The sequence below is a fragment of the Engraulis encrasicolus genome, chromosome 18 (genome assembly GCF_034702125.1).
Source record: "Engraulis encrasicolus isolate BLACKSEA-1 chromosome 18, IST_EnEncr_1.0, whole genome shotgun sequence".
Classification (NCBI taxonomy): Eukaryota; Metazoa; Chordata; class Actinopteri; order Clupeiformes; family Engraulidae; genus Engraulis; species Engraulis encrasicolus.
The window spans coordinates 36,885,556-36,943,055 of NC_085874.1; the positions used below are offsets into that span (position 1 = coordinate 36,885,556).

At 44.0% G+C, this 57,500-nt stretch overlaps 2 protein-coding genes and 1 long non-coding RNA gene across 6 annotated transcripts; 2 read left to right on the forward strand and 1 right to left on the reverse strand.

Moving 5' to 3' along the window:
- Positions 1-8,698: 8,698 nt before the first annotated feature.
- Positions 8,699-12,966, reverse strand: LOC134468597 (uncharacterized). The gene is made up of 3 exons (XR_010038853.1): positions 12,816-12,966; positions 9,489-9,579; positions 8,699-8,784 (listed from the first exon to the last, which is right to left on the reverse strand). It is a non-coding gene; the product is annotated as an uncharacterized LOC134468597 (long non-coding RNA).
- A 3,039-nt stretch (positions 12,967-16,005) lies between these two features.
- On the forward strand, positions 16,006-39,692 carry ppm1ab (protein phosphatase, Mg2+/Mn2+ dependent, 1Ab). Of its 4 annotated transcripts, XM_063223566.1 has the most exons (9): positions 16,361-16,549; positions 18,960-19,076; positions 19,492-19,708; positions 20,326-20,630; positions 21,576-21,923; positions 22,879-22,996; positions 31,906-32,023; positions 36,025-36,082; positions 37,795-39,692. In XM_063223566.1, exons 1-9 carry the CDS (start codon positions 16,475-16,477, stop codon positions 37,837-37,839), a joined length of 1,401 nt encoding a protein of 466 aa, XP_063079636.1. In that variant the 5' UTR covers positions 16,361-16,474; the 3' UTR covers positions 37,840-39,692. The 4 variants fall into 4 exon arrangements, with proteins under 4 accessions (XP_063079635.1, XP_063079634.1, XP_063079633.1 ...); XM_063223565.1 differs by lacking the exons at positions 16,361-16,549; positions 37,795-39,692 and adding an exon at positions 16,006-16,293 and having other exon boundaries at positions 36,025-36,375; XM_063223564.1 differs by lacking the exon at positions 37,795-39,692 and having other exon boundaries at positions 16,352-16,549; positions 19,492-19,705; positions 36,025-36,377.
- A 9,380-nt stretch (positions 39,693-49,072) lies between these two features.
- On the forward strand, positions 49,073-50,236 carry LOC134468227 (uncharacterized). Its single transcript, XM_063222170.1, has 2 exons — positions 49,073-49,287; positions 49,501-50,236. Exon 2 carries the CDS (start codon positions 49,502-49,504, stop codon positions 50,234-50,236), a length of 735 nt encoding a protein of 244 aa, XP_063078240.1. The 5' UTR covers positions 49,073-49,287; position 49,501.
- The last annotated feature ends 7,264 nt before the right edge of the window (positions 50,237-57,500 follow it).

Sequence of the window (57,500 nt, forward strand, 5' to 3'; positions counted from 1 at the left end):
TTGACATGTTTACTGTAGGTCTCCAGTCTGCATTCAGCAAGCCCAACTTCAGATGAGCAGCGGCTTGTAGATCAAATATGAAGTGAAAGGATAACACTTCTCTGTATAGCTGACACTCATCACTGAGAGATCGGTTCAAACCTTAACCTTTCATGCGTTTGTGCAACGGTCATCTCCAGCATGGGTCTATAGGTACATCTTTACTAATATGGCTGATGTACGGCGAGCAAAAATAAATCAATACTGCTACTCTTCCAACGCATTGTCTGTTGCATTCCCGCTATTGACTACTTTATTTGAAAGGCAACAAGGTCGCGCGTCATTGAACACTACTCCCTACAGAGCAATTCTACCGCCACATCCAATCGCTGCCTTCCTAGATTCCAATATGGGCTTCGCTTTACCTTTTTTGTCTTACCGTCTCTTTCAGCTCGAGGATGCGTTTCGTTTGCCACAAAGCAAGTTTTAACTGCTTTCAGTCCACAGACTGTGCACGAGGGCACAGGGCTGGACTGGCCATCTGGCATACTGGGCATTTCCTGGTGGGCCCTGCACCCTCGTGGGCCCCTATTTTCAGAATTTTTTTTTTTTTTAATTAAAACTTTTTTCCTTAAAGGGACACTGTGTGATATTTTTAGTTGTTTATTTCCTGAATTCATGCTGCCCATTCACTAATGTTACCTTTTACATGAATACTTACCACCAGCATCAAATTCTAAGTATTCATTATGACTGTAAAAATTGTACTTTTCATACATGAACAGGGGGATCTTCTCCATGGTCCGCCATTTTGAATTTCCAAAAATAGCCATTTTAGCTGCAAAAATGACTCTTCTTGGACCATACTAGAAAATACTTGTTTATTACTCAGTAAACTTTCATGTAAATATCAAATTTGGCGATAGCCAACCCAGTTTCAATGAGCAGCATAGTTGCAGTACCTTTTTTGACCATTTCCTGCACAGTGTCCCTTTAATTATTATTTTTTTAAAACATTTCTGAAAATAGGGGCCCACAAGGGTGCGGGGCCCACCGGTGAGTCAGTTCTGTGCTGCTAAGTATGACGGGCCCCTTTAATCCAAAAGTGCCCGGGCCCTATTTCCCCCCCAGGCCAGCCCTGCAAGGGCATCCACATTAGAGTCATTAGGAGTAATTAAGGAGAACAAATTGAACAGGCCTTTTGAAAATGGTGGTTTCGGAAAGGCAGTAGGAGTGAACCATAATATAGGCTGTAACATCGCCGTGGAGACCATGGGTTGGTCGGTTACAGACAAGGACGAGAGAGAGAGAGAGAGAGAGAGAGACAGAGAGAGAGAGAGAGAGAGAGAGAGAGAGAGAGAGAGAGAGAGAGAGAGAGAGAGAGAGAGAGAGAGAACATTAAAAAAACATCATTTTAATCAGTGGAATCTAAACAATAAAAGAAATAAATACTCAGGATTTGTGCCAGACTCAGTTGTATTAATATACACTATACACATGCATATTTTGAGTGTCAATAGGCCTACAGGACTGATAATCCTTTGTGTCTTTGGACTTGTAATCCTACTTTGGAATTAAGGCCAGAGAAAAGGACTTTGACAAATGACTTGGGGGATAAGGCAGTCAAATTATCAAATGCCATACAGTAGGCCAGTGATTCTCAAAGTGTGGTCCGGGGTCCACTAGTGGTCCGCGACAGAGCTTATGTGGTCCGTGAGGGGATTTCTACTTTTCCAAGACCAGCTAGCAGTAGAGTATATTTGTAACATTATTACAAAGCTAAACAAAGCTGAAGTGTCATTTTCACCACAATAAGACAGACTTGTAAATGTGAATAAAAAGTGAATGATCTGCATCTAAATTAGCACCCGTCAACCAGTGTTAATTTCGTCAACCATGACTATGACTAAAATATTTCGTCAATGCCCTTTTTTGATTTTCGTCATTTAGACTAAGACTAAGACTAAAATGGGAAGGCAATGACTAAAATATGACTAAGACTAAAATTGATTTTCGTCATTGTGACTAAGACTAAGACTAAATTTTAAAAAGCTGACGAAATTAACACTGGTATTAAATAAAATGGAGAAAAAGAGAACCAGTGTGTGAAGAAGTTTTATTCTGTACAGTGTGATTATGTTAAAAAGAGAAGCAGTGTGTGGAGAAGGTTTATTCTGTACAGTCAATGATACATGTTAAAAGTGTGTGGAGAAGTTCTGTTATGTACAGTGTTGACTAAAATGACGAAAATGACAAAAAATTGACTAAAACTAAAATTGATTTTCGTCATTTAGACTAAGACTAAGACTAAATTGGGAAGACATTGACTAAAATATGACTAAGACTAGAATTGATTTTCGGCATTGTGACTAAGACTACGACTAAATCAAAAAAAGCTGACAAAATTAGCACCCGTCAACAGTCAATTCAGTTGACATGTGGTCCCTGAACATTTTTGAGGGGCCAAAGTGGGCCTCGGTCTGAAAAAGTTTGAGAACCACTGCAGTAGGCTATGCAGGCGATATCCTTCATCTCTCTAATACCTAGCAGCCCGCCTGTGATGCTCCTTTTGACAGACTCCTTGGGGCAGGACAGGCCAGGACAACAATACAAGCTTTTTTCTTCCTTTCTCTCTTACTTTCTTTGTTTTTCAGCTGTGCTGAGCGTGTGACGGCGATAGCACACAATTCTATTAGAGGAATGAAAAAGATAGGTTAGGAGTCGGACATGCCGAGATTGACTACCAAATGCTAATCCTGCTGGCAGGCCATGTAGTAATCTCAAAAGAGGCTGTGTCTGCCTGGCGTGGTCGTGGTGTAGTGCAGCTCGAAGACTTTAAAATGATTGTTGTTTGTCTGCTGGCGCTCTCATCTTTGTAAAATGAGCAGCTAAGAGTCGGGGAGTCAGGAACGAGTAATGCACATTTACCAGCTCTGTGTTGTCTGGGGAGGAAATACGGCTTTTGATTACATGCTAATGTTGATTCTGCAGTATACTTTGGCACGCAAGGTGGTGGCGATGATGATGGCGTTGCAGGGTGCAAAGGGGATGCTTATATGAATTATCATAAATGTTTACTGCATGCACACAGATTTACTGTAAAGGCGGTTTGCTGCACACAATTTAAAGACGGTTCACCACATCTTCAACTGAAGAGAATTAATGCAAAAAAAAAACCAAACAATGCAGCTCTTAGCGTTCTGCTGTTTTCTTAACAGTGCAACAGTAGGCATGATAGGCATGTCTGTTGTTTACTAAGGCTGTTGCAATTTGTTAATACAAGTTCAAGTTGTGAGGAGCATGTGGGGACATTCCATCGTCCTTGATAAGTGAATCAAGGAGAAGAAAAATCAGACTGAAAAAAGGAGGATCAATCAGTAAGAGTAATCATAATGAACGCCACTTGACATCTCCCTTGGCAGAGGTGGCAGTGAGTGAGTGGGTGGGTGAGTGGGTGAGTGACTTTTTTCCCCTTGCGTGATGGAGGCCCCTTTTTGGTTTAAATGGATATTAAAGTTACACACCAAGATCTATTAAAGTAGAACGCCAAAGAAAACATGATGAAGAGAGTCTACATGAACTCCTGTCAGTGCCTCCTCCATCATTTTCAGTCTGATTCTTTGTGATTCTAATACAGTATTTTTTGCTGCATACAGTGCTGGCCAAAAGTATTGGCACCCCTTCAATTCTGTCAGATAATACTCAATTTCTTCCAGAAAATGATTGCAATCACACATTCTTTGTTATTAATATCTTCATTTGTTTGTCTTGCAATGAAAAAACACAAAAGAGAATGAAAAAAAGTCAAATGAATGACCATTTTACACAAAACTCCAAAAATGGTCCGGACAGAAGTATTGACACCCTCAGCCTAATACTTGGTATCATAACCTTTAGACAAAATAACTGCGAACAACCACTTCTGATAACCATCAACGAGTTTCCTACAACGCTCTGCTGGAATTTTAGACCATCCTTGAGGTGATTTGAAGGGTGTGTTCACCACACTGCTGTTTTGAGATCTCTCCAAAGGTTTTCTATGGGATTCAGGGGTGGACTCCAACATTATGCTCCAACAAAATGGTCATTCATTTGACTTTTCTTCATTCTCTTTTGTGTTTTTTCATCGTAAGACAAACAAATGAAGATATTAATAACAAAGCATTTGTGATTGCAATCATTTTCTGGAAGAAATTGAGTATTATCTGACAGAATTGAAGGGGTGCCAATACTTTCGGCCAGCACTGTACCTTTGGATAGATCAAAAACCTCTTACATTTTAAAAACAGCGTTGCATGCTGTCCCATAAATCACGTGTTTGGATACAGGAGTATCTAGTTTTAATATGCTGTGAATAAAGCTTCAAATATCAATCAGCAAAATGTCCAAAATGTTCAGATCCCAAAGCAGCTTAGATATCTGGGACAATAAGATAAGAATAAGGTTACCTAGACAGGACGCAATTACTTCTCGGATACCACAAACAAAAGGCAGATTGACAAAAAAATATGTATATCAAATTCTTTAATCCGGCGTATTACATTGTATGGCCCTTGTGTACCATTCCTTGTCTCCAAAATGGCTTACAGCAACTTAAAGTAATCCTTAAAAAAGGATTTTGACATTTGGTTACTTGTTGTGGTTGCTCTTTTTTGTTGTGTTGTCAGTGAGAAAAAAACAAAAAAAATGTTTGCTTTGTGTGTGTGTGTGTGTGTGTGTGTGTGTGTGTGTGTGTGTGTGTGTGTGTGTGTGTGTGTGTGTGTGTGTGTGTGTGTGTGTGTGTGTGTGTGTGTATTACAATACATAGGATCCAACAGTCCAACAAACTCAGACCAAAAATGGACTAAATTTGTACAATACACACACTTAATACTCATTTAAATTTCATAAACAGATTTCCATCATAGTTCAAATGTGCCTGCACATATTCTGTTGCGTTTGAATGTGAGCTGTTTCACTGGCCTGGGACCACTCATATTCCGGTAACACTTTACTTGATGCAGGCGTCATACGCATGATATAAAAATGACATAACAGTGTCATAATGTACACATAAACATTATGTCAATGTCATAAATATGTTACGACTTTATCATTAAGTGACATTCGGTTATGGCAAAGACAGACCTAACAATATCAACTTTTCATGACCATAAAACATTTATGACACTGACAGCACGTTTATGACTCGATGTCATGACACTATTATGACACTGTTATGTCAGCTATAACGCCGGCGTCAAGTAAAGTGTTACTCATATTCCTGCGACACAACAAATTTCATGTTCAAGATTTATAATGCTATACATTAATGGTGTATGTGGGCCAACTGTAAACATTTCAGACGATCTTGCTGGCGAAATAAAATGACTCCGCGGGCCAGATTTATTTTAGCTTACTTTAGTTTATTAATTTATTCCATTAAGATTTACCCTGACACTCCTGGCACCCCCCACACCCACCAGCACCACTCTCTCTCTCTCTCTCTGTTTCTCTCTGTTCCTCTCTCTCACACACACACACACACACACACACACACACACACACACACACACACACACACACACACACACACACACACACACACACACACACACACACACACACACACCTTCTAATACAACCTTGAGGAAGCACTGAAATGAGCGTTCATTTCATCATGGCTGTAATAAGCGTTTACACTGGCTGGCTCCCATGTTTGTGTTCCTTCTCAGGCAGGGCCGCTGACAACTTCAGCCGGGCCCGGAACAAAGTCATCTTAAAGGGCCTCCCCACCCAATACGTATGAGGAACCGGTTCTGCCTACCTCCACCCCCCTTTCCTTGGGCCCGGCCGGAACAACTGACCCCTTTGTCCACCACCACCACCACTGTTGTCCTCCCTGCTCTGTGCCAAACGTAATGCAATGTAAAAGCAGCAGCTGACAGAGCCATGGCAACGGAGGGTGACTCACACAAGGCCCAGCCGTTCCTATTGTTGGTGGTGCTGCTTGTTATTGCATGGCTTATTGTGTCAGACAGGCCCTGTCTAAACAGGCTCCTCCTCGGAGGTCCCAGATGAGGCCAATGTTGTTGTGGCACTGACTTGGGGTCCGGGAGCTCTCGCAAGGCCCCACGTGATGTGCTCTGTCTGTCAGAACAGAAGAAGGCCGTCTGTCTGTCTGTCTGTCTGTCTGTCTGTCTGTCTGTCTGTCTGTCTGTCTGTCTGTCTGTCTGTCTCTCAATGCTTGCGCTTGTGTCAGTCTTATCAGTCAGTGTCTCATCTCTCTCAGCCTGAGGCAATGGCACTGCGCAACATTACTCGTCTTCCCAAGCAGCCTACAGTATACAGCTACATACTGTACGTCAGTGGTTCCCAATCTTTTCCAGCATGGGGCCCACTTGAAATTTTCACAAATGTTCGGGGCCCACCTCTGACCCAATTAACAATAAAACTCAAATAAATGAACAGCAACACACACAAAAACATGATTTTGTTTTTTCAGAAAATGATTTCAAGGCCCACTAGGAATACCTTCAGGGCCCACCAGTGGGCCCCGGCCCACAGTTTGAAAATCACTGATGTACGTATAGGCAAAATATGCAGCATGATTTCTGATTTCTGTTCACATTCATATCCGCTCAAGCTGGCAAAGTCTACATTTAAACTCACAAAGTCACAGTCCAGACAGATGTAATCCTTGACATATTAAAGTGAAACATTTGTGATTGTGCTTGAACTTTGACTCTAAGCTGTTGATGATTAAAAAAAAAACAGTAATACCACCGCTAAGTTGCAGTCACAATGTCTCCAATGTTTCAAGTCATAACACTGCATAAAATCTTTGGTAGTGCTGAAAGGAGTTACTGCACATTGTGTTCGAAGCCAAAAACATTAACTTAAAGGACCAGTTCGGTCAATTTCAACATGCAGTTGCAATGCTCACACTACCCTGCACTTGTCAGTACCTAAGGTTTTTTTTTCTTCTTCTTCAGCCTTTTCCGAGATCCTGGTCATTGTAATGGGGGCAGCTCTTTGTTTACATTTCATAAAAACATTTTTATTTATTCCCAAAAACATCCGAAAGGTTATTCAGCATCAGCAGACAATGAGCAAACAGCGGTACCTTACGGGAAAATATTTGGAGTAGGCCTATGCAGAGCCATTGATAACAGAGTTACGCCTACCTTTGATCTCGGCGGGAAAGTCACCTAGTGGCTGTCAGAGTCATGTGTAGACACGCTAAAGTTCTAAACAAACAGAGAGCCGTCATTGACTTCTACTGAGCAGAATAAGCCTTTCTACGGTAAGCATTGAATAAATATGCACACAAACGGGATCCATCCCATTTTTTTTAGGTAATTCGTCTAGTACATCTAGGTGATATAAAATACTGTGTTGTTTACACGCTACTGTCGTAGAACTGGTGTGTTTTTATCACGTTTTGAGGGAAATCACCATTAGCTTAGCCAGGAGCCCGCCACTTACCTATGAGATGCTAACTTTCTTGGTAGCTTTTGACTGTAATCGCAAAAGCGTTGTGTTCATTATTTACACTACAAATATTAATTCGTTAAAAACTAATCACATACACTTGTATGTCTATAGATCTCTAGCAGTGAGACGCAGGCCAGCTTTAGCCTTTATGAGGCTGCATCAGACCTGCCAAAAACATGCATCGTTGCATGCAGGCAGAGTGAAGAGGATCAGGGCAGAGACGTGTAGTCCCTACACACGACTCTGAATCAGTGGCATGGAGCAGGGCCATGGATCTGTCATGTGGACTAAATAAATTATAATTAAAAAAAGACAACAACTGTATAAACCAGTACTTGAGTGGGTCAATTAATTTTTTTTTTAAATGTATTTATGTATGTTTTGAAACACAGAAATACACTGGATGCTCACTGCTATGGTGCCAAGTTAAGACAATAACCTAGTGTGAATATGCATTTTTAATACTGTATACCTTTTGTTATTAACTGTGTGAAGGCATAGCATAAATGGTAGAACATCATACAGACACTTGGAATGCTTTGTAAGCATCAAACTGTTGACAGAGCACGACACGCATGAAGAATTCACATAGGCCTAAGAGTAAGGTTTGAGGTTTCTTTTTGCTCAGCGTAACAGTAATACAACAACAAAACTGTACACTTCATAGTTGCAAAACTGAGCTAATGGAACATATTTACAGCAATGCAAGTGATAATGATAAAAAACAAGAAACAGATAGAGCAGTCCAGTTTTGGGTGCAAAACACAGGTAGTGTAACAGATGTAAAGAAATGGCCATAATACAAACGAAACATCTGGAGTTGTTTTGGAATGGTGATGTGGGAGAAGAAATGGAGCCTATGCAATCCTACAGAGTGTGGAAGGCCAAAACAGGACACAGGCTTGTCAAGTGATCGGTTTCTGTAGTACCGAGTAGTAGTAGTCTGTAGTATGGAGCCTCTGCAGGTGTCATGCAACTCACAGCACTCCTGAGTGTTTGTGCCTGTCAACAACACAGACATGCAGCGGTCATACTCAACGTGTAACATTGAAATAGACAGAAAATTAAAAACTGTAAAAGGGGTCTATGCTGCTGTATATGAACAACAAATATCATTATCAGTGAATATGGTACACCTGGAGCAATTTTAAGTGAGAACCAGGATGAAGGTGGGAGACAAGCTGTATGAAGACGAGCAATGAAATGAAGAATCACATTGTAAAAACAATATACAACACCATGACTGTGAAGGTGGAAGACAAGGTGTATGAAGAAGGGCCGGAAATCTGTTCAGGGGTCATCAGTCAATGATGAGTGAATATGACACAGCTGGAGCAATGAAATAAAGAAACACATGAAGTTAGGAAGGGCACTGACAATCTGTTCAGGGTCATCAGTCAATGATGAGTGAATATGACACACTGGAGCAATGAAATAAAGAATCACATGAAGTTAGGAAGGGCACTGACAATCTGTTCAGGGGTCATCAGTGAAGTAAAGAATCACATAGTAATAATAACAACACACCAAGCAGTGAATGTGGGGAGGGGGCAAGCTGTATGAAGAAGGGCCGGATATCTGTGAATGATGAGTGAACATGACACATCTGGAGCAATGAAATAAAGAAACACATTGTTACAATATACACACCAAGCTGTGAGTGTGGGGGCAAGCTGTATGAGGAAGAGCAATGACAAAGAAACACATGAAGTTGGGAAGGGCACTGACAATCTGTTCAGGGGTCATCAGTCAATGATGAGTGGATATGACACACCTGGAGCAATGAAATAAAGAATCACATGAAGTTAGGAAGGGCACTGACAATCTGTTCAGGGGTCATCAGTCAATGATGAGTGAATATGACAATGGAGCAATGAAATAAAGAAACACATGAAGTTCAGGGGTCATCAGTGAAGTGAGGAATCACATAGTAATAATAGCAACACACCAAGCTGTGAATGTGGGGAGGGGGGCAAGCTGTATGAAGACGAGCAATGAAATGAAGAATCACATTGTAATAACAATATACACACCATGACTGTGAAGGTGGAAGACAAGCTGTATGAAGAAGGGCCGGAAATCTGTTCAGGGGTCATCAGTCAATGATGAGTGAATATGACACACCTGGAGCAATGAAATAAAGAAACACATGAAGTTCAGGGGTCATCAGTGAAGTAAGGAATCACATAGTAATAATAACAACACACCAAGCTGTGAATGTGGGGAGGGGGGCAAGCTGTATGAAGAAGGGCCGGATATCTGTGAATGATGAGTGAATATGACACACCTGGAGCAATGAAATAAAGAAACACATTGTTATATACACACCAAGCGGTGAATGTGGGGGCAAGCTGTATGAGGAAGAGCAATGAAATAAAGAAACACATGAAGTTGGGAAGGGCACCGACAATCTGTTCAGGGGTCATCAGTCAATGATGAGTGAATATGACACACCTGGAGCAATGAAATAAAGAATCACATGAAGTTAGGAAGGGCACTGACAATCTGTTCAGGGGTCATCAGTGAAGTAAAGAATCACGTAAGGGTTAACGTTCGGCGAGAAGGTCGCTACCGTGGAATAGCAGCACGACAGAGAGAATCTTTAGACCCCGACGCGGAGCGGAGGGGTCTTGTTCTCTCTGAAGTGCTGCTATTCCACAAAGCGACCGACTCGCCGAAAGTTAACCCGCTTATTATATGGATATACTTAAATGATTCACACATGGCGGGGACATTTCTTTAGGCCTATTTAATGTGAAGCAATGTCAAAAGATTGTTGCTGCGCAAAACAAAACAGTGCCGTTGTGGAACACCGCTAACAGCTAGGTAGCCAGGACACCAGCAGGTGTTGTCTATCACAGCAGCTGATTAGAGTCTTGTTGAAAAGTCGCTTTAGCAGTGAAAAGTCTTGTTGCCATTGACAGCGGTCTGTTATAGACCAACCCGTCCGTTATCGAAAAATAACAGACGTGCGAACGTTGGGGAGCCCCGTTGAAATGAATGGAGCATTCGACCGATGACGTCACAACCATATAATAAATAGTAATAATAACAACACACCAAGCGGTGAATGTGGGGGCAAGCTGTATGAGGAAGAGCAATGACATAAAGAAACACATGAAGTTGGGAAGGGCACTGACAATCTGTTCAGGGGTCATCAGTTCCAATGATGAGTGAATAGACACCTGGAGCAATGAAATAAGAATCACATGAGTTAGGGAAGGGCACTGACAATCTGTTCAGGGGTCATCAGTCAATGATGAGTGAATATGACACACCTGGAGCAATGAAATAAAGAATCACATGAAGTTAGGAAGGGCACTGACAATCTGTTCAGGGGTCATCAGTCAATGATGAGTGAATATGACACACCTGGAGCAATGAAAAAGAATCACATGAAGTTAGGAAGGGCACTGACAATCTGTTCAGGGGTCATCAGTCAATGATGAGTGAATATGACACACCTGGAGCAATGAAATAAAAAAAACACATGAAGTTTCTGGGGTAATCAGTGAAGTAAAGAATGACATAGTAATAATAACAACACACCAAGCTGGATATTCTGTTACATTCATTTTGGGTTTTAATGTTAACCGGATTTAAAATTGCTCAATACACGCACTGTGTTACAACACTGGTATGTGAATTACCCCCCCCCCCCCCCCCCTTTTGTGTACATGCACACCATCCTCAAATGACCACAACCCCAAACCCCCCTCGTGTTACCTCACGATGTGACCTAGAACTAATCCAAAGTAATGGAACCTAAAAACTATTAGCTCTCGCTATAGACCTTATATTAATCCCACCTGTCCACTAAAGGATACAACCAAAAAGAAGAGCGCCGCCACTCTGCTGTAGTGGCCCTGTGAATGGGTTGGTCTTGTGGAGCAGCATCTCTAGTTTGGACGAAAGTGATGATTGCACATTTCTGGTGATGTATTCATTGAAAACACCCTTTTGTCCACCATGTGATGTACAATGACACAGTGCTGTGCTAATACAATTTTCTCTTCTCAAAAAAAAAAAAAAAAAAAAAAAAAAAAAAAAAAAACCTCAAGACACAGCATGACCATGTCAAACAGGGAGAATAAACCGTTGACAAATTGTCAATGTGTTTTTGTCTTGTCATGACTAGGGGTATAAATCAGAGCATTCATGCCGATTTGATTTGAAAAAACGATTTCTTCAGCAACGATTCGGTTCGGTTATGATTGATATTTAGGAATGTCCTACAATGCAATTCAATGGTTACTTTCTCTGTTCCATTTAAACACCTGCCTATAAATTAATGCCAAATATGCCTTCACACTTCCCTACATTACTACATTACATATTACTTGAACCTCAATTTGCTTTGAAATAAATATTACAGTTGTGCCTTCAATACCTCATCAGCTGTCATGGAGTTTGGACCTACACATATGAACTACAAACATATAGTACCAGACTATTCACATATACTGGTATATATGTCGTGTCAATTTCAATACAATTAATTACCTTAGATTCACAAGACATCTTACGCATCTTACTGTGTCCCACATGGTAGTAATGACAACAATAGGTTACAGCCAGCAGTGTATGCCGAACCAAAGTCCCCTAATCAAACACACAAAACAGATGAGTGATAGAGGAGTGATAGACTGGCAGACAAAAAAAAAATAGACATTAATCACACCACTCATTCAAATCAATCAGAAACTATTTGATTTCACAGAGCTAAAAAGGAGAAATACAGGTATACGGCGCATTGTCAATGCGGTGCACATCTGGCTACGGACTGTGCATAGTAGTTCGACTAGCCAACTTCAAAAACTGTTCAGCAAACTGTTCAGCAACTGTTCAGCAAACATCCATGGTTTACTCAACAGAAATATATATTTCTCGGTTTCTGAAATACCTGGGGTCATCAACTTCAGTACTTTAATATTCGGGACTCAATTTGTAATTTTTGTAGCTAGCCAACACATCCACACGTAAATGCTTACTCGCTACGCTAACCACATGCAGCGACATGCATTCAAATAGCTGGAAGATCAAACCACGAATGTACACGGGTAATATGGCGTTATATGAATGTGGGAAGTAGAAAACACAGTCGTTTTTATGATACAGATAGTAGCGCATTGTATAGGATTGTAACGTAGCCACTTGTGAAGTTGGACCGGAGCCAAGCCGCTATGCTAACTTAAGCTACCAGAAGTGGTTATTCATTCCTAAACAGCGTTCGTCTTTAACATCGACATCGCAATTTTCATGCAAACCACATGCAATTACATAATTGAAGGCTATACTTTAGACAACGGATACTGAAACACAGAAAACATTTCGATTTGTTCTCCCATTTATCAACTTACCGAGAAAGGTGTCGACAGTCAAACGAAAGTCTACGGGGCCCACTTCCGGATATGGAACTTCTTGAAGTCTACAGGGAGGAGCCATGACACGGAAAATAGACCCCGCCCCTTGCCCACGTATGCCAATGGGATATACACAACTCTTTCCTATTCATGACTCTGGGCCTATGTTCAATTAAAAAAAATGTAAACAAATGCTGCCCCCATTAGAATAGCTCATATCTCGGAAAGGGCTTAGCCGAAAAATGTGGCCTCACCGGGTGACAAGTCAATGGTAGCGTGAGCAATACAACAGCAGATTGAAATTGACTGAACTGGTCCTTTAAGAAATTGTCAGTCCTTTCAAATATACAGGAAATGCAGTTTAAAGAGGCTTAACAGTATTTGACTATAGGGTGTAGTATAAGGCTACATCAGTGTTGACAGAGATAGGGCTGGACTGGTCATCTGATATGCATAGATGAGTGTATATTGGAGTGTATATGAATAGATGTGTGTGCATTGTATGTGGATGTCTGAGGATGCGTACGTGTCTATGTGTGAAAATATTGTCTATATGTTTAGCAAATGAGATGCGCCTACAATATCTAACCTGATGGAACTGAACAGTCTGATGTGAAAACAAATATCCCTATGGGACAATATAGAATCTAATCTAATCTAATACAGGGCATTTTCCCGGTGGGTCTCCAGTGGGCTGATACTCTTGTTTTTTGTTGGCTTGGTTTTGTTTGTTTGTTTTCGTAGACTGGCCCACAGTTTAGACGGGGCGTCCCATTGGACCATTTTTAAAATGGCACAATGTAGGATTACATAGTTAACGCAGTGTCTGTGGCATGCCTGTCTCAAGATCTACACCGTCATGAAAAAATGCTGTTTAACTAAGCTCCTTGTGAGAATGTTTTTCATCACAGAATGCCAACAGTTGATACAAATGTGAATATGGTGGTATGTAAAGCACATTTTTCGCACGAGAAGTGTTTCCCATGACGCTCGTTTGGCTCGCTCTGTGAAAACGTACATTTTAGGTTCTCTGACAGCGGACGGTGAAAGTGGTCGAGAGAGTCATTGTTCACTTGACTCAAACAAGCATCAGCTGACTCGGGACAGTGATTGATTAAACTTAATACTACAAATTGCCCCTATAAAAGAGAGTGGACTGAGCTTATCAGTAGCCTAGGAAAAGAAGGGCGGTGTGAGGAGCTGCCAAAAAAATGTTCAAGCCCAGTCAGCTCTGGACAGAGATCATCTACAGGTACATCAGCGTTTTGCTGAAATCATCTTTGTTTTCTCAGCTTCCGTTTTCAAATATTGAATCCCCAGTGTATGGCTGACAAATATGTATGTGTAATCATCATTATTCAGCTACATAGAGTGCGTTGTGGACTTGGAGAAAGCCTGACCCCCAAACGCAGACTGAGGTGCTGGTTACTTAATGTATGTGGATACTTTTAAGTTTTAAAGAGAAACAAGCTTACTGCACACTTGTTTGACTTTTTGCTCTATTATTCAGTGCAAACAACACGTTTCGACTCTGTGCGTCATCAGGTTCACTCAGGCATTAAATGGATATTTTTAAATGTGGATATTTTTATCCATGTACTGTACATATAAACATGGATAAATATGAAAACTCCATTTTGACAGGTACACTTAAGCCCCCTATGGGATTCTTGTGGAAGGATTCTTTCAAAAAATCCATATATGTAAACAGCTTCTCAGTAAACCAATGCCAATGTGAACTTTGGCACATGGCCTGCCTGCCTGAAGCATTTTCACAAACTAGCAAGAAATTTGTTGACATGAGCTGAAGTGCAGAATTTCAATCCATTCTTTTTCCTTGAATAAATGTTACAAGTGACAAGAATATGAAGTTCATGTAAAACCGTTTGAGACGAGCAAGTTTAGCCCTAGGGTGTGACATGTTTCCATACATGATAAAAGCATTAAGTGACACAGGCTATTGCAGTTTGTTTTTAAGCAACATTATGTTGTCATTGCACATGGGCAACCACCCCCACCCCCACCACACCCCATAGACTGTATCTTTTATGCAAGAAGCTTTTAATTTTGACCTCTCAGCCCAGCATAAATAATTCACCACAGTGCTTACCATAAAATGAAGTGTGGTGTGGTTGCACTGAGCTTCAGTTAACCATTGGACTTCAAAGGCAATGGTATGTGCACAGGGATACATGGGACACAGTGTATGTGACTCACTGGATCCAGTAAGGAGGACTAAATGACAGGCCTACAGTAGGCCTAGCCTACTGCAGGGGTATTCAATCAAAAGTCACTGAGGAGGGCCAGTTTATCAAATTCCTCACAGTAAAAGGGCCAAAGGTAATAGGCCTATTATAGATTATATATAGATATAGCCTCGTGGATGGCCAGGGCCTCCAATTGAATAGCCCTGGCTATCGAACAGGCTACGTCATTAGAATCTTACTGTCTCTGACTCTGTGCAGACACATAGCCTACACAGGGACACAGACAGACAGACAGATACACACACACACACACACACACACACACACACACACACACACACACACGCACGCACGCACGCACGCACGCACGCACGCACACACACACACACACACACAAAGTAGAATCCCACATTTGCTTTGATAGTAGGCCTAAGCGAATAGCCAATAGACATACAAGGATCCAAAATGGTTGCAAACCAGAAAGTAGCCTAAAAAATGGCAGCAAACAGATGTGGACAAGCTGGACTGACAGAGTAAAAGCCTTTGCTATAGCCTTTACGTCCCCCCCCCCCCCCCAGACTGTGCTCAACGATAGGCTAAATAGTCTCATCAAAGGGCTTTTAATCTTCTGAACCCGTTTTTTCCGACAATATGTCTATAAGAGGGATATTCTTGCTTATTAAACCTTTACTAAGAAAATGCCAATGGAAGTTACTGAATGAACTAAAATAACTATTAGAGTGCGTCTGTGCTCCACTCCCACTCACCATGTTTGCAGACGCCCAGTGCATTCTGTTCACTCAAAAAAAATGATGCTATTTCTGTGCAGTGTGATGATGTAATTCACAGAAGCACGCAACCTGCTGTGTGCAGGCCCACATCCGGGCTTTGCCAGTAGTGATAGGTAGCTTCCCATAGGCAGACCGGCAGCAGATAGAATATTGAAAGCTGGAAAATGGGCACTCAATTGTTCTGAGTGTAGCGAGTAGAGAATGCAACAACACCCAGCTTCAAGTTTTCCTCCTGAGTGCCCTAAGCTGAAGACAGCAGCATGTTTTTTCTATCTAAATGTAGCCGGTTGAAGGCGGTCTCGCCCCTTCATTACAGACGCTCTCATCCCTCGTTTCCCTCGGTGTTGCGTTCTCATTAGTTGGCTAGCTAGCAACCATTTAGCTAACGATAGTTTGCTAGCCACTGTATCGCGCTAGTGACTCACTTTTTGGCTCTCTGCATGCTTTGACACAGCACATCCTTGCATACGGATAACGGTAAGTGAAGGGAGTATGTTGTATTTCATTCCAAATGTTCCATATGTCTACCATGTTCAGAACTCTGCAGCATTTCCTCGCAGGTAGTTAGCTCCTCTGCTAGTTGTGTAACCACCCGTCCAGATGCTGCCAAAGAGACAGTTCCAGGGACGAAAACAGGCCGTCTTGGAACAGTCGCAGGATGCGTATGTGGATGTTCACAAAATTATGTGTGACATTAGCACTACGTGACTTGTGGGGATTGAGAATGACTCAGGTAGTTGCCTTATACTTGGGCTATCACAATAATGCAAGGGAACTGTGTCCAGTCCACAATATTCTGCTGTGAATCCATTAACTCACTCTCACTCAGCTGTCAGCTGTCAGTGTCACTTAACTTATTTGCTAGATTAGCTGCTGGGCTGCATAAATAACCAGGTAGTTTAGCAGTATTTTGGGTATGCTACATGTATCTACGTGCACAAGTGGATCAAGTTACCATGGTGTATTTTGAGGTGGACATTTTGAGACGTTATTTGACGTTCTTAATGAAACAATTAGTTATTCGTCGTGGTTAATTTCCACAGGACGCCTCACACGTGACAGTCACCATCTGACTAGGCTTATTTGATGTACTTGTCGCTATTACTTGTATACTATTCCATGAAAGCAACACTATGCGGTTGTTGTGGTCGGTTGCTAAGTACACTTTCTAACCTGTTACTCCTCCTGTTGATGGGTGCGTGGTGACGTACTAGTGGTGCACATCTTACCCTGACGTATATTGACAGGTGGTCAAGTGGTTTTGTCCAGGTAAAGGCCCCTTTGGTGATAAGCTGCGATATAGCCTATGAGGACAAAGGTGAAAAGGACGTGTACATATTATGACAATATTGCATTTTGATAAAAATGCGTTGCCATCATGATTTGCAATATGTGTGTCTACTGTATATGTAGTAGTAGTCATATCAATATCATACATTTATGTGCAATTAAGGATAATATTGTAATGTGCATATTTGTAAAACCTAAGCTTAATGCAAGTCACACATAGGGGAACAATTGCAACAGGCCATGGTTGCAACATCTATTTTTCTTCTGTCAGATAGGCCTAGAAGCAAGGGACCGTGTACAGTTGCAAAACTAAAAGGGGCGTCCAACATGGCATGTAGTATGAGTACAATTGCTCTAGCTTGTAGGCCTATCTGATAGGGTTAAATAAAAAATAAAAAAACTAGATGTTACAACCATCCCCTGTTGCAACTGTCCACGGTCACCCCATAACCCACAATGATGCAGATCGTTTTGGGTGGTTGGAGGGAAGAGAAGAAGTAGGAAAAGATGATTTGGCATAACTTATACAACAATTATTTGCATGTACATGCAAAGGTTTTACTTGAAGGAACTGTATTTGAATGTTCTTCCAGCTAATTTATGTTCAGCAAAAATGTCATGTATTCACATTGATTGTAGAAATTGTGGAAGTGACAAAACTCAAACCACCAGCACAACGGCCGGGGGGCAAACTAAGGAGTTGGCCTCGCGAGCCATCCTACGTACTTCCGCCAAAGGATTGGCTCCACTACGGTAGTCTGGCCGTGCTTCTCCAGTGTTTCCCACAGAATTTTTGGAAACTATGGGGGCAGCGGGATTTTGTTGTTTGGGGGGGGGGGGTTCACACGGCGTAAAAAACTGTGAAATTGTTAACGCACAGACAAAAATGGTCTAAGAGAGTAGGCTATACCTTTTCCCCAACACACATAGGCGTACACATTCTACATGAGGGGTGCTGGTCACAGGGCCAGTTTTTCAAAATTCCTCCCATAAAAGGGTAAAAGGGCGGAACAACATATTACACATTTATGTTTATACACATTCGTTACACATTCATTTCTATATGCAGCCCGATGTCTCCTCTGCTGTGTCAATGAAAGCCTGTTGCCTAACTCATTATCCTACAACTGTAAAACAAAGCCTGGGGAGTGTCAGTAAACTCATCCCAACTGTCCCTTCTCTCGAGGTTTTTCAAGCACTTATGGTTTTCTCTATAGGATGTATTTACTCCAGGAGGAAAATGCGAAGGAAATCGTTTTTCAAATCGTTTTTTTTTACATTTTCGAAACTATGGCGGCCAAATTTAAACTATGGCGGTGCGCCATAGTTTCCTTAATGTATGGGAAACACTGTTCTCTGTGGAGTGCCTGGAGCAGTAGAATTTTGATCGCGCCCCCCCACGTGGGGGCGAAAGGGGGAGGACGCTCGTGACAATGATGTACACATCTGCGCCAGAGCCATTGGTCTGCGCTATGTTGTTGTTGAGTAACTGCCAGCGATTGGGTGAGAGGTGTCCAATAATTTCAAACCATAACTGAGTGCAAACTTCCTGCTTCCTACAATCGCTTCAGAGCAAACAAATGCCAGACCATAAATACGAAATGAAATGGTAGTATTATGGGATGGTCAGGACCAGGCTAGTAGTATACCCCCCAGGTGCTATACGGTAGTTAGGTTTTTTTAATTGTCTCCTTTAGTTCTCCTTCTCCTTCACATTAAAAGATCATTTCTGCGACAGTGTGCGGCACTTCTCTCTTCTTTCAAGTGTTTTACTGGTTGCTAGCACCTCCTTTTCTGGTGTGTGTTTTGCACCTTCACTCATCTGAATTTTCCTTCCCCCCCGTTTCCTTCAGAGAGAAGTGCGTACGTTCAGAAAGAGAATGGGTGCCTTCCTGGACAAGCCAAAAATGGAGAAGCACAACGCGCACGGCGAGGGCAACAGCCTGCGCTTCGGCCTCAGCAGCATGCAGGTAGGAGTGCAAATAATTATCGATTTACAAAACTTCGATTTTTCTTATACTTCGGATGTGTAAAAGATTTATCCTTTACCTGACATATTTCGTCTTCATCTGAAGACGACAGATATACTGTCGAAATCTTTTACATGTTTGAAGTATAAGAAAAACTTAAGTTTTGCTACAACAGTAAGACAAAATGAGCATCATACATCAACAGCCACCAATATGATTCATGGATGGGTCCGCAAGAGACTCGATTAATCGTTTTATTTTACTTTTGTTGTTAATTTTATCAGTTTTGTGGGGCGTTTACTTACTCTAACTACTAGAAATGATACTTACTCTAATGACTTGATTGATTGAGTCAATATATTGGTATTGAATTGAATCACCACAAAGGCTGATTTTTTTTTCCCTTTGCGTGCAGGGCTGGCGCGTGGAGATGGAGGACGCGCACACGGCGGTCATCGGCCTGCCCAACGGCCTCCAGCCCTGGTCCTTCTTCGCCGTGTACGACGGGCACGCCGGCTCGCAGGTGGCACGCTACTGCTGCGAGCACCTGCTGGACCACATCACCAACAACCCCGACTTCTGGGGCGTGGGCTGGGGAAGCATGGGCTCAGTGGCAGTCACCCCGACAGGTGGTGAGGACTGGGAATTTTGGCAACAAGCTCACAATGCTATACGCATCATGACACAGGTCACAATACAATAGTGCTATATGACACAATGCGATATATATTGCTGTACTGTAATGCTTTGGACTGATAACTGGTACTGGTAATATGATAATATGGTATGGATAATATGGTAATTCACTCCTAAATAAGAGGAAGTGTGTGGGCTTCTTTCTACTGGGGAAACATAGGGTCAGTGGCAGTGACCCCAACAGGTGAAAGTGAAAGCCCAACTGGGAAACTCCAACTCCCATTGTCATTGTGTGCACACAGCACTCCACAGCACACAAGCGCACACTGCACGCTGCACACAGCCGAGTTGCATTTATGCCTCACCCGTGCAAGGGGGCAGCCCCCAATGGTGGCCGACAAATGCAAATTCCAAGAGGGTTGGCTAACAACAGTGATTTGGATTTTCAAAAAAATAATGAAACAGTCAATATGTTGGGCATTTCCTTTTACCGGAGGTCTTGGAAATTCTGTTTTCTGGTCAGGGAAAATCATGGTATCCTTGGTATTGTAAAGAGGCCAACAGTATAGAATTGTGATGACTTATGTTTTTTTTTTTTTGCACATGCCTACAGGTGGTTCAGGTAGCAAGCGGGGTAGCATGGTAGAGGAGACGTCGGAGAGGTCAGAGAGCAGGTCATCGTCGGTGACGTCCTTGTCCGTGGAGCCATCGGTGGAGAACGTGAAGAAGGGCATCCGCACGGGCTTCCTGCAGATCGACGAGCACATGCGCGCGCTGTCGGAGCGCAAGCACGGCGCGGACCGCAGCGGCAGCACGGCGGTCGGGGTGATGATCTCGCCACGCCACATCTACTTCATCAACTGCGGAGACTCGCGCGCCCTGCTGAGCCGCGGCGGCCGCGTGCACTTCTTCACACAGGTACAGTTAGGTGAAGGTGGTGGTACGGTTCACAAAATTCACGGTTCGGTTCATATCACGGTGTCAAGGTCACGGTTTTCGGTTCTCTACAGTTCTTTTTTTTAGTTCATGATAAATGATGCACTGGGAATATTAAACAATATTTATATAACTGCAGTTATAAAGTGATGATTTTTCTGGGCAGTACATGAATTGCGGTTTGCCACGGATTTCACGGTTCGGTTCGGTATGTGTGTGAATTGTACGGTTTCGGTTTTCGGTGCGGTTTGTGCCATCCCTAGTTAGGTGAAGGTGGTGGAGGTCTAGCCTGGTCCTGACCATCCCATTATACTACCATTTCCATTTCGTATTCATGGTCTGGAGTTTGTTTGATCTGACAGGAAGCAGGAAGGACATTTTCGGAAAAATCAGGATTTAACTTGTAAGTTGTTGAACAAACATGTCCGACGTCTATCTATGGCGATGTAGGACCGTTTAACGGACATGTCTGACAGAACATCCTACCGTACGATAAAATTACAATGTAGGACCGTTTGTCAAAACACTGGTGAAAATCCTACCGGTCAACATCGCTCCACAGAAGACCGGTACCAGACGTAGTGCAGAGCCAAGTGTCTTGTCGGAAGTACGTAGGATGGCGCGCGAGGCTAGTGGAGGTCTGCACCACAGTATTTCCCTCGGGATCAATAAATGATACTCTACTAATTTCGCTCTATGCACAATTTCAAAAATGTACAGTGATGCAGGAGAAAGAAACGAAGTCGCATGCAAGAGTTGAATGCAAATTAGGAACACGGATGATGGACTAGAGTTCCAAAAATGTTTTGCGTCCCATTTTGTCGTCTGGCTTCTATTATTATTTTCAGGTTTTTCAATACAGTTTTGACTGAGTTGCATCCATCTCTTCTGTGTGCCTCCTCCACTTCTTTCTCTTCCATCACGCAGGACCACAAACCCAGCAACCCGGCCGAGAAGGAACGCATCCAGAACGCCGGCGGCTCCGTGATGATCCAGCGGGTCAACGGCTCCCTGGCCGTCTCGCGGGCCCTCGGCGACTTCGACTACAAGTGCGTGCACGGCAAGGGCCCCACGGAGCAGCTGGTGTCGCCCGAGCCGGAGGTGTACGAGATCGAGCGTTCAGAGAGCGAGGACGAGTTCGTGGTGCTGGCCTGTGACGGCATCTGGGACGTCATGGCCAACGAGGAGCTGTGCGACTTTGTGCGCTCGCGCCTGGAGCTCACAGACGACCTCGAGAGCGTCTGCAACGAGATTGTGGACACCTGTTTGTACAAGGTGAAGGTCGTCTATCGCTGAGATAAGAGCTGTTTGTTTGCCCAGATTGCAGCTAACTTTTATGGGGCCCCGCGTTTTCAGTCACTGCCTGCATGTGAGTTGCGTTCTGTGAAGATAGGATAGGCCTACTACATCATTTTGTTGTAGCCAAAATGTGTCTTATTTTTTGTTTCTGCAATTGCCAACCAGCCTTCTTAGATTATGCTCTTGCTGTAGCAGTGCATTAAGCCAGAGTGATACTGTGTACAAGATCACAATCATGTCTAGTGCAACGTGTTCCTTTTTCTGCAACCAGAATGCTTGTTGGCTGTGAGTGACTAGAGTTACATAATCTCAGGCACGATAGCACGCTGGATGTGTTGTACATATCTTACACGCAGAGAGGAGACACCTGTTGAGCTTCACTTTGTCACCCCCATGTAAACAGAGCACTGACCCCGCACTGTATGTGAGTCTCATTCCCCATCTCGGAGCTGTACGAAGCACCTAGTGGAAATAAATCATCATGTTCACACAACACAGAGCGTAATGAAAAGCAGGCCCCTGGCTCTGCAGAGCAGGCTTTTTCACACTATAGCTTCCAGTAGTTTATCTGTCTGCACTTTTTTTCCCCCACCTTCATTGATATCAGTTGGCTTCATTTGACATATACAGTAATTTGCATTGTGCTCAATTCTCATAGCCATAAAAGGTATTCTGTTAGGTGCTATTCCATTCTTTTTACTCTATTGTACTCTATTGGGTTCTAAAATGCGTGCTATTCAATTATTTTAATATTGGGTTCTAAAAGGTTGCTATCACATTCTTTTTACTCTATTCTATTGGGTTCTAAAAGGCGTGCTATTCCATTCTTATTATTATATTCTATTGGGTTCTAAAAGGTGTGCTATTCCATTCTTTTATTCTATTCTATTCCGTTGGGTTCTAAAATGCATGCTATTTCATGTGTCTGCAGGGAAGTCGAGACAACATGAGCGTGGTGCTGGTATGTTTCCCCGGGGCGCCCAAGATCTCCCCTGAGGCTGTGAAGAGGGAAGAGGAACTGGACAAGCATCTACATAACAGAGTGGAAGGTGGAGCATCTAAAAAGGCTAACAAGTAACTTTGACCTTGCAGAGCGTGCACAAAAGTAATTAATGAAAAAAAAACAAAAAAACAAAAACAACAAAAACAGAACACTTGAGAAAAGTCAAGACACAAAGTGAAAGCGAGCAAGGCAAGCGTCCTTTACACTAGGCTGGTGACCTTGTGTGATGGCGGTCCTTCCCCTCTCTGGCAAAGACGAAGACAGGCTTAGCTACTAGATAACTCCAACACCTTAGTTTACTTTGGTCAGCTGTCTTGTTTGAAGGGTTCAGCTCACATCGGTGATATTAAAGGCTGTGGTAGCGTGTATTTTCCTCCGTGTTGCTGCGACACCTCGAATAGAGTACCAAGTTGGGAGCCTTCTGTCCCTTTTTGTTTTGTTTACCTTGACGGGACAACTCACCACCATACGTTTTCACTCAACTACAGTGCATGGGAAACGAAAGCAAGTCAAGGCGTAGGCTGAACTGAAGCATAACCAAATGATCCTCACACACTTGCATCCCCTTGTGCCAAGGGGGGGTGCCTGGTGATTTTTCTTCCAGTGTTTGTTGACGCTACCATGCACCTGTGCACAAATGCTCTAGAATATCAGTTTAGCTACAACAAGAGGAGAGTGCAATCGCAGAAATCGGAGGAATGTTCTCAAAGGAAGTGGCTTGGACCCCCTACACACACACACACAAACACATACATAGACACACACACACACACACACACACACACACGTGCACACGCGCGCGCATACACATGCATACACACATGCACACCGCCTTTTCATACGTTCTTTAACAGAAGCTGCTATAGAAGTAGAACTAACACCATGCTAAGCAAAGGAGAGTTAAAAAAAAGACCAAATCAGTCACCATGTAGTTGGTGAGTTGTTCTTTGTTACAAACTTCGGTAAAACTTTACTTGACAACGGTGTCATAAGAATGTCAAACCAGTGTCATGACACAGTCATAATTAAGCCATAAACATAATGTCCATGTCATGAACATTTTATGAATGTTTATGAATGGACAATGCTTATGACACGTGCAAAACTGTGCCATGACACTGTAATGACATGCTTATGACACCGGCGTCAACTAAAGTGTTACCCAAACTTCTCTGTGTTTGTACGTTCTGTTGCTGTCGGTGCCGTCATTCCTCCATCGTATAAGCATGTTGCTCTTGTTGCTCTTAGCTGTTTGTCACTGAATTGAAGCGTCAAAAGTTTTAGTTTTTTACCCCACCACCCCTCTTTCTCTTTTCCTGTTTTAGTTTGTCAAATTAGCAAAGAGGAAAGAAAGACCAAGAAAAAAAATACTAATGTTAGTCCGTTGTCACCTTCTGCTACCTGTGTAAGAAGTAAGGATGTGATTTTTAGATTAATTATTTATTTGTTTTTTGCTTTTTTGTTTTTTAGCTGAGGTGACGCCTCTTTGCCTTGAGAAGTTTGTTGAACTGTGCATGTATCTGCTCAAGATTTAGGCCTACAGTAGTTGTCATGAGAAACACAATTGCCTTACCCGTCCTGGATACGCCCCACCAAACACCTTACATAATATGGGTTTTAATGTAATCGTTTTAATTTTTAGGGCCTTAATTTTTGTTCGTTATTTATTTATTTTTTTAATGCTGTAAATTTCAGTGAGCTGCCATAGATTTGTTGACAGCAGCTGTGTAACCTGATTTTATTTTTATTTTAAAAATATATTTCTATTATGACGTTATATTTTTTTGGTGTAAAATGTCCTTAAGACTGCACACATTTTTTTTTCCTCCTGCATGCCTTGTACACCTCAGCATGAGTCGACCAACCAGCACGTCACATTCCTCCGACATGATGTGACGCTAAATTGTTTGTCCTTATCCATTTTCTACAAAAGAACGGTAAACGAAGACGTGAACCGGGACCGTGTTTTGATTGGTGTCCCAATTATGTTTTTCCTGTCCCTCTCTCCAGTGGCGGACGAATTACACACAGGGCCCTAGGGCAACACGCTGATAGGGCCCCCCTTATTGCCTGCCAAGGTCATAATAAGGCCCCCTCCACCAACACAGGAGGGCCCTGGGACCAGGGGCAAATGCCCCTCATGCCCCCCCCTATAGCTCTTCCCCTGGCTGTCTCTCTGCATTCCCCATACCTGTAGGTGTTGCCACTGGTGAGCTGGGGTGGTCTCATTGTCCCACCCCCTCCTTATCCAGCACCCAGAACCCAGTTTCCTGACTTTGATAGTTTTGGTTGGGGAAAAAAAACATGTTTTAGGCTAGGATCACCTGTTATTTTTCTTTGGCCCACCCAGTGATCATAATATGATTCCTGGCTATGGTTCCTCCCCAATGTCCACTTTGTCCTATTGAGATACTTCCCTGTTTGTTCTGTATGTTTGCAGAGTTCTTATTGATATGTATTCTGGTGTCATTTGACGTACTGAGATTTTGGTGGTGTTTTTTTTAAATGTCTTGAAATGAAAACACAGTATTTGGGGGGAGGAAAAAAGATTGTATAAGATATTTGTAAAGATGCTATTTGCATAGTAGGGATGTTTACCACGTCGTTGCCTCAAACCAACCATGTCTTCATTGTTTTTTTTGTTCAGTTTTGTTTTTACTTTATTTTCTCTCTGTATCTCTTCATGATTCTGTCTTAAGTTGTTACTTTTTCAGGGTTTTTAGTGGAAGACGATAGTACAGGCAGAAGACCATGGGACTTGCTCATTGCACAATGGGAAGGACTCAGCTGGTCGGTAGCACTAGATATTTCCTCCTCTTTTGGCCTCTCTACCGGAGCTCGCCCTTCACAGCCACAGAGCACCTGCCAGAGATGTGTAGTGGGAGCCACAGTTTTCCAAGGTCGGGTTGTGATCGCTTTTTTTTTGTTTGTTTTTTTTTGGTAAAAAATACGCGGTTGTGCAGTGGGTCGTGCACCTCAGCTCTTTTGGCCTTTTGGTGTGTGTGTGTGTGTGTGTGTGTGTGTGTGTGTGTGTGTGTGTGTGTGTGTGTGTGTGTGTGTGTGTGTGTGTGTGTGTGTGTGTGTGTGTGTGTGTGTGTGTGTGTGTGTGTGTGTGTGTGTGTGTGTGTGCGTGCGTTTGTGCGGGATGGAAAAGGGCAGCTCTAGTCTTTGATGCTTTTCCTTTTAACCTGGCGTTACAAGGTGGTGCCATTGCTGTCGTATGACTCTGAGGTTTTTAGGCGCTCTCCCTTGCTCTATCTCTCTCTCCAATACCCAAAGCAACCCCCCTCCTCTCCTCCCAACCCCCCGACATCGCTCCAGAGAGGCAGCTGGTCTGCACATTTTGATGTTGGCGGTCTCTTTCCTTGTCTGTCCAAACGCCAGGAAAGCTAAAATCAGCCTACAGTACCACTCTCCTTGTTCCTCTCGCCTCCCTCTCACCTCCCCCCGTGCGTGGTCCAGAGACAGCTGCTGTGTGCCACCCACCGGCAGCCATTTTCCTGCACATCGAGGAGGGGAGAAGAGAGGGGGATAGAGGAGAGGAGAGGAGAGGGGGATAGAGGAGAGGAGAGGAGAGGCATGACTCATTGGCTTAGCCCACCAGTCTGTCTCCTCGTGGTGCCTGTCTTTTTCCATCTCTCCCTCCACTCTCGGTGCAGAAGAGCCATATATTTATATCGGTCTTCCCCCCCCCCCTCTCTTTTTTTCTCTCTCTCTCTCTCTCTCTCTCTCTCTCTCTCTCTCTCTCTCTCTCTCTCTCTCTCTCTCTGTCTCTCAGTCTTTGTCTCTCTCTCGCACTCACTCTTTCTCTTGTTCTTTCTACTGTTCTCTCTTTCTCTCTCTCTCTCTCTCTCTCTCTCTCTCTCTCTCTCTCTCTCTCTCTCTCTCTCTCTCTCTCTCTCTCTCTCTCTCTCTCTCTCTCTCTGTCCCTCTCTGTATTTGTCTCAATGCTTTTCGGGACCAGGTCCCATTGTTTACGTGTTCTCTCAGTCCAGGAAGCTAATTTGAGATTTAAATGACAATAAATCTAAGGTGCTCAGACTGGAAGCTTGAACCTCCTGTCTTGGACGTCGAAATTTCATTTTTTTGAAGAGCCCTGCTATTTGTTGTACTGTATGGCTGCAAGCTGCAATCTTGGAATATTCCCAGGGGAATAGTCCAAGCACCTGGCTCAGTATTAATGCAGTTTAAGTTTAAGTAAATAATCTAATACATGTCTGGAGTCCTAATTTTCTTTACTAAATGACACCAGTGTGCTATCTATCTGCAGGTTTACCCCTTCCTGTAGGTTAAAGTCCACGTTTATTACTTAAAGGTGGTGGTGCAGGTTAACCACAACTGATGATTAATAGATACTTAAAGCACTCAAGATCAGGGCTTTGAACCGGTTCAAGGAACGAAAACGAAAACCAGGAACTTTTTGTATTTTAGAGGGAACAGAAACGAAACCGGAAACGTTATTATTTTTTATGTTCTGGAACGGAAACACTTACTTAAAAATAATGGTAACCGGTTAATACCGGTTAATACCGTTCCTCAAAAAAAAAAAGTAATTATTTTCCTGTGCACGTTATCATGACGGCTGAGGTTCACGTCCTGTGTGACATCAGACATTCTCTGACTGAATGGAGAGAGAGCTGTGGATTACAAAGTCTCCACTCCACATCTTAAATAAGAGAAACCACTGTCATACAAAAGGGCAGAGTTTCCATTGCATCATTGTAAGATATTGCAGAGAAAGCGCACCGAGAATGTTCAACGTTATTGGGCATCCATGGCCGCTTCAAATATGCACAAACTCTCAATGTCCATCATAGCGCTCCCCGTGACCCAAGTCAGCATGGAGTGCGCATTTTCATCATTGAGATTTATTCTCCGCTTAGGTCGTCCCTGATTGACAAAATTCTGGAGGATATTCTTTTCATCTGCTTGAATAAACAGTTTGGAAGTAGGCTGACTCATTTGCACTTCCGTCTTTCTTGGTTAATTACCATCTGTTAGGCCTATGGGGAGTAATCAGCTGACAGGAATGAAATTAACCGTTCCGGGAACAATATTTTTTTGTTCTAACCGGTTCGGGAACGTCAATTTATTGGTGGAACTCATAACCGGAAACGTTATAATTCCGTTTCTGTTCAGAACGGAACGTTTGGAAAAAAATAACGGTTCAAAGCCCTGCTCAAGATACTAAAATATAAAAATACTCTGAAATAGTGTTAGAGTCCATGTATTTTTTATTTTTTAAACAAAATTTGGTGATGGATGGACTCCCCCTCAGCAGAGCGACTCATGGGTCTCCAGTCCCCAACGTGATGTCATGCACTGCTTTATGGGGATAAAATAACTGCCACTTTTTCATACAAGTATAATATTGTGTTTCGTGGTACCCAAACAAAAGAAAAGTGATAGATAATAGTTTAAATGTGTACTACAAGAACAAGAAAGTGATGAAAATTCTTTTACATTTTAACCTCAACCACCACCTTTAACCATGTTCTTGGAATACCCCCCCCAGGTACTCAAACTCTGATTACTGGTGGCAAAGGTAAACTGTAGTAGCCCATAGAACGTTTGGTGCCAGCTCTTTGTACAAGCACTGGTGTTTGGCAAGAGCGTACTGTAAGGCCAGCGTAGACAATGTCCTACATTGGCAGAGCCAGGCACCTGACTCAGTCCACTCCAAAAATGACTCATGGAAAAGTCGAAAAGTCAGTCGACTTGTTTTGGACAGCCTAAGTGTGTGTGTGTGTCTGTGTCTGTGTCTGTGTTTTTTTTGTGTGTGTGTCTGTGTTTTTTTGTGTGTGTGTCTATGTCTGTACGCACATATGAGAGACAGTGACAGAGACGGCGAGACAGGGAAAGGATGTGTGTGTGGAGAATGTGTGAATGTTTTCATACATGTACCCTCCTTGCTGTTACTGAGGTGTGTAGCCCAGGACTGAAGCGTCGTTAGTGTTGTTGCCGTGGTCCCACACTGTGTTGTGTTGTGCTGTGCTCTGCCGGGTCTCAACAGTCATGGCATAAAAGGAATCTGGGGTGTGTTTCTTGAAAGTGTAGTTGTTAGCTAGTTAGCAACTTGGGTGGTTTCCAATGGGAAATTGCCTTGCAAACAACAAAGTAGCTAACTTAGTTAGCAACTATGGTTTTGAGAAATGCACCCCTGCTCCCAACATCCCGGCAGGCAGGTTTTGAGAGAGAGAGAGCCCTGGCTAATAAGCCAAGGTGGCCTTGCCTATCTTCCCACTGGGCCATTCAACTTAAAACTTTACACTTTTGAACTGTGTAATGTCGTTTTAAAATGAAAACTCTGAGTAGAGTATGTTCACCTTTCTGAGTAGCGGAGTGTCACTTTGCTTCAACAAGTGTGTGTGTGTTTTTTTTTTCTTTTTTAAAGGTAAAAGACGTTTAAAAAAAAATCTGATCAATTTTCTTTCACTCCCTTTCACGTGTCCTCCTGACAGGAGATTCTATGTGTGCGTTCCAATATGCGACCTTGCGTCCTCCACTTGTGCTTGTAGCCTCGTACCGGGAAGTAAAACGTCATGATGACCTCACTGACAACAGCATTATATTGCAATATCTTGCAAAAGCTGAATTGTAAAGTAATATTCTTATTTGCAAACTGGATGGTGAATGAATAATAGTCCCCCAAAAATTGTTTTGGCTTGGCTGACAGCGGGAAAACTTGATTGTTTTCTCCACAGAGGTGGGGCATCAGCAAAACGTGAGGCCACAAGCACAAGTGGAGGACGCAAGGTTGCATATTGGAATGCACCCTATATTTGCACTTTTATTGTGTTGCTGCTCTTGTAGAGAGCCAGGCAGCCTTTTGTTTAAAAAAGTCTTTTTGTGGGAATGTTTTGACTTGTCACCATAATTCCTCCTTGAAGAGACACTGAACTCTCAGTCTTTGGTTGATTCTAAAAACAACATCAACAAAAACAATAACAACAACATAACGGCTGCAGCAACAGACACTTGGTCATTATGCTAGCAAGAGTTATCTATTTTTTTCTTTATTCAAAGACATACCTAATTGTTTAATTTTCCTTCTTTTGTTCCTTAAAGGGACACTGTGCAGGATTTTTTGTTGATTATTTCCAGAATCCTTGCTACCCATTCACTAATGTTATCTTTTTCATGAATATTTACCACCACCATCAAATTCAAAGTGTTCATTATGACTGGAAAAATTGCACTTTTCATACATGAAAAGGGGGATCTTCTCCATGGTCCGCCATTTTGAATTTCCAGAAATAGCCATTTTTAGCTGTAAAACTGACTCTAGTTGGGCCATACTAGAAAATATTAGTTTATTACTTACTAAACTTTCATGAAAAAATGAAATTTGGCAATAGGCAACCCAGTGTCAATGAATTTTGTTGACCATTTCCTGCACAGTGTCCCTTTAAACGTTTACCAAAAAAAAAGTGGTCCATGCATTCCATTTTATGTGTGTGTGTGTGTGCGTGTGCGCGCGCGCGCGCGCGCGTGTGTGTGTGTGTGTTGCGCCATATTTGTCAGTGTGTTTACTGTCACCGTAAATGTCTGCCTTGTTTTCATACACTACAGTAAATCAGACTTTGCACTTTTCAGTAGCTACTGAAGTAATATTTATAGAATCTATATATAAAAATACATATAACAACTCCGTACATACATTTACTGCATATGTTTCGTGCGTGTGGGGGAAAATGAAAAAAACAAAAGTCTTTACACACAAAAAAAACTTTCCTCTGTATTTATGTGCTAGTTTCAGAAATGGTGGCATGGAGGATTGTGCTTTGAATGAAATAAATTTTTCTTTTTAGTATTTTGTTTTGTTCGTTTCCCCCAATTGCCTGTAGCATGTCTGTTCGTTTTAAACTCTTGCAAGGCACTTTGTTTTCCCCCCTTTGAGATTTTCAAAAGAGATTTTACTAAAGCTGTGTTCCTAGATGAACTAATGAACTTAAAATCAGGGGTAGGCACCAAATACTTACTTTGTTTATTTTATTTTATTTTATGGCCTTTCTTCCTCCCTCTTTTTTATTAGCAAGCACCCAAGTATTAGCAAACTGTAGTGACAAACTGTGATGTCATCCATTAGTTGTCATTTAAAAAAAAATGATGTATTCGAATAAAGTTCTTTACTGAAACTGTTCGGCGTTGTGAGGCTTCTTTATTTCCTGTATTACTCGGACTGCTTTACAATTAGCACAAATGCAACTAGTTGCGCTGACCATCATCTATAGAGAGAAAAAAATATGCAGTCATAATTTGAGTGGTTAATGTATTTAGAAACTTAAGAAAGTTGTAGAAGGTTATATCAAGAATAAAGGCTTAATTCATCATTAACAATACATTCATGCGTACATGCGTAATAAATGAATACAGTACCTTGCAAAAAAAAAAACCCTATTGCTGGCGTGTCTCCCTCACCCCCAGATGATGTCGATCAACCCCCTCCCGTCTGAAGAAGACTGTTGAGGTCGAAACGTTATTCTGCCATGAAAAAAATAAAACGCAAGAAAAAGGACTCTAAGGGTGCGGACTCCTCACTCTAAAAACTGTAGATCAACCCCCTCCCCCTAGGTTCATGGACTATCACAGGGATGGGGAACCTTATTCATTCGATGGGCCACTCCATGGGCCGTACTATGAACACCAACCAGGATTTCCGCCTGCACTTTACGACTTCTTTACAAAACGTGTCATATTTCATGTGAAACTGCATAACATCAGAGTGCATAGTTCGAAAACGTTTACTTGGTAAATAAAAGAAAAAAGCTGATTTATGATTGCCTGCCCTTTTATCCTGCACCTGCATTTTGGATGTGCGCATCTCTCTTTACTAAACTGCATTTCATTAAAATTATATTGGGGGGCCGATGGGAAACAACAGCCTCCATGGCCCTCAAGACATAGGTCCCCCCACCCCTCGACTAAAACCTTGTGCTTGTGATGCTTCCCCAGAGCTGGCTAAGCTGCAGCAGCAGGGTGCTGAAGGTATGCCAGGCTTAGTCCATGTGATGCGGACATTAGCCACCGAGGACATCCCAAACCTTCCACCGGGGGGAGGGCTCGCCAGCAAGTGAGTCAATCCTACTTCACACACACACACACACACAATTTTAACACGCTTTGCATTCAATGTTCATCGAGTGCCTAGTGTCCCCTTTTAGACTTAAAAATATTACCACCACCCACCCACCATAGTCTTAGCCTCACAATGAATTTCTAGCCATATTAGCGAATAATGTCCGTTAATATTGTTAGATTTTCCATTAATAGTTTATCCGCTAATATCGCTAGAAATCCACAGGAAATCCACAGTATATCTATGGACCATACAAGTGAATACTGTTACTAAGCAATTTTTTTTGAATGATGTTCGCTGTTAATCTGTGGATTTCCCATTTTTATGCAATGTCCCTTTTGTCCGTGACCCCCCTTCAATACCTCTGTGACCTCCCTAGGGGTCACGACCCCCAGTTTGGGAACCACTGGCCTAGTGGTTGGTCCTCCCTTAACACCCATCACAAATAAGAAGATAACTAATGGAGAAATACAGTAGGCCTACTGTGTATGCAACATGTAATATTTTATTTAAACAACATTTGGTCATCATCAGCTTTCAAGCGCACAGAGCCCTAACGACATTTGCGAGGCTGCAGCTGTGTGTGTGTGTCTGTGTCTGTGTCTGGGTGTGTGTGTCTACTTGCTCGGGTAATTAACAGCGATTGCCGTGTCCTTTTGGGCTCTCAAATGTTTCACTTTTTTTATTTCACCTCGGCACCAGTACACACACAAGACTCCACAATTCCCCCCTCTGGTTTATCTATCCAACACACCCACACACACACACACACACACACACACACACACACACACACACACACACACACACACACACACACACACACACACACACACAATTTGGTCTCTTTTACACACATGTTTGCATACCTAGACACACTCTGGTATCTCTCACGCATACACATTGACACACACACTCGTCTCTCTCACAACTACATATACCGTGTACAGCGGGTGACACACACACACACACACACACACACACACACACACACACACACACACACTGGTCTTTCTCTCACACCATTACACACTCCTGCTTTCTCTCACACATGGAAACCCACTCTGCTGCTGAACTTCAGCTGCTCCCTGAGCATATATTGTATGTTCCCTTTTTAGTTGTTTTTTTTCCCAAACAGAAATCCCCTCCTGTGCGTGCGTGCGTGTGTGCGTCCATGCGTGTGTGTGTGTTTCACTATCTTTTCAGTTTAGCTCTTTCCGTCTTTCCTCCAAAGACGGCGTTTGTCACCAACACAGGCTGATTCATTCCTGTCTCTTGCCCCAGACCCCCTGCCCTTCTCTCTCTCTCTCTCTCTCTCTCTCTCTCTCTCTCTCTCTCTGATACACACCACCCACCACCCCTGCCGTCTCTTTTCCTGGGCTTCTAAATAATGTATTGGATTGGAGTTAAATATTAAATGGGGAGCCGGATGAGTAGACCTTATGAAATCAAGGGACCACGGCTGTGGTAGCAGAGGTTATTCTCTCACACACACACACACACACACACACACACACACACACACACACACACACACACACACACACACACACACACACACACACACACACACACATATGCGCACGCAAGCACACATGCACACACACACACACACACACACTTTCGCAATAGCAGTAAGTATGGCACATGACGGTGTAGGTATTTGTCATCGTCTAGTGGATAACTTTCCTGTCTGCTGTGTTTTCTTTTTCTTTTTTCTTTTTTTGATGCAAGATACTTTTGTCAACACTTTTTCAAATATGTCTTGGCAAGAGCATCTGCTGTGCACTGTACTGCAGGTCTTGGGCCTGGATTATTTAAAGGCGTGGGGGTGTTGGTAGAGGAGGGGCAGAGATACAACAGTGGCCATGCAAAGAAAAACACGTTATAAGATATTATCGCCAGGGGTGTAGTGGGCGCGGTACGCAGGGGTATGCAGTCCACCCACTTCTCCTGAGGTGAGATTTAAAAAAACCTTCTGAACATGTTTGAATACAAAAAGAAATGAACACGTAGTAATATTGCAGATGATGGACCAAACAGATGAAAAAGGAGAAGAATGACAGTATGTCAGTGGGACAATATTGGGGTTTTGACATGATAAGTCACCTAATTATTTGATGACGTCACAAATCGCGTTCCCCCGACTTTAAAAATCACCACTACACCACTGATTATCACCATATTAAAGATATTATTAAAGATATTATAACAATATTAAAACAGTAATCTCAAATTCCAATGCCATCTCAGTTCTAATATTACCAGTACTATGTAGTGTTACGTATTATACATTTTCATTTTTCATGTTTGTTGGGAGAGGGGCAGAAGTAGGTGCACCGTGTAATATTTTTAGTAGTTCGTTTACAGAATCATGCTGCCCATTCACACATGTTAACTTTTTAACAAATACTTACCACCACTATCAAATTCTATGTGTTATACTATATGACTGGGAAAATTGTATTTTTCATACATGAAATAATATATGAAATGCGGGTCCTCTCTATTGTCCGCCATTTTGTCCGCCAGAAAGAGACATTTTTAGTCGCAAAACATACTGTACTTTGGTCATTCTTGTAAATAATTAGTAAATATTCGTGTAAAGATCAAATTGTCAGTAGACAGCACAGTTTCAATGAGCAGCATTGTCACAACAACTACTCTGGCCACCATCCTGGACAGTGTACCTATATAGACACTTCAATTCTCAAAATGAAAACTGTCATAAAATGTGTTGGAATAGGGTTGCCTGAAAACTATAATGTCTTATCCTAATGGTCACTATTGTGACCGACTATAAAACATGCATAGGCCCTACATTTTGACCAACTTAACCAAGATGACATTAAAAAATACAGGAGGAGAAGGAGATTGGTATTTGACGGGTTAAATTATGTATGTAGGAGAAACTTAGTTCAACACTCCAGTTCTCCCGAGGGTGTTGAGGCCACTAGTCAAAGAGAGAAAAACCTGCACATCCGTCTCAAAAAGATTGGGTGCAGGACCAGCAAAAATACCATGAAAACTGAAAGAAAAGTCTGCGACACCAAGCTCCTGTTGCTCTTTTTTAATGTGACGTTTTAATGTGACATCAGACATTCATGCCCTCCCTCACCCTGCTGCTGACATTCATGTCTGATGAAGGGCATGCTGCCCGAAACGTCACGTTAAAAAAAGCAACGGGAGCTTGGTGTCGCGGACTTTTCTTTCAGTTTTCATGGTGTCGAGGCCACTGCCTCTTGTCCTCAAATGGTTCTTACATTTGTCCCTCCCTCTGTGTGTTTTATTTTATTTATTTTTTGTTGTTCTTTTAAAAATTGAAGTCTTGACCACTCTCTCGAGCTGGAGAAGAGGAGGTAAGAAAGAAAGAAAGAAAGAAAGAAAGAAAGAAAGAAAGAAAGAAAGAAAGAAAGAAAGAAAGAAAGAAAGAAAGCAAGAGCAATGGCAAGTACATAATTGGACACCCCATTGAATAAATGATTGGGATAATCGTTTCCTGCATGTTTGTTTTCAAACAAGGTAGAATGCTGCTGTGGCAAAGCAGACAGGTTGCTTAGAAACCACAGGCAGAGGGCAAATTGCTCATCACAGCTCAATACCCACACAGGCATCCATTTTTTTCATAAAAGGGTTGGGGAGAAGAAAAGGGTTGGGAGGAAGGCGGGGGGTAGAAGTTCCCAACACTTCACTTAGGGCTGTGGCTGCTGTATGGAGGTGGATGGATGTGTGTGTGTGTGTGTGTGTGTGTGTGTGTGTGTGTGTGTGTGTGTGTGTGTGTGTGTGTGTGTGTGTGTGTGTGTGTGTGTGTGTGTGTGTGTGTGTGTGTGTGTGTGTGTGTGTGTGCGCGAGAGAGCGAGAGAGAGAGAGAGAGAGAGAGAGAGAGAGAGAGAGAGAGAGAGAGAGAGAGAGAGACTTTCATAAGCAATGTTTGGCATTCAAATACCTTTTGTGTGTGTGCGTGCGTGCGCGGGTCTGTGTTTCCTTACCCCCAGGCACAGTTTGGTGGAGGCAGCATACAGCAATCTTAAGCCCCACAAAAACGACAGCAACGTAAGTGCAATTTCCTTGGCACATTGTTTACTGCATTGCAGAGAGAGAGAGAAGGAGCAAGGCGGAGAAGAGAGAGCGAGAGAGGTGAGGAGGGAGAGAGAGGAGGAGCAAGGAGGAGAAGAGAGAGCAAAGGAGCAAGGAGGAGAAGAGAGAGTCAGGGAGGTGAAGACGCAGAGAGAGCGAAGGAGCGAGGAGGAGAAGAGAGAGCAAGGGAGATGAGGAGGGAGAGAGAGAGAGAGGGAGCAAGGAGCAGAAGAGCGAGCGAAGGAGCAAGGAGGAGAAGAGAAAGCGAGGGAGGGGAGGAGGGAGAGGGAGAGAGAAAAGGAGCAAAGAGGAGAAGAGGAAGCGAGCGAGGGAGGGGAGGAGGGAGAGAGAGAGAGAGAGAGAGAGCGAGGGAGGTGAGGAGGGAAGGAGAGAGAGGAGGAGCAAGGAGGAGAAGAGAGAGAGGAGGAGCAAGGAGGAGAAGAGAGAGCGAGGTAGGTGAGGAGGGAGAGAGAGAGAGAGAGAGAGAGAGAGAGAGAAGGAGCGAGGAGCAGAAGAGAGAGCGAGGGAGGGGAGAAGGGAGAGAGAGAGAGAGAGAGAAGGAGCGAGGCGGAGAAGAGAGAGCGAGGGAGTAAGGAGGAGAAGAGAGGCCGAGGGAGGTGAAGACGCAGAGAGAGAGAAGGAGCGAGGAGCAGAAGAGAGAGTGAGGGAGGTGAGGAGGGAGGGAGAGAGAGAGAGAGAGAGAGAGAGAGAGAGAGAGAGAGAGAGAGAGAGAGAGAGAGAGAGAGAGAGAGAGAGAGAGAGAGAGAGAGAGAGAGAGAGAGAGAGAGAAGGAGCGAAGAGGAGAGCGAGCGACAGAGGTGAGGAGAGGGGACTGGGATGCGGAGGGGTGATGAAGGCCCCGGCGGACAGTAAATCAGGCCCCCTCCATCCATTCCCTCCGTAGGGTGCTTTATTACGTGAGCCGAGCCAGCCCAAAAAGTGTCAACGTGTGTGTGTGTGTGTTTGTCTCATACCATCGAGCTTAAGGGAATACTAGAATAATACATCCTAGACATCAATTATTAATTACATGTTTTGGTTGAAAATGTTTATTTATCACATAGTGCAATGTAATTTCACAGGCTGATTTGACAGGAGTAAGACTGTTGAGATGGAGTGCAATATAGGAAAGCCAGAGAACACCGGGGCTCTAAATGAAACTTTTTCATCACCAGCTAAAATGGCTAATAGATGTTAATCTCACATGCCAAACACACACTCACTAATAGGTCAAAGTGTCTAGTAAGTTAGCCTTTTCTACCAGCCAGATTGTATTTTCACCAGCACTTGGCCGCTTGGCTGGTGCTAATTTAGAACCCTGGAGAACACCATATGAGACATTCAGTGTATATACACTGTTAAAGTTGTCATGTTATGTGTACAGTATTATTGAGATAAGGAAACCAAAAAAGGTTGGCGTCTGCGCCTTAACTTTGAGTCGTGTGTTGCTTGGTGCGACTATGTGTTCCTTGGTGCGACTATGTGTTCCTTGGTGCACTAAGACAGTCAAATAAGATGAGGTGCACACAAGGCTTGCAAGTTCAAAATGTGTATTATGGCCGACAAATTACAAAATAAGTCATCGGAAAATAACTGGAGCGCCAGACAGCTATTTCTCCTCAGTTGAGGATGCACGAGGGTTTGTTCTGTACTCTAATCTTTGACGTTTTTTTCTCCAATTCTTGCAGTGTGGGGCTTCAGCCAGTCGTGCACACGGCACATCCAGACTGTAGACTGGTGCAGGAGGGATTCGATCCTCCTACATTCATCTCTTCTTACCCCATTGCTCTTCTTTCATCTTCTCTAAATTCTCTTTCGCTCTCTCTCTCTCTCTCTCTCTCTCTCTCTCTCTCTCTCTCTCTCTCTCTCTCTCCCCCCCACGCTCACAGTCTATCACTATCTGTCCTTTATTTTTAGTTTTTTCGTCTTGTCTTTTTTTTACTCGTTTCCCTGTCTCTCACTTCTTGTGTTTTCCCTTCCTCCATCCCTCTCTCTCTCTTTCCCTCCATTTTTACTCTATCCCGCTCTCTCTCCCCATTCCTCTTTTTCTATTCTCCTACTTCCTTCTTTTCTCCAAAGAATATGGCGGCGCCATTAGATGACATCTGGTGACAAAGCCTGCACAAGCGGCCTAAATAAAAAGGCTGTTTATTTTGTCACAATTGCCACACAGTCATCAGAGGAGACAAAGCAGAGCGGCTATTGCATTTCTTTGCCTAGAGACAAACACACACGTCATCTTTGCACTCCTCCCTTGCCTTGTAAGCGCTCTCTCTGCTACAAAAAGGAACGAGTGGAGGTAGGAGACGGGCGAATGAAGAAAAATACAAGAAGGAAGAAGAGGAGGACGAGAAGAGGAAGAGGAGGAGGAGGAGGAGGAGGAGGAGGAGGACTGAAGGAGAAGTGAAACGTCAAGCACAAAATGGCACAACAAAAACTGGCTTTTTCATCCCACCTTTCTTTAAAGGGACACTGTGTGAGATTTTTAGTTGTTTATTTCCAGAATTCATGCTGCCCATTCACTAATGTTACCTTTTTCATGAATACTTACCACCAGCATCAAATTGTAAGTATTCATTATGACTGGAAAAATTGCACTTTTCATACATGAAAAGGGGGATCTTCTCCATGGTCCGCCATTTTGAATTTCCAGAAATAGCCATTTTTAGCTGCAAAAATTACTGCACTTGGATCATACTACAAAATATTTGTTTATTACTTAGTAAACTTTCATGTAAAGATCTAATTTGGCAATAGGCAGCCCAGTTTCAATGAGCAGCATAGTTGCAAAGGAACTATGCTGTGTCTCTGATGGTACACTTGTGCTGCTGTGCACCTTGGGCACTATGTTTTAGTGCGTAATTAATATGCCATATGCACTAAAACATGAACACTGAAGTGCACAAGTGCACCATTTGAGATCCAGCACTAATCTGCGCGACTCAAAGTACAGTAATAAGTTAATATCCCACACACTGTCCATTACACTTGCAGTTTTATTGCTCACAACATTTGTGACCGAAACGTTGTGAGCATTAAAATTGCAAGTATTGTTCAGGATGTGATGTCCAAACTTTTTTTTTGAAGAATTCTGAATTGAAATAATGAAAACGATGGATTTGTAAAGGTGCAAAGGATATTTAGGATAGTGTAAAGGGGACGGTGTGCGGGATATTTACTGAATACTTTGAACCATTGGTTACATCTGACACACCTGCTTGAACTGAGGTGTGCAGGAGGAGTGTTCTGTGGTGAACATAACCCAGGGGTGTCGGAACTCAAATTCAAAGTGGGCCAAAATCAAAATGAAGTCGCGGGCTGAATTCAATATTTTAAATACACTGAAATTGTGCGTACAGTTCTGTTAGGCAAATATCATACCATCATTTATACTCATACTATCGTATAGGCCTACCTCTATGTGCTAGTATGTTCCCACACTTGTCTGGACCCACCCATAATTCCTGTGATACACAAAATGCTGCCTTTAAGTCATATTTTCTATATATTAATGTGTATGTGGGCCAACTGTAATACACATTTGAAATGATCTCGCGGGCCAAATAAAATGGCTCCCTGAGTTTGACATCCCTGACGTAACCTGTGATTTCCTGCACTGGCCTTTGTCATCTCTCAGCGTCTACAGCAGGGGTCCCCAACCTTTCTGGGTCTGAGGGCTACTCGGGGGCTACAGAGGGCTACCCGAGGGCTACTTTAGTTCAAAATCCTCTACTGATGTCTTGGCATCATTCTCAGATCACACTATAATTGAATGCTTATTTGGTTATAGGTTATAAAGAATAAATAATCTCATTTTTAAAGCAAGAAAAGCATTAATTGCGATTAAAATCTTGTAGTCACTGTTTATTAGCGTCCTTGGTGGGCACCTCAGAAGCTCCTGGAGGGCTACCTGGCGCCAGCGGGCACAACGTTGGTGACACCTGGTCTACAGTGACAAGCTCTCACAGGGCTTCTCTCTCTCTCTCTCTCTCTCTCTCTCTCTCTCTCTCTCTCTCTCTCTATGGCTTGGTTGTTTGCTTGTGTAGTGTTATGTACGTACATCTTGGTTGTCTCTTGGTTTCTCCAGCAGAAACCTCTGGCGTCTTTTGTTCTCTGTGTGTGTTTTTCATTTTGCTTTTGCTGGCCTGCTTGTGCGATTTTCATTGTGATTGTTTGTTTGGTTGGTTGCTGTTTGTCTGTACCTTTTCACCTCGGCACTGCAGTTATAAAGTAAGTGCGAATGGGTTGCAGAAAGTAAAGGGTGGATGTGGGTTATTGTAAATCATTTGAATGGAGCTTTTATTGTGTTTCATGTGTTACTGATGCTGAGAATATGAGGGGAAAAAAGAGTGTGTGTGTGTGTGTGTGTGTGTGTGTGTGTGTGTGTGTGTGTGGGTGTGTGTGTGTGTGTGTGTGTGTGTGTGTGTGTGTGTGTGTGTGTGTGTGTGTGTGTGTGAGAGAGAGAGAGAGAGAGAGAGAGAGAGAGAGAGAGATAGAGAGAGAGAGAGAGAAGAGAGAGAGAGAGAGAGAGAGAGAGAGAGAGAGAGAGAGAGAGAAGAGAGAGAGAGAGAGAGAGAGAGAGAGAGAGAGAGAGAGAGAGAGAGAATCTACTTTTAAAAAAGTGAAAAGACTTTGAAGGACTCATCAAGGGCAAACAAGTCTATTTTTTACCCACAAAAAGGGGTATATGGGTAGCCTGGCCGCGCCAAAAACCCCTACAGCAAAGCTGCGGCCACTAGGGGCGTCTAGATTTCTAGGCTAGTATATGGGACATTTTGGCAATATTATACAAGGACAAGCCTCTTCTTGGTTTGGCCTGTGTACACGGTTTGATTGTGTAAGAATGCGACACAGTTTGTGGGTCACCATGGAAGGAGAAAGAAAACAATGTTTAATCCTGGCATTACCCTCTTGTACCAATTCTCTCTCTCTCTCTCTCTCTCTCTCTCTCTCTCTCTCTCTCTCTCTCTCTCTCTCTCTCTCTCTCTCTCTCTCTCTCTCTCTCTCTCTCTCTCTCTCTCTCCCCCATGTATTTTCTTGTCTCCTTCTCCTACACACTCTACACTTCCCATTTTCAGCAGGACTGGGTGATTATGCTGTGTGTGTGTGTGTGTGTGTGTGTGTGTGTGTGTGTGTGTGTGTGTGTGTGTGTGTGTGTGTGTGTGTGTGTGTGTGTGTGTGTGTGTGTGTGTGTGTGTGTGTGTGTGTGTGCGCGCACATGTTCATGCATGTGTGTGTGTGCGGGCATCCCTTAGCTTTCGTGAATGTGAGAGTGCAATCAGGTGTGTATTCCTGTGCCTGTCTTGTGAGGTGTGTGTGTGTGTGCATGCGTGTGCATGCGTGTGTGTGTGTGTGTGTGGTGGTGGTGGTGGTGGTGGTCTGGAGGGGGTGTTGGGCATTCTACAGTACATCCTCTAGATGTACTACGTGCACACACTTGAATAGCAAGGACAGCATCATTGTGTGATTGGCAGCGACAAGACTTTGACCCTGCAGAGATCCTGTGATTGTCTCCCCACCCGGGCTTACGTTTTGGAATTGCATAAAGTGTGCATCATCAAGGCTGCCTATACACACTCAGTGTCTCGCCCTCTGTCTCCTTTCCTCCCCCCCTTTGTTCTTTTACATTCCCCATATCTCTCTCTCTGCTGTCCATATCTGTCTCTGCTTGACTTTCAGACTATCTCTGTAAATGTCTACCCATCATTGTCACCATTTCTTGGCTCATCCCATTCTCTGTCTGTCTGTCTGTCTGTCTGTCTGTCTGTCTCTCTCTCTCTCTCTCTCTCTCTCTCTCTCTCTCTCTCTCTCTCTCTCTCTCTCTCTCTCTCTCTCTCTGCTAGCTGACACAGGACTAAAGGTAAAGCAAACTGTATTTGTTAAAAATAGAGAAGGAAGAAACACAAATTCTAAACATTCTCATTCCTTTTTGCGTCCCCTCATGGCGTTAATGGTAAATATGCATAGATGTGGCAGGCGACATGAAAGGTAAAACCACACAGATGCATCTCCCAGTCAAAATGGGTTAAGATAGCTATCACATTATAACAACACGCTGTATAAATAAATACAGGATAAATGCTGGGAAGGCACAATTCAACAGCAGTGTGTGTACGTGTACATAGGCCTACATATAGGCCAAGGCTATAATACATAATGCATGTAAGGTAAATATTTTGTACAGTGTTAATCATGTTTGTGCTGTATATTGCAAAGCATGTTTGCATACACAGGTTAACGGTTGAGGTTTTCCACAGAAGGAGCATTTGCTGAGGCACTAGAGGAGAGCACCTGAAAAAGCTCTTGTGAGTAAACCTTGCCGATTTTTTTTCTTTTCTTTTTTTTTTTTTTTTAAAGAGAGAGATAGATAGGAGATGGCATCACTGAAAATTGATTCTGTGCAGCAGGCTTGTACACAGATAAACCACTAAGAAGTATACAGTAATCTGTAATTCTGGAATCAGATTAGGTCTATTTAATGCCTAAAGCACTTGCAAAAAAGGATGCTGAATGCTGAAGCCCCTTTTAAGAAAAGGTAACCATAGCCAATAAAAAACAAAATATCTCCACCTCTGAAGCACACAAAAACATGCCATGAGTTACATTTTAACGCTAGGGTCCTCGTCTTGCATTAGAATGTGTTCATTCAACTCTAACTGCCAAGATTTTTTATGAAAATGGTCTTAAATCTCATGAGCCTGAATGTTGCGTCATGCAGCTCCAGGCGCCAGGGCCAATGTTGCGCAGCCCCACATCCAGTATCAATGGGTTAAGACTCACATGAGGAGGTTGTTAAATGTTACTTGCCTTCTTGTGGACATGGAGGAGAAGAGAAGACAGGAGAAGTAGATTGGGGGAGGGTCAGTAGACCTGGTTATTGTGGCCAAACATCAAGAAAGAAGAGGATTGCATTATGTATATACGTATGGCCTTGGTAGAAACTAGTGCCCTTGGCTGAATTATTATGTGTTAATCGAAAAAAAATTATATTCTTAATTAAAAAAATGTTTTGCATTGAAATTGCAAATATGCAGTGTGAAGGTCGAAGAGGTCACACACTACAAGGTTGGTGTGGATGCCATTTTGTTGCCTCTGATCAGAAATTGCCACTTTTTGTTAACAAGTTACAATGTAGTCAGCAATATGTGTTAAGAACGCCTTGCTTTGTATGCCTTACACAGCAAGGTTAACTGAAAATGAAATAATGGCACGATAGATGGTATGTCCTTCTCTCTGAATGGCTTTTGATATTTCATCCTGTTACAAGTGTCCCTCGACGTACTGTGTCCACCCTTTCTATGGTTCAGTAGCAGACTATTATGAATCATGAAGGTGCCATAGGTGGGTGAGATTGTGGTGATCTTTTCTTAATTTCCATGCCTCTTGATTATGTCTAGACCAGACACACAGGTCAAAGTGCAGTTGAATTTTTTAATTTATTTTTTTAAACGAAACACAACACAACACAACAGCAATGTATTTTTTTTGCCTTGTATCTAAACTTAAAATGCTTCCTATCCAGTAGGCTACGTCATATACCAGAAAGAAAAGATGAAGCGTGACAAGCGCTGTGTTTTCCTATGAGCTTTTTTCTTATGCATATGGATATGGGACTGGGAACCAACCTTTAGCCCAGTGGTTCTTAACCTGGGGTGCGCCAGAGATTTCAGGGGGTGCGGGAGATTTTGATTGTGTTGAGGTGGCGACCAAAATTCTGCTTGGGAACATTATATTTAGGCCAATTTAAGACAAAAATTAAAACATGTTTAGTCCCCATTTAAAGTAATTAAGGTATTGATTAATGTCCCAAACTGCAATTAATCACTTAAAATCATTTTTAGTACGTACACGCATAGAAGTTTGGGTTGGGGGTGCGCGGCTTGTCTTTGGCACAGGTAAGGGGGTGCGTTAAGAAAAAAAGGTTAAGAACCACTGCTTTAGCCAAATACTTGGAGCATTGTAGGTTTTAGACAAAGAATATGCATTGATTAAGAGTTAACACACACTGTAACACAAAGTTAGATTACACACTTGGTAGAAAGAATGTGGTCAGATACAGAACACACACGCCCACAGCAAGGTCATCTTATAGCTGATAGCTCCTGACAATAGTGCTTGGACATATAGCGTTAATGCTCTCAAGTGAGCCGTACCGAGCAGAAACCGGCAAGGAATTGGTTGTGGAGGTCGACGCATGAGTGTTATTCTTGTGCGTAGAAAATAAGCAAATGACCTTGTGCTCACACAGTGCATGGCTTTCATCACAGATGCTGTGTGTCATCTTCCATTCCATCAAGACGCAGGGTCATTCAGACATAGAACCTCCACGATCATGGAGACACTTTTGATGGCAGGTTTTTTTTTTTCTCCGTTTTCTGTCTTTTTTTATATCCAATCTGAGATTGAGTGACAGCATGCAATATTTTTAATGATGAATCTTCAGAGTTCCAAGCATAACTTTGAGTTCAATAGCATATACTGTTGGAAGTTGAAAGTCCTATTTGTAATGCACTGTCAAGAAAGGAAGAAAGTACATTTCATTCAAGTTTCTTTTGGTTGTGGAAATGGGCTGAATCAGACTTCATTCTCTTCAACTTCTTTGATAATTGTTTCCAGCATCCCTTGCCCATGCAACATTGTTGTGTTGGATGGAAGCATTTTTGTGTCTAAGAGGAAGCTCACAAAGGATGTACTATTGCACTATTGGGACATTGGTTTTCTTCTTCTCTCCAAGACTCCTTTTCTATTCTGTGCTGAACAAGGCATGCAGCAAGCATCGGCTCAAGAACACGTATCATAAGCCCATTCCAGCAGTTGCCCTGCTGAGAAATATACTGATTTGACCTGAATTAGGTCTGTCTGTGTCTGTCTGTCTGTCTGTCTGTCTGTGTGTCTGTGTTTCTTTGTGCCTTCATGTTCACTCTTGAGTAATGGATCTTCTCTCCTTGCCTATCTTACCCTCTGCCAATGTCTAGGTGTGCGTGCTACTTTCAGATTATAAACATGGGTTGGCAATCTGAATGCAATGATACTTTTATCGTTGATCCATGATTACGCAGGCTACTGTATATTGCCTATATATTTCTTATAATCTAGACCTACACCGTATACAGTATGTATGATGTTGAAAAGATATATTACTTATAATCTAGGCCTACATACAGGGGCGGAGCTATAGGAAGGGCAAGCAGGGCACTTGCCCCTGGGCCTTGGGCCCTCCCGTATTGGTGGGGGGGGCCTATTGTCAGCTTGGCAAGCTGTAAAGGGGGCCCTATAAGTGTCTTGCCCTGGGGCCCTGTGTGCAATTGTTCCGCCACTGCACTACATACTATATGTACAGTATACTGTTGAGAAGATAATGCCAATGCTAAAGCCGAAGCTGCTGTATCTGCCATGTTTTACAGTTAGCTGTGTGATTTTTTTTTTTCCTGGGTTGCGTTTCTTGAATGCGTAGTTATTAGCCAGTTTGCAACTTTGGTAGTTGCCAATGGGAAATTGCATAGAAAACAACAAAGTAGCTCACGTAGCTAGCAACTATGGTTTCGAGAAATCCACCCCTGATATGATACAAGTGGAGTTATAGCTGCTGAAGTGGCCTCTCGCCCTCACGCCATCTGGTCCCTCATATTGTGGGACTTTAACAGATGCAGCCTGCCCCTATTGATGCCTATCAAGGAAATTAAAAACATGGATTTTCATCAAGATATTACAACAACAAAAAAACATTCATGCATGCTTGGTAATATGTGACGTCTTTGGAAGATGGATGGACCACTGTATGTAAAACAAATGCACTGATTTGGGGTTTTTGTTGTTTTGTTTTGTTTTTCTGTTTTTTTGCTTTGTTTTGAAGACATCAAGTAAATGAATATCTTGATGAGTCAGCAGGGTGATGCCCATACAGTCCCCCACCCCACTGCCTCTATGACTTGATTTCTTTGTTTGTTCTTTTTTCCTGTTGTGGTTTAAATTTTATTTAGATAAGATTATGCTTGTGGAGAAAGGAACTCAGGCACTCAGAGAGCGCAGACCTCCGCCAAGGAAGATTCTTGATGGAACATTTGACTATGTTACACCCTATTTTCATTTTACGTCTTTCTGCCTTCTTTTTGTGGAGTTACAAATTGGAATGTTTTGCCCCGCAATTCAATTTGTGGTCACTAGGTGTGTCTAGATTTATAGGCCAGCAATGGTGAAGAATCTTTAAAAACGTCCTGGTTCCGGTTCGTGATCCGTATCACCACCAGAATTTAATCGCTTGTTCCTTGGGTCATTATCAACAACTCCCACAAAGTTTCGTCCAAATCTGTTGATTAGCTTGATGGAGGTAATGAGATGTTACTACACTGTCACTGTTTTTGTCATCATGTTAAGCAGCCCCCACCCCCCGCCCCAGGTCATATCTCTCTCTCTCTCTCTCTCTCTCTCTCTCTCTCTCTCTCTCTCTCTCTCTCTCTCTGTCTCTGTCTCTGTCTCTGTCTCTGTCACACTCCCTCACTCACACACACACACACACACACACACTCTCTCTCTCTCTCTCTCTCTCTCTCTCTCTCTCTCTCTCTCTCTCTCTCTCTCTCTCTCTCTCTCTCTCTCTCTCTCTCTCTCTATGGGCAAACATCCCCTTTATTTTTGGGCATCTTGGGCAAATTGGCATCATTAAACGGCCTATCTGATCGAGCATAGCTGATCTAGTACCTATATACATGAACATGCTGAGTGCCCATGTGCCTAGTAGGCTACCAGTCCCGCTCTCTCTGTCCGTTTGCTATCCCTTTCTCTCTAAGTATAATCGTTTGTGCCTGGCCTGCTTAACAACCGCTAAGCTGAAATTGGCAGCATGGCATATCACCAAAGTATTAGTATTAGCCGCACTAGGTTCTACATTGCTAAGTGCTGAACCCTAATCCTAATCAGTTCAAATGATAGCCTGTATCAGCTGTGCCAGCCTAGCTTTCACAGCGTGCGACAGATCCAAATGAACAAAACAGACGCAGAATGCGAAAAGGGGGTCAGAAATGGCCGTGGTAACATTTGGTGATGGTGCTGCTAATGGAACATTTGCACATGTTCCCACGGCAACCCCTATGGGTCAAACTGTGCACTCTCCCTGTTATCCACTTTATGGATTTTGATGAGGAAAGAAAACATCATGTTATAATGAATGTGAAATCCTTGTGGAGTTATGTGTATATGTGTGTAATAATCAGCAAATGAAAATGAAAGCTGTGATTATGAGTAAAAAAGAGTCCCTCAATCGAGAGTTCAAGTGGATCAAATATCAAGTAGGCCTAGGCTATATCACACTGTCTGCCTCTCATTTATTTTGACACGGCACATGATGAGGTAAAATAATTGTTTGTTTTCTTGCTCATAGGAATGCATATATGTAAAGGACAATTGGCTGTCAGGGTGAAAAAGGAACAGATTAAAATAATAGCAGACATGAAGCCATCTGTAAGAGCAAGACATTTGGAAATGACCCTGTTCTTCATGCTAATTTGTTGTTGTGCGATGGGGGAGGCAGGGCATGTGTATATATGCATGTGTGTGTGAATGTTTGTGTGTTGAGAGGTCGATGGGGGTCGAGGGTTGGTGTGTGTGTGTGTGTGTGTGTGTGTGTTTGTGTTTGTGTGTGTGTGTGTGTGTTTGTGTTTGTGTGCGTAAAGGAAAGAGAGAGAGAAAGAGAGGGAGGGAGGGGGGGAAGAGATGTGGGGGTTATGGATGCATGTATGCAAATGAGACCCAGAACTTAATGGATGAATCTAGATGATTTCCTGCATGTAGCCGTGTAAGCCAACGGTTCTCGCTCTCGCTAATGAGCAGCGCATATCATCAGGACCCCTAAACCAACCAGGTCAGCTGACCTCGCTCTGCCCGTCTAATTATTGCATTACCAACCCCCACTGATCGGCCATGCGTCCCACCGTACGATTCGAAGCTAAACCTTTGTGTGTTGTTGTTGTTGTGTGTGTGTGTGTGTGTGTGTGTGTGTACTCTTTTTGTATATGTAGGCCTATGTCTGTATTTTGTGTAGCAGTGGGGGTAGCTACTAGGCCTACTACCACGACCATATGGTGGCTTAGTTAGCGCTATGGTTGCTAGCATGCCATCGTATATTACCCGTGTAATGGATAGCATGAAAAGTAGAGAAGAAGAAGGTACATAACACTCATAACTTACCTGAGGTGCATTCTTCGAAACCATATAGTTGCTAACTGCATTAGCCACTTTGTTTTTTTGCAATGCAATTTCCCATTGGCAACTACCGAAGTTGCTAACTGGCTAACAACTTTCAAGGAAACACACCCATGGTATGGTTCGTAAAAACACACACACATACACACACACACACACACACACACACACACACACACACACACACACACACACACACACACACACACACACAAACAAACTTTCTCTCTCTCTGACACGCATATGCTCACTCTCTGTCTGTGGTCTTTCACAAGCGCGCGCTCGCGCGCGCACACACACACACACACACACACACACACACACACACACACACACACACACACACACACACACACACACACACACACAGCCGTGTTAGACTAGAACAGCTATGAAAATGTAGCCTCGGCGAAAGCCGACTGTTGTTGACTCCGTCAAACAGTCTGACGAAAGCTTAGAGGAATCCGTCTCCATGGAGGGTGGGAGATGGTCTGAACTTGCTCTGCCATTTAAATTCATTGGAGTTCTGAATTCAAATTAAAACCCAAATTGTGCTTTATTAGCATGACTGTTATGATATAGTGTCGCAAAAGCATACAAATAACAAAAACAAAAGTGTGAATAGTGTTACCTTAACCAACCAGTAATGGACTTTGCAAATGAGTTCTACGTCATCACTCTCAACTGTTTGTTGATTGGCTGAACAGTGAGCAAACAGAGCGTGGAGGGTTCCCTATCGCAGTGGACTGCGATCTAACACATGGGACGTGACGTATGCACGGATCCAATCGAAGCACTTTCTACTCACGCCGAATGGCTGAGAGGCTGTCAGTCATCCCCTGGGCCCGCCCTTAGGGCATAAATAGCTGGGTATGACGCAGCCTCGGCCTCTTTCAATACTTCGATAGAAGTGATCCGTCAAGCAACTACAACTTTATCTCAGATTCGAGTTTTCAACCGTGTGCTTCAACTCTTTCAAGCCGGTGAGTGGATTTTCTCTGGTCACAGGCTTTGGGTGCCACGAGTTGATTTTTGTTTCTTGTATTTGGCTATTAGCTTCTAGCTTGCAAGTTTGCTACTTCTGTTAGCTCTACTTGCTAGTGGTTGCTACATTAGCTAACTGGAGCATTCACTCGGTAGTTTTCCTTAGAATTCGGACCGATTGTGAGTGTTAATTGTTTCTCTGGTGTGTCTAGGATGTCGAGGCTGCTGTACCCGGAGTGCCCGCACAGCAGGGACAAAGGGGACCGGCACCGATTTTGCATTGTCTGTCTCGGCAGAGAGCACGCCGAGGCAGCGCTGTCGGGCGGTTCTACCTGCGAATTCTGTGCTGAACTGACACTCGCTAAAATTACTAAGCGCTCGGCTTACTGGACTCGCAGAGAGGCGAGAGAAGCTGCTGCCCAGGCTGAGGAGATTCCCACAGCCGAAGGCAGCACAGATCACGATATGGAGGGGCATGACTGTCGCGAGCCCGCCACAGCCAACCCCGCTCCCACCTTGCCATCTGGCGGGAGTTCACGCCACGAGGCAGCAGGGGAGCTAGCTGCACCAGCCCCACATGCAAGAGTGAGGTCGCACCACGAGGCGGTGGAGTTACCGCGTGGCTTCCACGACCAGCCCCTGCCAGAGCTGGTATTTGGGCAGGAGTCGGAGGAACAGCCAGAGGACTTCAGTGATGCAGAGGGGTATTATGGTGAATATGAGGAGGAGGTGGTCGAAGAGTCCCGGGCATCCTCTCCTCCGGTAGGTTCGAGGACACTGGGTCTGCAGCTGCACGAGGTGGCTACCAGGGCAGCTAGCAAACTCGGCCTCCCTCTCCCCACCCCCCCAGCACAGAGATGTCGTTGCTGGATGGGGAATACTACGCCGGGCCCCAAACACCGGCGCCCTGCCCAATCCCGTTTTTTCCAGAAGTGCACAGGGAGCTAGTCAAGACTTGGAGCAACCCCTATTCGGCCCGTGCCCCAGTCCCAGGCTTTGCTGCCTACATGCATATGGACCAGGCCAAGGAGTGTGGATATCTCTCCTTCCCACCGGTGGAGGATACGGTGGCGAGTTACTTGTCGCCCTCTTCACCTGCATTGCGCCTGGGCCGCAAACCTCTCCTACCGTCTCCAGTGGCCAGACTCCAGGCCACTCTCGCTGAAAAGTCCTACCTGGCGGCTGGACAAGCAGCATGCTCCATCAACACAGCGGCGTTGCTGCAGAGATATCAGGCCAAGCTACTCACGGAGCTGTCTAATACGCTGGATGCTGAGAGTGAGTTGGTGGTGGAACTGCGCAGGGCGACTGACCTGTCTCTCCGCCTCACGCGCTGTTCATCTCAGGCAGTGGGCCGTGCTATGGGGGCGGCAGTAGCAACACAGCGTTCTCTGTGGCTGTCCCTGGCACAGCTGTCGGAACGGGAGAAGGCCCCACTCCTAGATGCCCCGGTGAGTGCTGAAGGAGTGTTTGGTGATGCTGTGGGGACAATGACTGCTAAATTTGAGGTGGAGCAGAAAAGCCGGGAGGCTTTCATGGCCTGGATGCCACGCAGCAGAGGTGAACCCCGGGGCCCCCCGGGTGGACCAGCTCCAGCTCCTGGCATGAAGCGGGGGAGTGGATCCCGTTCTCCAGCTCTTCCAGCTAAGATGCCGGCAAGGAGAGGATGGCAGCGACACCCGTTTAGGCCGCCGCCCCAGCCTCAGCCACAGGACCCACAGCCAGCACCCCAGCAGCAGCAGCAGAGAGCGCCGTTCGTCCCGCGCCAGACTACTGCCCGCCGTGGTGGTGCGAACAGGACGCGGACCTGAGGATCACGTCCTGAAGAGAGGGGGGGGGGAGGAGTTTTCCCCTCAGCGAAAAAGGACTGCCCGTTGCTCACATGCACCGCTCATGTCAAGCACGTTGTGCCAGTTTCCACAAGCACTACACACACAAACAGAAAATGTTTTGTCCCCCTCTCTGCATCCAATATTAAAACAGCATTCTCTCACCCATGTTTACCTAAACAGTGTGACAAGCTGCCCTCAGAGCTTGACCCCCTCCTTAGACGGTGCGGGAATAAAGCCGAATATAGACAAATTGACCATGAGCGGGGAAAACCCCGACCAATTGAGTCTAGATCAAAGATTAAAAGGTTTGGCGATGAGCGGGAGCGTCCCCGACCAATTAAAAGACTCCATGCCATGCCTAGAGGCATGCGTGGAAAACTGGCGCAAATGCGCACAGGCATCACCTTGGGTTTTGAAGACTGTCTCAGTGGGCTACACAATTCAGTTTGCTCGCCCCCCACCAAAATTCAGCGGGGTGATTCAAACAATAGTTCCGGAGGGTCAGGTCCCTTTCCTACAGGAGGAAATAGACTCCTTGTTGTTGAAAAAGGCAATAGAGATGGTGCCACAAGGGGAAGAAAACGCAGGCTTTTACAGCCGGTATTTTCTTGTCCCGAAAAAAGGCGGGGGATTTCGGCCAATCTTAGATTTAAGGAGGCTGAACAAATCACTCATGAAAAGGAAATTCAGGATGCTGACCAACCGCCAGCTCCTTCAATTTGTGAAACCAAACGACTGGTTTGTAACCATAGACCTGAAGGATGCATATTTTCACATAAAGGTGGTGCCAAGGCATCGAAAATTTCTCAGATTTGCATTCAGAGGGAAAGCATATCAGTTTTCGCGTCTCCCATTCGGTCTAGCCCTATCCCCTTTTCTGTTCACAAAGTGTCTGGAAGCGGCAGTCGCACCATTACGCCAGCAGGGGGTGCGCTTGTTCAACTTTCTAGACGACTGCCTTCTTTGCTGCCATTCGCAAGAGTTAGCTGCACAGCAGGCCAGTCTTGTGCAGGCACACCTAGGCCAGTTGGGATTTGTGATAAACAGGAAGAAGTGTGTTCTCAAACCAAGTCAGACTTCACAGTTCCTAGGCATGACACTGAATTCTGTGACTATGACAGCTCACCTCTCTCAGGAGAGAGCAGCCGCAATCAAGACCTGTGTGGCCCAATTCAGAATAGGCCAATGGGTGTCATCTCACCTTTGCCAGAGGCTGCTGGGAATGATGGCAGCAGCAGCAGTCTCCCTGCCAATGGGGCTACTGCGCATGCGGCCTTTTCAAATGTGGTACCTGTCTCTGAAGCTCAACCCCTCCAAAGACAAATACCGCAAAATAGTAGTGAATTCAAAGTGCAGGAAGGCCCTCACAATATGGAGATCCTCCCAATTTCTCAGTGCGGGAGCGTCTCTGGGCATAGTGACGCACCGAGTGGTGATTACGACCGACGCGTCTACAACTGGTTGGGGGGCAGTCTGCAACGGGAGATCGGTGAACGGTCGTTGGTCTGCAGCCCAGGCCAAAGCTCATATAAATGTGTTGGAGCTGCAGACAGTGTTTCTAGCCCTACGGTATTTTTTGTCAGTGGTGAAAGGCCATCATGTTCTGGTGAGGACCGACAACACCACGGCCATGGCATACATAAATCGCCAGGGGGGCGTGCGCTCCCTGGCTTTACACCGGTTGGCGAACAGTTTACTGCTATGGGCAGCAGATCACTTGTTGTCTCTCAGAGCAGTTCATATTCCAGGTCACCTCAACTGTGGAGCGGACCTACTCTCAAGGGGCAACCCGCAGGCAGCAGACTGGCGCCTCCATCCTCTGGTGGTCGATCAGGTATGGCGGTGGTTCTACAAAGCCGAAGTGGACCTGTTTGCCACGAGACAGAACACACACTGTCAGCTTTGGTTCTCTCTGGGGGGAGACAACCCACCTCTGGGGGTGGACGCACTGGCACATCCGTGGCCGGGTGGACGTCTTTATGCATTTCCTCCAGTGCCTCTAATTCCTCAGGTGCTGAGCAGAGTCATGGAGGAGAGGAGAGAACTGTTGTTAATAGCCCCCCTGTGGCCGAACCGGCCATGGGTCGCAGAGTTGAACAGGATGTCAGTACAGCCGCCGTGGGAGTTGCCCTCACGGAGGGACCTGCTGTCACAGGCGGGAGGATCCATATGGCACCCCCGGCCGGAGCTGTGGCAGCTCAGGGCCTGGCACCTGAAAGGGGAAGGCTGTTAGCATCAGGACTATCTGAGGCAGTAGTCAATACTATTCAGAGTGCTAGGGCTCCATCAACTCGCTCTCTCTATACGCTGAAATGGCGTTTATTCGAGCAGTGGTGTATCTCACGGGGTCATGACCCCATCAACTGTGCTGTAGGTGTCATATTAGATTTTTTGCAGCACATGTTTGATGATGGTAAGGCTGCCTCTACACTAAAGGTGTATGTGGCAGCTATCTCTGCTTGTCATGTGGGCATAGGTGGTGCAACACCTGGTAACCACCCTCTGGTGTCACGATTTATGGCTGGAGTGAGACGGCTCAGGGCCCCTCACAAACAGCTGGTGCCCTCATGGGATCTGTTAGTAGTGTTACGTGCTCTTACTGGGCCTCCCTTTGAGCCCCTGAGTGAGGTGGACATGAAGCTTGTTTCCCTAAAGACGGCTTTCTTGCTGGCCCTGGTGTCAGCAAAACGCATAGGTGATATTCAAGCTCTCTCAGTGAGCTCGACTTGTATGCAGTTCTCCGGAGCAGGTGATAAGGTCATTATGCGTCCAAATGCCGCATACACGCCCAAGGTAGTATCTACTCCCTTCCGTAATCAAGTCATTGAGTTAGTCAGTTTCTCACCTCCTCCCTTTGCATCAGCAGAGGAGGAGCAGTTGAACAAACTGTGCCCGGTGCGGGCTCTGCGTTGCTATGTGGAGCGCACCAGGTCTTTCAGGCAGTCTGATCAGTTATTTGTGTGTTTTGGCACTCAGGCTAAGGGTAGGCCACTGTCAAAACCAAGCCTATCACGCTGGATAGTGGAAACCATTGAGCTGGCTTACAGCAGCCAGTCTCTGGAAGCTCCAGAGGGACTGCGCGCTCATTCGACTCGAGGAGTCTCTTCTTCTTGGGCCTTACTGAAGGGTGTCTCCATAGAAGAGATATGCAGAGCAGCCAGTTGGAATTCTCATCACACATTCATTCGTTATTACATGTTAGATGTGAGTGAGCCTAGTTTTCTGCAGGGTGTTCTGGGAGCAGTGAACCTGTGATTACCCAGATTTACAACCCTTTTTGGAAGTGTAACAAATGCATAACATGTTGGTCTCTAATGTGCTTAATCACCACATATTATCCCTGCATTTACCCCTATCAATAATAAGCCCATAAGGTGGGTGCTTAGGCCTCCACTGTAATTCACGCGTGATGGGATACGGTCCCATGTGTTAGATCGCAGTCCACTGCGATAGGGAACGTCTGGGTCATGACTATGACCACGGTTCCCTTAGCAGGGACCAGATCTAACACTGCGTTGCGATTACAGTGCCTTGCTGGGCATAATGCTCAGTATTGAAAGAGGCCGAGGCTGCGTCATACCCAGCTATTTATGCCCTAAGGGCGGGCCCAGGGGATGACTGACAGCCTCTCAGCCATTCGGCGTGAGTAGAAAGTGCTTCGATTGGATCCGTGCATACGTCACGTCCCATGTGTTAGATCTGGTCCCTGCTAAGGGAACCGTGGTCATAGTCATGACCCAGACGTTTTGCCAGCCTAGGTACTGAGCTAAAATCTTTGGGTGGAGTGCATAGGATGGCGTTGCCAGGCTAATGAAAATGTACACTAGCTCTGAAAGTAAAACTAGACGAGATGCAACAAAGGGCTCTCTCACATCAACAGGTTACTCCCAGGCACTCCACTCCACTCCACATACAACAGGCACTCCCTGTCTCTCCAGATTAATATATTCAGGACAATATACATCAACTATTTACAGAAATACATAAAATACATGTATTGTATTGTCAAAGTATTACATTTACTATAAATATGGAGTGAGGTAAAAGTGGAAAAAGGTGAAAAAAAGGCAAAAGGGGAAAAAAATAACACTACAATGAAGTACAGATACTGCATTTTAGTTATGGTAGTAGTTCTACTTCGTTACTCTACAACTCGGAGCAAAAGGCCTGTTTTCATAATCTAATCTGATGCGATCAGATAAGCAGATGGCCATTATGCCACATGGCAAAGCTGCGGCCCACTGTAGCGAGCCGGGATGGCTCTGTGAGCTTACATAATTCATATAATGATGGTATGACTAGCCGACGCAGATGACAACGTTGTAATACGTCCCCATTAAGATCTCCTCATTATTGTCCCCGTCATGATTTTAAATTATTTATGCTTTCCTCATTATTATTATTATTATTATTATTGGTATTAATATTATTATTGTGGTATAGTAGCATTCATAGTTTTATAGTTAATGCACTCATAAATTTATTTCATTTATATATTGTATTGTATTATATTATATTACATATTATATTATATTATAGTCTCTTTCTCTGTCTGTCTGTCTGTCTGTCTGTCTGTCTGTCTATCTGTCTGTCTGTCTCTCTCTCTCTCTCTCTCTCTCTCTCTCTCTCTCTCTCTGTGGGTGTGCGTGTGTGTGTGTGTGTGTTCATGTGTGCAGTGTGAGGCACTGGAGGTCAGCAGTGACTGTGTTTGTTTGTGGCTTGATGCTGAGGACGCCTCTGGGCTGAAATCTATGCCTGTCCCCGATTCCTCTGTCGTCACACACACACACACACACACACACACACACACACACACACACACACACACACACACACACACACACACACACACACACACACACACACACACACACACACACACACACACACACACACACACACACACACATTTCCTCTTTTCTCTGTGGCTCACCCCCTCCTCCCAACCTCTCTCTTTTTCTCTCTCTCTCACTCTCTCTCCACTCTCTCTCTCTCCACTCCCCCCTCTCTCTCTCTCTCTCTCTATCCACTCTCTCTCCCCCACCTCTCTCTCTCTCTCCCGACTCTCTCTCCACTGTCTCTCTGTCCCCCACCTCTCTCTCTCTCTCTTCTCTCTCTCTCTCCCCCACCTCTCTCTCTCTCTCCACTCTCTCTCTCTCTCCCCCACCTCTCTCTCTCTCTCTCTCTCTCTCTCTCTCTCTCTCTCTCTCTCTCTCTCTCTCTCTCTCTCTCTCTCTCTCTCTCTCTCTCCCCTCTCTCTCCCTCTCTCCACTCTCTCTCCGTCTCTTGTCCCTCTAGAGCTGCTCTGCCTCTTTGTGTGCTGCGCTGGCCAGCGGGGCTTGGCGAAGTGCAAAGGCAGACTCATCCTAAAGGGTGCGTGCGTGCGTGCGTGCGTGCTTGTGCATCTGTGTGTGTGTGAGAGAGATACAGATATATCATTTACTGCCTATCGCATATGCCTCTACAAAAAAATAATAAAACATTTTGAGCCATGATACATACTATGCATATTCCTCGTCAAATTCCACGACAAAAGTTCATTTTTTCAAGACATCCTTACCAAAATGAAGAGAATCAGGTTGAGCGATGCTGCATGTAGTACTACCAACAAACTGTTAAAATGTCAGATTGAAATGCCATTATAAAAACAGTGCTAAGATGTTTCTCCAAACACCAGTGACAAAAACACGGCCTAACTTCCTTAACCCCTCAGTGCAGAGCCTATGTTATAACCTTACTGTCACCAAAATTGTAATGTCTATGTCTATGTCTATCTGTTACTTAAGCCTGTCGGCATTGTCATAGCAATGTTGTGATGATGTAGTTTAGTATTTTCAGCAAATAGTGAATAGGCCCACCGGCGACCCCATCTGCAGAAAGAGGCTACAGAGGTGAAGCCAGTGCTCTTAACTTATGTCCATCATCATCACAGCTTGCTACTTGTTGATCACCAGGCTTGATGCAGCGGGATGGTTTAATTTTTCATCCCCATGTTTTATTAACCTTCCGTCACATCATGATCGCATACTTGGCCGAATACTTTTGCCTTTCAAGCCGACGTACACACTTATTTTTCCCTGACTCTGTACTGGCCTGGCCTATACTCTTTATTTTATTAATGCGATGTAACCAATAAGTCACTCACTCTATCAGTGTCAACTGCTGTCTGAGTCAATGTCAGGGCACATTGGAAAGTGCTGACGCTCGTTAGTTCACTTTAAAAGCCCTGATGGATCATGGGAGGTCTGCCATCCTCCTTTCTTTGTCTGTGCGTCTGTCTGCGTGTCTGTCCGTCTATCTTCATGTTTTCTTTTCAGTTAATAAATTAAGTTCAATTATGACCTTCTGTTTTGTTTCAGTAAAATTCATTTCAAATTGTG

What these genes read in the sequence shown, in the direction of transcription:
- LOC134468227 (XM_063222170.1), top strand. Translation starts at nt 49,502, where the DNA reads ATGTCGAGGCTGCTGTACCCGGAGTGCCCGCACAGCAGGGACAAAGGG.
- ppm1ab (XM_063223563.1), top strand. Translation starts at nt 16,475, where the DNA reads ATGCGTATGTGGATGTTCACAAAATTATGTGTGACATTAGCACTACGT. An exon ending in TCGGCCTCAGCAGCATGCAG is followed by an intron (nt 19,077 to 19,491) that starts GTAGGAGTGCAA and finishes CTTTGCGTGCAG; the next exon opens with GGCTGGCGCGTGGAGATGGA. An exon ending in TGGACACCTGTTTGTACAAG is followed by an intron (nt 21,924 to 22,878) that starts GTGAAGGTCGTC and finishes ATGTGTCTGCAG; the next exon opens with GGAAGTCGAGACAACATGAG.